Raw genomic sequence first — 70,765 nt, 5'->3', positions numbered from 1 at the left:
TTTGCTAGGGCAGCCATAAATTTTCGGCGGTGACGTTGCTATAGCGATGGTGTCCGATCTCTCTCTGTTAATATTGCCCTTTTGGAAGGGCCCTGAATAGGCACTGAGGTAGGTAAATGTATGCGGTGACACCGAGCGGGTGATTCTATTCTGACAAATCCCTGCACCGTTTGTTTCCAGGCTTGTCTGAGGGCCGGGACGCGGTGTTGGGCTTTTTGTCCCACGTGCTGCCCTCGCAGGGACGGAGTTAATGGAAGCCTTGTTCGGAGCCGCTGGGGCAGAAATTTTTTTGCTGAAGGAGACAAAAGCGGGACAGGCCACCTCAGAGGTTGCTTTGGGAAGGCCGTCTCTTGTGGACTCTCAAAGGAAATGAGAGATAACACTCAGCCCAGGAGGCTCATCCCATGTTTTCAGGCTCCCTCCTCCCCGCCCCACCACCTTGTTCTTGCACATCTGCCTCCTACGGCATCACGTCGCATGGAGGCAAGATCCCCACTGAGCTTCTAACCAGGCCCACCTGAAATGTCGAGGCCCTTTGCTGTAACGTTTTACCGGGCCCTGCTTCGTGTAGCCATTGGAGCTAGGAACACGGTAACAGCCGAGTGTGTTAGGGCAGCTGAATAACCCCATGCAGACAGACACAGGTTGTTCTCCTGTGGAAGGCCTCTGAGACAGAGATTTAAACCTGAAGTTATGCCGGTAGTGCTCAGCGTCTGCTCTCTGGGGACAGCAACATTTCATCCAAAGGGAAATGCAGTCAGCATAAATTTATCAGAGTGTAGGCTCTTTAGAAGTGCTTTATCACAATAAAGTATGGCCTTTCGATTCTACCAATTTCTAAAACAGGAAATAATTTCTAATGAATAAATTATTGGATTTAGTCTGTTTCTGCTCTGGCAGTGTTCTGGTTTTTCAGGGGTACTATGTAATTTTGGGGGTTATTTGCTAGAGTGCTTAGAAGGGAGAGTGTTTTGTGGTGAGTGGAATGTGAAATAACTTTTATCTAGGTTTTCCTAATTAGTAATACAGTCAGTCTTATCACTGTGCTTCTGTCTAGGACTGCATGTGTCCAGTAGTACAAATAACTGGATCCATCCAGTTGGATGGTGGCATTTTTGGCATGTCAGTTGTAAGTATTGATGCAGAGATTATTAATCAAAATCCATCCGTAGTCTCTGATCAATAAAAGACCACAGGCCACTGGGTTTTCTCTTTTTTCTTCTTTTTCAGGAGCTTCTTTTTTTTATTATTTTTTTTAATTTCGTCCTTAAGCTTTCCTCTCATGCAAATCTTTTTCAGTGCTGCTTTTTTTTTTTTTTTTTTTTTTTTTTTCAGAGAGAGGAACCATTTCTTCAGAGATAGCAGCACATAACTCATTATATTCACCTAGGAAATGAGGGTTACCTCAGTTGGATAGGCAGGGTGCTTGAATGGCGGCTGTGCTTTATGAAATGCTCTGAGCTGTGTCAGGGAGAACCATGTTGTAGAGGTGTAGAACATGGCTCTGGCTAGGATGTTATCTGGGGAAAGCAAGACCCCTCGTGTTGTTGATATAAACCTATTAGGAGCGAACTGGAAAATAGAAAAGAGGAATGTATCTGCTTATGTATTTGAAGTGGCTGCTGATACAGAGTGGGGAACAAAGCCATCTTGAGTGTCAGCTAATCTCCACTGCACTGCGCTTTGTCAGCTGGATGCTGGTTTGGCAAGCACTTGGGTCTGCGACATGGTGTGTATTCACGTGAGTTGTGCATTGAACGCGGCGGCACTTCTCACGTGCAGATGCTTTAGCAGATGGAGACCCTAATCCAAGGGATTTTGTCAGGGTTACTAAGGACTTTCCCTGAGCCCAGCCTTACATGCCTACCTTAGGTGGGCAAGGGAGTTCCTCTTATTGCTAGCCCTCGCTGATCTGAGAGGACTGTTGGTTTACTTGCTCCTGTTGTTTTTGTGAAAGGGTTCTTTCTCTCTACAGACGCATTCATAACTTCCCGTTGCTGTCCTGGAACTGATAGCCCACAGAGGGCTGCAGGGCCTTGTTTCTGCTGCAAAATGAAAGATTCTTTTGTCATGCAGAATTGGAGTTAAAACTCCAAACACAGGTCATTTACAACCATATAGCTAAGAAAGAAGCCGCTCTCAATAGCACACAGCAACACTGTCAGCCCCTGTAAATAATCCCCTAAACCATACAGCACTCTTACCAAATAAGTCTGCCTGAATGCATCGGGGATACTGTGCTTTATGGATGCCACTGACCATTCTGCAGCCTGGACGTTTTTTAAAAACAAATGAAAACAAAAAACCCAGAAACCTTCTGATGTAATACTGCCATTTAAGAGAAATCAGAACTGAAAAGCAGCTGTCAAACTTTAATTTCCTGGCTAACGAATAGCCACGATTCCATTCTTTAATGATTCTTGACCCTAGAAACAAAATGTATTAGCACTCTCGGATTTTGCACAGTAGTGCTAAATGGGGCATGTAATGTACTAATTTAGTGCCTCTTTAGCATAATCGCAACCTACGTGCACAGCTACATTTCCTTGGCAGGCAGCTTTCCTCAGACCTGCAAAGAACTTACGTAGGACATTTCACCCTATTATTCATTTCGCTGATGCTTGGGAATCAATATATGTGATTTTTTTCCCTGTCTTGTCCTTCTCCACAAAAAAGCATGAAATCATCCATTGATCTTCCCAGGGTGATTAAAATGCCAAGAATTCTGTGCTTTTCTCTACCTGCAGTGGGGAGCTGTGTTTTTGCTCTGTGCCCAACCTTTGAGTCTAAAAGCCCACAAAAAGGTTGAGCTGGTGTATAAATAGTACTTCGCAGAAGAAATACAGGGTCTGTGGGAGCCAAAGGCTGTATTTAGCTGAGTGCTTGGAACAAGTCACACATGATCAATGTTCCTGGTAAGCACCTGCGACCCTGTGGCATGCCTCATTCAACAGCTGCTTCCAATTGTTTGTGATATTTTTATTTTCTATTATTTTGAATTGTCATCTTTACCCACAGAGCGCAGGATGGCTGAGGTCAGGGGCGTTTCTGCAGGTTTTCTGTTCCAGCTCTCTGCTCAAAGCTGTGTCAGGCAGGGCAGGTTGCCCAGTACTGTGAGCTTTGAGTATCTCTAAAATAGAGACTCTGGGCATGCTCACAGTTAATTAATTAATTAATGAAAGCAAAACCACCACATTTTCTTACGTTTAAGCGCAACCTGTGTTTCAGTTTGTGCAACTGCCTCTTGTACTTTCGCTGGGCGTCACTGAGAAGAGTCTGTCTCTGTTTTCTTTACAGCCTCCCCTCAGATATTTATACACATCAAGCCTTCTCTTTTCCAGGCTGATCAGTCTCTGCTCTCTCAGCCTCTGAAAGCCCCTGGAAGCTCAAACAAACCAGAGAGCAGCCTTGACCATGAAATAGCAACTTTGAGTCTTTCTTTGCACTGTTCTAGCCAGGGTTTTGCTCTGCCCTGTCATCTTCCCTCTATAAATTACTGCAGCAGAGGGGTTGTTTCCAGTGTGCTTTTGGAAGACTGTGATCCAGATGGAGATATAAAAAGAGAAATCCTGAAAATGTTACTGCAGTGCCACCCCAGGATCCTTGTGGCAGTTTGCCTGTTCCTGCCTGGTTTACACAGATGCAGGGGGGATGTCTGCCATGATTCTGTTGTTATGGCAGGCTCTCCATTTCTGCAGTGCAATTCAGCTACTTTTTATTTATTGCATTAGCATTTACTGGGTCTAAATGGTACTGCAGCCTCTGCAAGGAGTACTGCTTATCTTTGTGGTCTACAGTGAGCAGAGAGCCGTGTGTGCCATGCTCCTGCATGGGGTCTGACATGGAATCGATCCTTCCCAGACTTAGTTATCCCTTTGTGTGTGTGCAGCTCAGAACTGCCCACAGCACTGCAGGGGATCAACACAAACTGCTGGGGACAGGGCATCACACCAGCCAGACCTGCCTTGCGCTGGAAACAAGCTGTCTTTGTGGTTACAGGAGAAGGTGTGAAGCTCCGCACCTCCGTCTGCTCTTTGAGCGTCTCAGCGCTGCTGGAGGTGCTCAGCCAATTAGTGCGCCCGTCCCTTTCTACATGTTTTTATTTCCATGCGTAGGCTGCACTGTGGAGAGAAAAAGCTGGAGACATGCCAGTCTCCTTCCAGAAATTCAGGAAAGGGAAATGGGATTGTTAAATAAAATGGACTGTGCCGATGCCGGAGTTCCTTAGGCAGGCGGTGCGGGCTCGCAGCAGTGCCGCCCCAGCAGAGCAGGTCTGCTGCAGCTCCTGCAGGACTGGGGGTCTACCACAACAGCTGGCATTGTAAATGTGGGACACAGGGCTGCTTGGTTATCCAGGTGAGAACCTGGGGAACAGGCCAGATTGCTGTTACCTTGCATTTGTGTACGGGACTGGGTCCTCCTGCAACAATGCAGTTTAAGCAAACCAGCATCATCCGGGCTCAAGGCTCAGCGCTGTGGAGCATCTGACTGATGTAGCAATTTTTCTTTCATCTCCAGTAATAATTAATGTTAATACGTAATTACACCAACATTTTAGACCGTAAGGATGTTCTGCGTGATAGGGGCTGAATAAATTACTATTAAAATAATAATTAACTTGAAAAAAGAGTGGTCGTTTTCCGTAGTGTTGCTGTGTGATGCGCACACAACTTGCTGCTGCCCCTTACTGTGGAGACAGAAACCAGCCACTTCCTACTGATTTGTGTTCTGCTCTGAATAGAGTCAAATCTGTCTGCTTGGTTCAGAACCTGTATTCATGTATTACTTTTTAAGATGATTATCTTAAAATGCTGTATTATCGTATCTGCAGGCCTTAAAATGCAGCTGAGCCTGAGAACTCTTCAAGACAGCAGGTGTCTGTTCAGCAGGGTTGGGTTGCTGTTAGTAGGTGAGTAGAGAGTGCAAGTTCTCAGCAAACCTGGGAATGGGGTGGGAGGCACAAAGCCTTGTGTGTGAGTGATGCCTGAGGCCCTGCTGTTGTTTGGAGGCTGGTGTGAGGCGTGCTGCCCCTTGAAAAGATGGGGAAGAGGCGGTGCTGGAAGGTAGACTGTCAGATTGGTCTTTTGGGGGTCACAGGTTGCAGAGTCCAAAACGACGGGTCACAGGACCGTAAGAAAGTCACAAATTATGCATTTAAGGACAGGTTTTCTAGGTACATTCTTCCCCTTACAGTTCTCTGTGTTGGATATTTCAGTACCTTTGACAAAAAGAAGTTCTGCACTTGAAGTAGCTGGACTTAAACTTGGCCCCACCACCGTAACTCAAACTTTGTTTGCCTGCCAGTATTCTCCTTACAGCAGCTAACCCAGCAGACGGTGAATCCAACTCTTGCCAGAGGTGAAAAAGTGCACTGAGGTGTGGAAGACCAGGCAGGCATGCCAAAATCTCAGCCATTAGCGCAGCAAAGCGCTGCCCGTGCCAGTGGCTGCAAGGTGAAGGTGGGAGCGGAGACAGAGCAGTGCCAGGGCTGTGGGTGAGGTTTCCTGCTGGGAGCATTTACAGCAGTTACTCTGTGTGATCCTGGGCACAATCCAGGGCAGTGCTCAGAGCAGCCAGGCACTGCTGCTGGAACATGTGAGTGTTCTGCTCCACGAAGAACGATGCGTGAATGGCAGCTGATCTGGGCAGCAGTGGCTGAACCTTTTTCTCAGCAGAGATCACTCAGTGGCACCGCATGTGTTGAGGCATCAGAGCTCACCCATGGCAATGCTTCTCCTTTTTCAAAGAAAACGTGTGTTCTTCTGCACACATTGTATGTATGTAGTTAGGAAGCCTGGTTGTGGTTTGCAGGGGCTGTTTCAGCTGCCCAACACCTGCAAGCTGCAGAGGAGCTCTGCACCCCACTCTGGGTGGCATGTCCCACTCGTGCTCTCAGCAGCTCCGTTATTTTTTTGCGACAACAGAGGGCACCAGCGGCCCTTGCTTAGTGCAGGGCTCTGCCCTCCCAGGCTCCCCGGGACACGCAGGGCTGCTCCTGCGCCTTCGGACCCGTGGGAGAAAGCAGCCCTAACACCATGCACTTCCTGCTCCTCAGGTCTGGGAAGATGCGTGCAGTGGAGCTGGTGGTTTGCTCCCACTGGACCTGCGTGGGTGTTTGTGAAAATGTGCAAGTCTGGAAAGAGCAATGGTTTGGAGACAGCTGGCAAAGGTGCAACAGAGCACTGCACGTGGCTGGGAGCAGAGAGGGCTTGCACACGGGAGAGCACCGTTGAGCCTTTTTGATTCTTCCAGTGGTCTTTCTGCATCTCCAGCTCAGTGGCACTCAATCCTGCCATCTGCACCCAAGCAGAAGCTGCTAAAATGTCAGAAAAACGTTAGTCTGCAATGAAACAGTTTGGATCAGAGGCTAGCCCTGAATCTGCCCTGCATTACCTCCGTCTGGCCTCACTGACAGCTGTATAGCACACGAGAGTTGCCTGCAGGGATGACCCTGAGCTAGCTCCAAGCTATTCCCTGCCAGCTTTCCCACCAGAGTAGGAAGGAGCACAGTGCAGGATGGCTGTTTGAGCCTGAGATCCTCAGCAAATCTGGCAGCCCTCGGAGCTGATAGCCAGTCCATCTAGAGGTAACCCCTGCAAAGTGCCCCAGGCTGCCTCAAGGGTAATCCAGGCACGTTCATACCCCGTGCAGAAGGAACGGCGCTGCTTCCAGTCTGCTCTGCCATTGATGAGCAAATCCTCTCCCCTCACTTACCCCTTACGTTTATCACCTCTGCGGGTGCGTTCTGGTGTAGGCTGCCTGTGGAGGGATGCAGAGAAGTTCAAGCTGCATTTGTTATTCTTCTGAAGTACAGTGAGGCAGGTAAGCAGCAGGCACTGTTACTGATAACCCACCACTTTGAATCGCTGTGTGCCAGGGTAAGATGATCAGGGAGCAGAGCAACCAGATACAGGCAAACATATTTCTGATGAACAGCCCCTTTAGCAGAACATCCTGGTTTGCTGCTGTTGTGAAAGAGGAAATGGGAAGTGATTTTGTTCCTGTTTTCTTCCATGGGGTACTGGGAAGGAGTTAATCTCTGCTCTGGTTTGGGGGATGCTTTTTCTTTGTTTTATCTTAATTCATGTGGGGAAAATGAATGGAGAGAAACAGTGACGGAGGGGAAAGGGCTTTGATCAAAGAAACATAGTGTCACACAGTACTAAAAATGTCACTCAACCCAGTGACATTAACAGGGCTACTTGGAAGAGTAAGAGCTCCTCACTCAGTCTAATCTCTTGAGTAAGGGCTGAGTGTGAGTGGACAGATCCTGACAACGTCAGGTCACAGAGCTGTGCATGTGAACCATAACCTATAGTCCATACTGGGGCCCCATCCTGTTCAGTCCTGCAAATTTGATATATCTTACTTATTGTGGCAGGACCATTTGCATACCAGAAGGTTTACTCACATGAGCATGGGATGTTGGATGGTCTTTTTATCCACAGCCTAGGAACACGAAGGTCTCAAGCTTCTTCCACTGCCAGGGGACATGTGAAAGCTTTGAGCACATGCTACAGAGATAAGTAGAGACATATGCTTTATGCCAGGCCAAGATGTTTTTATAAAGAGCTTCTGGCCACGTCTGGTAAAACGTTTAATAACTTTTCTGCCAGCAGCCAAAAGGCAGTCATATATTTAAAAGCAGCAATAAAAGTTCCTATGTGAGTCAGAGTCCTACAGAAATCCTGCTAGTGAATTTCCCCATGGTAGCCTGCAGGACTAGCTGGAAAAAAATACCACAGAATTCTACTGGTATTAAGTATTTTTTAACAAGTCCTTGGAAGTGGCATGGAATGTCTCTGCAAAGCCCCTGAAACCAGATTCCAGGCTATATGCAGCCGAAACAGAAATTCTGGTATTTTTTACTATAGCCACAAATCCTATTTCACTCCTAAGGGATCACAGAGAGGCTAGTTTCAGTGTGACCTTTAAGTGGCATCTCACTGGCTTATAGAAGACTGTGCACTAGTGCATATTCCTTTAACCTGCAATCCAGCGTGCTCAAATGTCCCTACCGCAGATGGAACAAAGTGCTACCCTGACATGTGCGTGGCCTGGACTCAACTCTCCCTTCTCCTTTCCTGCTGAGCTCTGCTCTTGTAGTGCTAATGAAGTACATCTTCTTTTCCTTTCAAAGTCCTCAGGTGATCCCTTTCTGCAATGAGACCCTGGGCTTTTTTGGAAATGAATCTCATTAAGATCCAAGGCCATGAAAGCTTCTCTGCTAATTCTTCCTGCTGCTAAAGCCTCCTCAATAGCCAGTATGCCCTGGTTTGGCTCTGCTGCAGGCAGCAGTGCTGGGGTCCCAGGGCTGGCAGGCATTGGTATCTCAAAGCAGCTCCCTGTGACCCCCGGCACATGTGGTCAGGGATGCAGGCATTTGCCCTACTGCTGCTCTCCTGCTTGTGCAGGAGATGGTGCTAACAGAGGGGGAGGAGGGGTGATGCACGGCAGGTTGTGTGCTTTGGTACTCCTCCATCACTGTGCTGAAGCAGTGCAAGTTGCTCTCTGATTGTATTTTGCAAGTTGCTTCCACACGGCAGTGGAGGTCTGGTTTGGATGCTGATCTTTGCAGCACCTGGAGCTGATCTGGGAGCCCTGCTTGGCCAGAATTCCCTCTGCACCGCCCCAGGACCCCGGCCTCCCCTTCCTGTGGCCTCATCCCAGGCAGAGACCCTGCGTGGTGCTCCTGCAATGTGCCTGCCTGGTGAGCAGCCATCCTCTGAAGGTGCCTGACCTCTGTGCAGCTGTGCCCTTGGCTGCCTGCTCTGAGCACAGAGGAAAGAGACAGCGACACGCTGTCTGGTTACCACTCTCAGCCACTGCCTTTCTTCCTCCAGGGCACGGGGTCTCCCCTCCTGGGTGTCAGGAGAGACTCATCCAGGAGAGCGTTTGACAGGACACAGTTATTACTAGCCTGTTATGACTTGTTGCAGATTTGGGTAACACGTGGAGCAAAAGCTGTCTACAACGGCGTGCTTCTCCCCTTGGAAGCCCTGGAGATCATTTCTGGTCTCAGCCTGCTGTCCCAATTTGTCATCCCCAGAGGCTGGGGGAGGAACTGGGTGTGAGCAGCAGAGCCCGTGGCAGCACACTGTGCTTGCGTGCAGCCTGCCTCGGGGTCGCTCTGAGGATAGCAGTGGTGCCCTGTGCGGCTGCAACCAGTTCATGTCAGCAGGGATTTACTGGTTGGGAGTGCGATATCCAGCAGGACAGCAAACAAAAGCAAGATCCCTCTAGCTTTGGATCGTCATAGGGTCTGTTGAGCAATTCAGTGTGTTTATCTCGCAGTGATAGTGCAGCCCTGAGGCTTGTCTCTGTTAAGGCCTCACCAGCACGGTGCCTGGCTGTTACATCAGAACTGATGTTTGGACTGGTGGGGTCATGCTCCCAGGAGGAGGGAAGGTGATGGTGCAGGTTGCCCTTTGCGTTTGCATTTTTGACCAGAGGAGTACCAGAGCCCTGGGGTACACAGAGGGATTCAGACTAAACAGAGCCCCCAGACCAACTCTGTGCTTATCTTCTGTTAAAATCCTACAAATCTGGGATGGCACTGGTGACACCTGGACGTGCCTCCGTATGCACATGTGTTGCACCCTGTGAAGCAATAAGCAATTTCCAGCATGGGTAGCATGGAGCAAAACATAATTATATCTTTTCTCTTGCTAAGAATAGGCAAGGAAAATCACTCCATTTGCCCGTCGGATGCTGAAGTGCCCCTGCTCAGGCTTAAGCAGTGGATCTGCTCGCAGCACTGAGAAGACAGCATCCATCCCCTGTGCAAGTTCTCACCCTCACCTCAGTGTCCAGCCTGGGAGCACCGGCAGGAGGGGGTGGTGTCCTGGGTGGCTGCACAGCCGCACCGGTCACCTCTTGCTGATGGGATGTACAGATGCCGGCGTTACCTGTGTAGTGGGGAATTCACGTTGTGCAGCAGTCCATGCAGTTGTGGTGATTCCTGGGGAGCAGGAAGACCTAAGTCTTATCTTCAGGGAGAAAACTGCCGAGCTTCGGGTTTCAAAGCCCTTGCTTCAGTGGAATTACAGGTTCAAGTCCTGAGAGGGTCAAACAAGGTCTGTCTTCCTCTGAGACAGATGGAGTGTCACACAGTAAATTGCCTATGATTCTCTTTGTTAGATGCTGTGTTACTTTGAAAACGGCATCATGACAAATCTTGGCCTTCTGCAAAATAAATAACTGTGTCATTTATCAAAAAGGTTTGCTTTCAGAAATGTCGCCACTCTTTTAAGGCATTAGAGACTCCTGGGAATGAGAGAGACCAGAAGAGCACAAGATGCCACTTTTCTTTTCTTACTCCATTGTATTTGACATTTCACTTTTTTCTGCTTATTTGAAAAAGCCCCGGTGAGGAGTGATCCCTGGCTGTGGCATGTTCCAGCAGACATGGTGGAATGTGACAGCGAGGAACACATGCTGCCTGAGCCTCCCTGGGGAGGTGGGAGCAGTAGCCATGCTCGCTTGGTGTCCTCTCTGCCTTCAGTCACCCTGCACAGGAGGAGCCCGGAGGTCGCTCTCGTCCCAACAGCAGCAGACATCAACCATCGAGGCTGCCCCCAGGTCTCTGGTAATGGAAGGTACTGCTCCCTGGGACTGGCAGAGTCACGGCATTGGGACTGGTAAGCGGGGAATAACCGGCATGTTTCTGCCCCCTTAGCTGAGAGGACACATCCAAAGCACTGCTGCCAGCTTTGAGGTCCCATGCTCATTTCGTACAGGCCATCACACAGAGCAGCATGCTTGGCTTTGCAGTAGGTGGTGTTGCACACAACACAGGTATGCTGCTCCAACAAGGAGGCTGTCAAATGTGAAAACTATCACGGCCAAATTCCTTCTTGAGACTTCCTCAGGAATAGTTGTGTGCAAAAAGTCTGGCAAGGCAGGGGAACAGCTTTGAAACTTGGTATTTTTCTTCTTCTAAAGATACCTCTGATGTTCAGTTATTGCCTCACACTTATTCTTTGTCTAGGATAGAATATAATGTACCAATGAAATGTTAAAAAAAGAAATAAATAAAAAGCAGCGTGTTCAGCAAAATCAGCTGCAGTTTATTTTATAGGATGTGCAACAGTATCTTATTTTATGCTTGACACTGCAAAGGCTCATAGTGTCCAGCACCTTAGAAACATTTTTAAAGAGATGAGGCAGGAAGCATTTCAAGCTGCTGCTCTGTCTTCTGCTGGATGCCCTCAGTGCTTTGCAAACAGGCAGGAATCGGCATCCCCCTGTTTACACATGGGAAAACAGAAATAAAAGAGTTTATGGCTCCTATTTCCAAAAGCAGTCACTAGCTTTGTGTCTCTGTCTTTTTGGTGCCAAACTGTGAGAGTTTTTAAAGTTCTGGCATGTGTGCAGAACAAAGACCAACTGTTCGCTGGTTTAACTGGTTTGACTTGTACACTGCTCTGTTGAAAAGGTGCCTTAGTGTGAAGTCTGCGTAGCACAGTGGAGAAGCAGATGTTCCCTTCATCCCTGTTGCCCATCAGGGCTGGATTTTAGAAGTGCCCCAGTCGAAGCCAACAGTGTTTGCACTGTCCAGCACCGCTGAGAGCTGGGCCAGGTGTTAGATCAAATGTCTGGAGCTGGGAGTGTAACATTTTTTCAGATGTGCTTCTCAGTGATTTTTTTCCAGACAGATGCGGGAAGTCTGTGGTAGAGCTGGGAACAGAGCCTGTTCCTGTGCTGCAGGAGGCTGTGTGTCTGACAAGACACAGGCACTGCCCTGCAAACTAAATGTTGTGATTTCATGGTGGGAGCTGAACGGCACCCGGCAGTTGCAGCAGGGGATTTTTCCAAGTTCCCAGGTTCACAGGAGTTTGCACCATGGCTAAAATCTCAAAACCTCAGAAACTGAGCAAGGAGAAGGCTGGTGCTTCGTTTTGGGCCAGTTGTGCCAGTGCATCTTCCAAGAGAGTACTCGTGTTAGTGTGCAGCTCAGCTGGAGGATGGCCTTGATGGAGGTCAACCTGGCAGTGAGATGCAGCACAGCAGAATGCTGATCTTAATACCAGCTTTCACAGAAGAGTATCTTACACCAGGACCAGTCTGTTGACTTCTAAACAACTCTCTGAACGCAGCACTGAGGCTGCCAGTGTCCTGCTGGTCCTTCCACACCTGGACAACGAGTAGGGTTGCGATGGCCACATTGTGTGTTGTGGGCAGGGTGGGCAGCTCCCTGCAGCTCTGTCTTTTCCTTGCTTGGATGTGTGCACCTCCACAGCACAGATTTTTCTGTCCTGCAGCTTGCGTGAGTTCACGTTCAAAGATTACTTTCTCAAGACATTCTATTTGTTAAAATGTGTTGCTTCCATAGGTTGTGCCTGTTCTCAAGGATACCACCCAAGGGCAAACACTTAGAGGGTGCAAAGCCAACAACACAAGTGCAGTTTCCATGGGAAATGCAGGCAGGTATAGGTCTACCTGCAGTAAAATGCCAGGCTCAGAGTATCTGCTCCATTCCCCTCTTCTGGGGTGTGCTGAGGAACACCCATTTCCTACAGAGCAGTGAGGCTGCAGCTGAGCTCCCTACAAAGAGGAGTTAAAACCACATCCCAAAGACGCCTCTGCCAGAACAGGTCAGTAATTGCAGGTTTTCTTGAGTAACGATTCAGTCAGGCTTAATTTTCTTTTCATATCTGTTCTAAAAAATGCTTGATATTGTGCTGCCCTTAGGTAAAGAGAAGAATTTTAGTCTTAAAAGGGGGACTTAAACTCCAGGTCTTCCACTAAATAAAAAGTGTATTTGGTGAAACTACTTCCATGGAAAGAGTTCACCGAAGAACAGAACGTTGAAAGTATTTCAGCCATCTGCCATAGGAAGGATGTGAAAAGCTGTCAGACCTTTCCTGCTGTGAATATGCAGGATTTTCCCTAGCAGAAGGCTGAATCTTCCACCTGAGAATGAAGTCTCCATTTTGTGATCGATATTGCTGTCACTGAAACATGTAACTGCAAAGGAGTTTGGGTGAAACTCTAGCCGATCTGCGGCAGGGAGCAATCGTGGGCTGGCAACAGGATGGAATCAGTGACCTAATCAACCATTTCCCCCTCTAATTGCTGTGATTCTATGGTTTAAAGAATTACACAATGTGTATTTTAGTTGGAACAAGACACTATTATTGAGTAAAGTGCATAATAATTGTGTTTCAGGAGGTGAAATAAATGTCGATCACCAGGCACTTTAATCCATCATTGTACTTTGCTAAATTACTTAAATTGCACTACATTCAATACTAAAATTACTTGTAATATAGTGATTGCCGAACTGACACTCACAAAAAGATGTCTAGCACCTACATTTGTTTTCCTAATTGACAATTTTAGGCTTCAGTCTAGGGAGGGAGGAGTGCCCGCAGCCTTCACTTCAGTTGATAGGAATGGAGGGCACGTAGACCCACCTGTGCAGAAGCAGTCTCTTAGCAGCAAAGAATCCTGCCTGCACAAAGTACTTCCAACTTCCGTTAGCTTTAGAGCCCTTGCTTATGTCACTAGGAAGGTCCATGTTGCCTACATTTACAGAAACGTTAGATTTTGACACAAGGCTTTTGTGTAATCATACTCCACTTGCGTATATTGCTCTGCAGCTTCTTCCCTAGCCATTCACTAATTAATATCCATTTTGCAGACTTTGAGGTAAGTGGTTTGGTTGAGGATCTACAGCATGATCCTCAACCAAATGGTCCCAACTTGCTCCTGAGTGGGGAGCAAGACAAATTCCTCGTGCTCAGTCTCCAGTGGCACTTTGGAGTTGACCCATGACTTTTGTTGATTCTTCTTCCTGGCGTCCTTCTGCTCTGCAGGATTTTAGTTGATAAAAAGCAAACGTAAAGGGAACTCTTGGTTTCAGTTCCTGAATATGACATTTAGATTCAGCCTACCTAGAAGAACATTTTTTTTCTTCATATAGTACTCCGGAGGTGTTAACAAACTGTATAATTAACTGGTTCTGAGCTAAACTAGGTTTTTGTTTTTTTTTAAAACTTTAGCTAATGTGTGTGGTTACGTGCCTGGGAGAGAACACAGATGGTTTTTTCCCACAGGATAAGCTATACCCTTTTGCAAAGGTATGTAACTCCTTTCTCATGAGATTGAATGCAAAGCTGAGGAAATACCTGTTTTATACAGGGAAAAACACTTTGTGGTAACATGGAAATGAAAATTCAATTATAGTTCACAATAATTTTATTACTGACCCTTGTCTTTGGAAAACTACCTTGCTTTCTGAAGACCAAAGCCTTTTTTCTTTCTCAGGTCTTTTCTCAGCCTTGATTAGAACAGATCTTTAAGAAATTTAATGAAACATGTTAGAACTTCTCTTTGGAAGAAAAACATGCACTGCATCTAAAGACACTGGATTTCAGCCCTCTCTGGATGTTTCCATGGCCTCAGTTAGTGATATAAAGTCTTTCTTCATGGCAGGTGATTTAATCTGTAGGGTTACTGATTGTCTTAACAAAGCATCAAACACTCATCCAGATTTTTTTTCTGCCTTTCCTTTACATGAAAGGAGATGTGAATGTTTCCTTCATCAGCAGTCACTATATAACGTTCACATACTGTGCAGTCTATTAAAAAGTTTCAATAAGTTAAGCAAATATGAGGAATTCTGATGGGAAGGAATTAAAACTGTCCAATTTTTTTCTTCCAAAATAAATATGCAAGTTAATCTGAAAAAGTGAAGAGTGCCAAATATTCATCCTATGTGCTAAAGTGACTCATGGTGAAGGCAGACAGTTTTATAGTGCAATTTCTTGTGGTGGAAATGGATAGCTTCCAAGTGATACTTACGAAACAATTAGCTGTTCATGGATAATCAGATTTGTATGGAAATGTAAAGATAAGTGATTTAGCTATGATCTCAGCTGCAGAGTGTCTGAGGGTGGTGGGCCATACTCCACGGCAAGAATCCTTTTTATCAAATGGCGCTTTTGCTGAAACCTGCTGGATTCAAGCACCTAACAGCTCCCTTGACTTTCTTTTCTAGAATGACACACAACAGATTTGCATCATTAAAGATCTTTGCTGGTGGCTGAACTGCTTTGCATATAAATGAGACCTTACTTGAACAGTTCAGCTTGTGAATGTGAGTGCTGGATCAGGTCTCCGCTCACCACCAGCCTCAGAGGGAACTCTGCTCTGGGCTGCTAGAACACAGGTAACTTGTTGTACCTATTCATTTGATGCCTGGGGAGGGGGCAGAGGCTGCGGGACCAAATGGCCAAAAAATGTCTTGAAGTATTCTTATATTTTAAAGCTAAAGTACTTTTCAGTCTCACCTTTTTCCTTGAAGTTATCAGATCAGAGATGTGATGCTGTTTCTAAGAGACAATCTGCAGAGCTAAGGACCCAGCCAGCCTGCCTCCATCGTGCCCAGGACAGCCAAGTTTTGACTGCTAGGTGTAGTGTTCCATGGCCCTATGGATTTGCCAGCTCATACACAGCTCTGAAAATATGTGCACATCTCCTATGCACCATGGAGCATCAGACTGATTGCATGGAGTTGGATAGCACTGGCAGTGCAGAAGAGGTCTGTACTGAATTTTAAGACACAGCCTGTGATATCTCTGCAGAGCTCTTCTCCCACCTCCATGACCTGTTTGTCTCCAAATTGCTAAGGGTCAGAGAAAGGCAGCAGGAAGCCAGATGAGCCTGGGTGGTCTCTGTCACTCCAGTGCCTGTCGATATCGGTCCATGGATCATCTTCCATGGAGATATTTGTCCTTGGATTCCTTTTCATTGGGCCTCTCTCTCTGGTTGACCCCATGTTTCTTCTTGAAGTGGGTTTTTTCTGCCTCGTCTTCACCAGTGCACTTTGTTGAGTAAGCACAAGAAATTGTGATGAGGGCTTGCTGACCCCAGCTTCACTCGAGCTGTATGGGAAGGCCCCTTAGGAAAAGTTTTTTTGTGATATTTTCAGCTTAAGTTTCCAAATCCACAAAGACCTGGAAGAGACTGGTTGGCAGCCAAGCCTTAATCTGCCAGAACCCTCCCTGTAGGTTTGCCAGTCCATGGAACAAAGCACAAGGGCACTGTTAATGATGTTGCAGAGATAAGAGAAGTTCTCAACCCGAAGGAGATCCCGAGAGCCTTAAAACAGTTTGGATCCTTATCTAAAGCATGACGAAAGCCCATTACTCTAGAGCAGAGGTGGCTGTGTCCTGAAATCCAAGACTAGAAAAATACCTTCATTCTATTTAATCTCTAAGGTATCACAGATTCAGAAAACTACTTAGAGGACTTCCAAGAAAGCGTTTGTAGATTTGGGTGTGTAAGCCTGTAAAAGTGTTTAGTTGTCCAGCAGTGGTAGCATATGAAGGTAAAGCATCTTTATCTTGAAGGACTGCCTTAACAGTTCATATTCCTCTACTGAAGCTGGAAGAAAAGAGAATGAGTACTGTGATCAGCTGTGTGATAAGTACCTGATGACACAAAGGCCCTGGGGTGACATCCGGCACCTGGCAACTCTGCAGCAGGTGTTAAGTGCAGAGCTGCTGATAGTAAAATGTTTCTGATGCTGCTTATTGTGGAGGCAGAACCCAACCCAACACATCCTCCTTTCTTAAGTGGGGTTTGTTTTAGCTCTTGGTGATTTCTTAGATAGCTTGTTAATTTTTGGAGTTCTGCAAGTCATTTTGGGGTAGGTCTCTTGACACTGGGATCCAAACAGCCTTCTGCCATACTCGCAGCACCTGGCCAAACAGCTCTTATGGGATATGCAATTAAGTGTTGACAAAAAGGGAAAAGTAATTCAGTAATAAAACACCTGACGTTCCCTAATTTCCTACAGTCTCTGCAACTTCTGCAAGGAGAACACTGCTAATGGGACACGTTTCAATGTGGATAAGTTATGATAATAATTACTTATATATGCACACACACACACACACACACAAAACAAGTAATACAGAAGCAATTGCTCACCATCCTCTGCCCAGTGCCCAGCTAGTCCCCAAGCAGCAGCTGACTCCTTGACTAACTCCCCACCATTTTCTCAATGTGATGTCATATGCTATGGAACATCCCTTTTCCCAGTTTAGGCCTGTCTCCTCCCAGTATTTTGTGCCCCATCCGCCCCCCTCACTGGCAGGGCAGTACGAGAAGCTGAGTAACTGAAATGTCCTTGGCTCTGTACAGCACTGCTCAGCAGCAACTAGAAACATAGGTGTGTTATCTATATTGTTTTTCTTCAAAAGCTTGAAGATAGCATCATACCAGACACTAGGAATGAAAAATTGGCTCTATCCCCCCCAAAAAACAGGGCACCTTGGAACATGTGTTTTGGAAGATGCTCTCTAAGGCATCACCTTTGCTACCCTTCCTGCTTCCCTGGGGCCCCCCTCTCCCTTGCCACTTTCTTGTCAGTAGGACTGACCATCTTTCGGAGATAAGCTTCCACTTTGGAGCCTGCTGCATCCTCAATCAGGCTGAGGTGGTCCAGGACCCTCAGCCCTTTCAGCTTGCACAAAGCGTTCATCAGAGTCTTCAGGGCCCACACTGGGAGTTCATTTGCGTACTGATTTAGTTTCTCCTTTGGGATAGACTTCAGGACTGGGTAGACATCCAGCAGGATTTTGTCCAGGTTAATGGTGCTCCTGGTGTCTGGGAGAAGACATGTTGTCCTCCAGAGGCATTTGGCAAACTGGTCAGAAAGCTTACCTGGGCTGCTACTAACAGTCAGGCTGCCTTGGAGCAGCTTGAGCAAGGCACAGAAGAAGCTTGTTTTGTCACATTTTATCAGGACCCTTCTCACAAGGGTGTTGATGGACTGTGTGAGTTTCTGATCTTTCTCTTGGTCCTGCTCCAGGCAGTCCTCCTTACCTTCTGCCTGAAGGTAAGGAGGCTGTGCATGACGTCCTTCAGCATATCCATCAAGGCCTCCTGAACCAGTTTCTTCTCGAAGAGAAGCATCAAAGCCTGGAAGACCCAGCTGCCTCGCAGGATGATTTCATCCTCCCCCCTTTTCTCATCTCTTTGCTTTTGATGTTGGATAAGCTTGAGAGGCTGAAAGCTGGGTACGAGGAACTCATTTATGTGCCCAGACATGGCTTCTGCCCTGTGCTTCTGACTCAGCATCTTCTCTCTATCTTTCACTGCCTGAATGCTGGTGTCAGGATCACTACTGCTAATGCAACGAGTGAGGGCATTAATCGTGGATTTGATGCCTCCATCTTTCACGGTTGACTTCATCTGTGTTTTTGGCTTGGTGTCACCCTTGTCTTTCACCCCTTGTTTTCCTGAGGGACTCCATGGAACCCTGCTTCTCTTGTCTGCTGGTTTTGGGTGCTGGCTCTTTAGCCAACACTTACGAAGACATGCTTGTTGTTGCAGGTGCTGTGGTTGCAGTGGGAAAATGTCTGTGCTGTTGACTGCAGTGTGTCTAGAATGTGGGTCAGCAGAGGCAGCAGATGGGTCTGACAGACTGGCATTGGCCTTCTTCAGTGTCACAAGTTCATGGCCCTTTGCAGCAGCCTTCAGCTCACTGGTGGCTTCAGCCGTATTCTCAAAGCCAAGGAGCTTAGGAAGGAGGGCAGGGCTGCCTGTGAGGCTGTTCACATGGTCTCATTGCTATCTGTCATGGTTTTATGATTTTCGGTTATTGGTACTCCACATCATAACATCATGAAGTGAATGTACCTGTTCCTCAGAAGAGAAGGACTACTACAGTCCCCACGGTACTTTGCTCCTCTGTTACCATTTCCAGCCGGAGGGAAAAGATAAAAGCTCGCAGTATAAAAACTTGCAGATCACGAGACCTCGTCCTTTTTTTCCGCCGTCTCTCGTCTTGGCAGCACCTCGCTCTCCAGCCGTCTTATCGTCGGTAGTAGAGTAAGGCCTACCTTGATTTTGGGACATTCTCTCTCTCTGTATTGGATTTATCAGCTTAAATTGTAATTATATTGTATTATAGTGTGTTGTTTTGCATTCCGATATCTTATTTAGTAAATTAGTTTGTTTCTCCTCAGATTGTTGCCGCTGTTCTTTGCTCTCAGGGCCATCTCCCTACCCTTTTCCCCTTTCCCCTTTTCCCGGGGCGTGGGCCCTTGGGTCCCCCGTCCCCTTTGTCACAGAATTGGGCCTAACGCCCGTAAACCGTTGACACTATCTTGCAGGCAGGAGCAGAGGTGAGGCACACATGGAAGCAGGTCTGAGAGAGCTGAGTGGAAGTTTATTGCTTATGTACTCCTGGGACCCCTTGGGTCCAACTGGGTCCTGTCACTCAGGCTTGGCTTGGGGCTGGCATGGCTGGGAATTGCTGGGATCTGCCTGTGCACCTCCTCTAGCTCAGCCTCTATCAGGGGACCAAGGGGCAGCTTTTCATTCTCCATCAGTGCTCTGAGTGAGTCTCCCACGTACAGCTAAATAACCCTCAGCAAAGTGATGGCCAGAAGCCATCTTCAGGGTATTTACCAGTGGCTCGGTGTCCATTTCAGCAAAGCTGAACTCCACTGGCCTTTGACAGGCAGTCCAAGATCTTGCTCTGTGCCCTGGAGTTCTTCTGGGAGAAGGCCAGTAACATGGCTGTCTTTGCAGTCCATGGCAATGAACACACCTCTGCTATAGCAGTAAGGGCTTCCTGAGCACTCTTGCTGCACAACACATCTCCCACCATTTCCACAGCATCGCTGATGACAATTTGTGCAGTTCTCTGGGAGAAGTCCCCTTTCTGGACTAAGAGGGTGATGGTGTCAAGCTTCATCTTCACCACCTGGGCCTTGGTCTCCCTGCATCCCTGTGCCAGCAGTCTCACCAGGGCTTGGGAGGGGATCTCGCTTTTCTTCATCAACCCAACTACCTTAGAATCAAAGAATCATAACGTTTATAAAAGACCACAAAGGTCTTCTAGTCCCAGCATGTCCAGCCCACAGCTCGGCCCAGCCTGTCCTGCAGCCACCGCTGCCATCATGGTGGCAGCTCTGCCCTCCCAAGCAGCATGGCCCAGGCCCGGTCGTGCACTCATCGCTCACAACAACCACACATCGATGTGCAGCGGGCACTATCTGGGTTGAAACTAGGGCACGGAGAGGGCACAGTGCAGTGCCAGCTCAAGTGATGGCAAATAATTGTATGCATTTGGATAGGCTGGCAAAACACAGTCCCAGGAACAGCAAAAAATATGCACCTTGCTTTCCATTTTGATAGGGGAATTTGAGAATGCGGTTCAAGATTGCCAAAAAGATCATCATTTTTTTTGTATATTTTCTACTCCATTTTCAGTCGACATAAATACCTGCAAATTTTCAAATTGAATGTGTAGAATTGCAGTCAGCTATTCAACTCAGAAATGTGACTGTATCTCTTTACCAGACTTTCATATCACCTCTCTCACCAGAGAATGATATCCCTTGCTTCATGGTCACGCCTTGTATCTGTTGTAGTTTCCATGGAAATAAGTAGGAGGCATTGCTTTTGGAGTAACCTACATATTTGCAGTCCAAGACAATTCCTCTTTGCTCTACGTGGCCCAGGTAAGCCACGAGGTTGGACACCCATGTGCTTGTGGATACCCGTGTCTCTGTTTGTGATGAATTTGATTCCAGCAACTGGTGGGATTAAACTCTGTTCAAAAGCACTGCCCGAGCACAGTGACCAAGAGGAAAAACCTTGTGCAAGAAGGAATCTATTTATATCCCATTAAAGGTGGACTCGGTGCGTTAGAACATTCAAGCCCTGGTCCTTCCATCCCCTTCCTATTCCTGCAGCTGCTCTCCCAAGGCCATCTCAGCACTGAAGAGCTGGCTGCTTTTTGAAGGCTATGTGGATCGTCAGTCAGGACAGCAGCTCATGGCCAGGGATGGGGAGATCTCTGCTTTGCTGAGGTCCCAGAAACCTGCTTCCTTTGGGATACACAGCAGGCAGCAAAGGAATGAGATAGGACCTGGGTCTGGTGCTCACCCCTCAGCCTGCCTCCATGCTTTCCAAAGGTGCTCTCTTCACAGTGTGCCTGCTTTTAGGGCTGGGAACCGGTCCACATCACCTGGGCTTCCCACACCTCTTCCCAGAGCCCGCCCCACGGCTGCCACCATTTGTCCCCTCCCAGAGACATGCTCGTGCTGCGCCCTGCCCAGCTGCACTCCTTGAGGTCGCAGATGGAAGAGGAAGCTGTTTGGCTCTCAGAGCTTTGTTTACTTATAGGAGGCCTAACAAACATGGATGTTAAGGCCCCCTAGGGGGTCTTTCTTAGGATGCTGGGGCCTATTGGATTAGGCAAATGAGAGCCAGAGATTTGCCTAATAGCTTGACAGGCCATGAGGGATTAGACTTGTGGGCTGGTGTAAACCTGTAGTGCAGAGGTGCTGTGGTGTGGATCTCTTCTTAGCCATGGCTAAATGCCTTGTCAATGTGGGTTAATCTTGTTTGCCTTGTCTTCTGTAATGCCGCATTACAGGACACAGCCTCCACGGATTTAATCACTGTGGAATGGAACGGTAGCCTTTTGTTTTGTGCGTGCACCTCCTGCATTACACAGCACTTTCAGCATTACAGGCATCTGTAATTAACAGCAATTTTTAACTGGCCTTGGTTCAAGCTCCCAAACTGGTTGCTCCTTTGGGACCAAAGGTTCCATTCCTCTGGCTGAAGGCGGCTCCCTCTGTGGAGGTCCCAGCACTATCCCTGCACAACAGATCTGCTGCTCCACGCTCCTTTATCAGACATTTATTTCTATTAACAGTGTCTGCTTCCCCAGGTAACCCAGCAACCCCTTCCCCTGAGCAGGGATCCCGCTGTGTCGTGTTGCTGTGCTCAGGAGCAGCATTCTGTGATGCCTGAGGGTCGCACCCGGAGCACCCGCTCCTCCCTGGAGCAAAAGTTGAAACTGGGAGTTGATGGTGCCTATCCTCAAAAGCAGTGGGCAGTTAGCTGCTGAACTGAAATGCCAGGGCTGTTACAGGATTGTAAGGTAGTGCACGTGGGACTCCTCTGCTCCTTGGTCCCGTTTGGTCCCCGGTTCCCTTTGGGAACCCGTTGGTCTGATGGGGTACAGTGCTGCCAGTGCTCAGGGTTCACAGAGCATTAAGGCTTTTGCAGGACCTCCCATGGATGGAAGACTTCTGCTCATGGCCAACTCAGAGTAGAGCAGGCACCTCTGCTGTGCTAGGTTTGCCCCTCTCTGCACCCAGGGCACAAGCCATGATTGTCTCGTTAAGATGCAGGGTCCATCCCGACTAGCCCTAGATTTTTAGGTGTTTTCACATTCCCACGCTCCACATCTTCCCCCTGACCTCCTTACACCTACAACAAAATCCTGGCAGAACTGGGTGCAGCACAAGAGCTCGGCTCCAAATGGTCACAGCCACTGGGACACACTGCCACAAGTCTTTCTTGCCAGATGCTTTTTGGAGCTGTGGGAGCCAGGGAGGTTCACTGCAGGTGTTCCCCAGTGCAGAGGCAGCCTCCACCGAGGTGATTAGCATCTGCAAGGCCCTGGCAGGGACAGTGCAGGTGGGAGGAAAAGCTCATGCCAGACCCATTTGCCCCACAGCTGGCAGCCTCTTCCTCTGTTGTGCAAATTGCCCTTGCGCTCTGGGGCTGTAAGCTCAAACTGCTCCCCAGAAAGCCCAGCAACTACTGATGCTGCTCAGCCCTGCACTGGGAGGATGGCAGAGCCACAAGGAGCGGGCAGAGGGATCATACCTGTCAGCAGTGCCAGGTGGCAGCTTCCCATCGGCTGCCTGTGCTCACGAGCTAGTGGCACGCATCTAGGCTCAAGACCAGCAGAGACAGTAGGGGTGAAAAAAGGCCCTGGGTTTGGCCTTGGTGCCTTCAGTCAGCCTGTAGAGGAAAGCTGCAGGTGAGATAGCATCCAGCCTTCCTGCGTGAACAAAAAGGGCTGCAGAGCAGTGGGGGTAACACTGAGCCTCGCCAGCTGCATGCAAGTGTGGTTTTCTGTGCCACTCATGGGGAGCTGGGCCAGGGAAGGCCCTGGGGCTTTCTTGGCTGTCCCTCCATGTGAAGTACCATCTGTCTCCCACCTTATTATCTATGCCTTCCTTTCCTTACAGGTAGCAGGAAGTTTTAAACCATCATGTGAGCACAAAGGAGAGAAGCTGTTAGGAGAGTGTGTGTGGTGGGGGATTTTCCCTCTGCACTGCCTCCCTGGCTCTGCTGTTCCCACACCACAACACCCAGCTCTGAGCAGGATGATGCTGGAAACAGAGAGCTGGTTAGCAGAGCCCAGAACACACCAGGACATCCATGACATGGTCTCAGAAGACCCTGTGCCAGCTTCTAAATTGTGGAGCGGGACTTGGCAGAGTGAAGCACAGCAGAGGTTTTGGACTGGAGCACTGAGAGGTAAGGTTCATCCTGCACAGGTATTACTGCCTGCACTCCTTTGTGCTATGGTTGGTGATGCTGACACAGGCGAGCTCCTCAGCAGGTGGCAAATTCTTGTACGGTGTGTACTGCTGAAGTGAGCTAGCTGAGCTGGGGTCCTTCCTCTCCCAAGATCTCACTGCTGACTCCTGCACAGTGAGGAAGTGTTGTTTGTCACCAGGGCAGGTGCTAGCTTGCATTTTGGCCTGGAGCTCTGGTAGCAGCCCCTGCTTTGCAAGGAAGGCCCAGGAGATTTTGGGGCTAGGGTGTGGGTGTCCAGCCTTGTGGCTTGCCTGGGCAATTGGCACTGATGAATGTCAACGGGTGCCATTTTTTTTATGGGATTGAACACTGTGGAGAAGACTGCTCTGTGACTTCAGCATATCCTACCTCAGGAGTTTACCAATTACACCATCTGGAGTAGCCTTACTGTCCAGCAGAGAGCTACTGGGGTAAAACCCCAAGTTCCCAATACGCTGGGAAGAGAATCTGTCACTTGTCTTTCATGGAATTCCACGGGCTCTTACCTCTTGCTGTGTCTAGAGACACCCATTTGTTCTCTGATTCTCTTTCTTTATGGCTCAGTCCAAACTTGTTGAGTCCTTGTACTTAGGCAACATGCAAGTTTTGCATCATAAAGAGGCTTCCTAATAGCCAGTAGTGCATCCTGCTGCTCTGTGTCTCTCCTTGCTGAAAACTAAATAGCTGTAAAATTAGGAGCTGAATGTCTCTGCATCTGGGGGTCCTTGTGCATGGCTGGAGATGAGTTTCTGCCTTCTGAAATGGTGATTTAAGGGTTTGAGGAAAAGACAATCCCTAACCAATCTTTCTCCGATCTATTTTGCTTTAAATACTTAAAGTCACAGTGGATGTGTACATTTTTGCTCCTAGCTTTCCTTGCTTCTCTTGCCTGCACACTTTGGTGGCATCTCGGATCCATCACTGAGAAAGGTTTTTGGGCGCTCCGTCCTCACCTGTACTTTTGGACCCTGAAAGGAGGGGACAAGAAAACAGAAGGGAAGGTTTGCTGCAAACAGAAGTTAGCCATTTTCCTTTGCCGTGGGAGATTTGAAGCAATTCTGCATCTGCAGGTCCTAGTGCTGCATTGCCTCGAGTAATTGGTGTAAATAGGATCTCCAGGCAAAACCCAGTCCTGGTCCAAAGGAGTGCACACCAGTTTTTTCTTGGCATCCTCCAGTCCATCTCTTCACAACAAGCTTCCCATTGCTAGGCTTCATCTTAGGGTGGTAATCACAGCAACGGGCTGTAGAAAGGGAATTTCATTTCTCCCCTGGTCTGGCAGCAAACCCTGCTGGGTGAATGGTCAGAGCTCGCACTGAAAAGCTCCCTGCAGAAGGTAGCATCCATGGCCAGCTGTGCTCATGGCGTATCCTGTAAATCTGCACTTCCTGGCTGCACATGAGCATGCCGGGTGTTGGGAAACCTTGAGAACTGTAAGCAGAGAAGGAGCCCCATTAATTCCTGTCTAGACTGGCTTCTGAGCCCAGGTTCCAGAGATGAAAGGGCACTTTATTAAGACAGGGCATAAATCCACCCTGCCAACGAGTCCACGCTCCTCTGGATTATTTACACCTCTCTCCCTCCCTCTGGTCATTGCCTGTCCCTATATAATCTCCATTAAAGTTCTGACAGGATTAAGCCAATATATCTTAACCTTAACCTATCAGGCTCTGCGTGCTTTCGTTCCTACCATGTCACAAGAGAGACTTCATGTTTTTAGAGAGAGACTGAAAAAAAAGTAGGTGTCTAAGGAAAAGGAGCTCATTGCCCGGGGTGGGGTGCGGAGGGCATGAATGTTTCAGGATGGAGCCTCTGAGGAAGGCAGGCATTTTTAATTCAGAGATCTGAGCATTTTTAATTGCTGTTGCAGTTTTGCTCCTTTCTTTCCTGTAATTGGAAAGTTTCTATTGATGGTCTGTGGTTTGTGTCGTGCTTATGGCAAGAGCCGCAGCCCTGTAGGAGCTGGGCAGATCCTGTCATCTCATGTTTGCATGAGCTTCCCCTCCTTCCCTTACAGCAGTGCAGTGAGGAGCAAACAGTTCTTGTGGGCACTAACCTCAAAGGGACTTTGGTACAAATAGTACTGTTAGGTTGTGTAAGTGAAATACACTCACTGTATGAATGTGTGTGCAGTGCCTGGCTCCTGGTTCATCTCAGGTGTGCCACCCCTTCCCGCGGCAGGGCCGGTTCGTTGTCACCGCTGCTTGACACATGCAGCATGATAACAGCACGTGATGACAGAGCTGCACGGCGCTCAGAGCTGCGTGACCTGAAGGGCTCCTGCAGCTTTCAGCGCGCTGTTGCGGTGACGGGCCGAGGGAATGACGAGGCCTGTTGAAAGGACGCACTTGAATTTTTGTGCACCCAGACAGAGACCTCAAGAAGGCGTAAGCATCGAAGTCTGCTCCGGTCGGCATTTCAGCTGACTGCAGTACTTGCAATCCTTTGCATTCGCTTTTCTGTTGCAGTTTTTAGCAAATGAGCTTATTGGCGCGGTCAGTTCTGAAGTCGTTAGCAAATATTTGCCTGAAGTGAGTTTGAAACCTATAAAAAGGAGCATTTGAAGTGTTTCCAAGGTTCGCATTCATTTGGCCAAAGAAATCATGATCCATGGCTTGTGTGTCCAATCCAAAATAACCAGGCTGCTCCAATTCTGAAAATTGGGCGCTCATGTTAACTTCTTATTTTACCAGCGCTTCATACAGAGAGACTTCCAGCAAAAGGGAGACATGTTACGTGTATAAGGACCAAGTCATTATTTACCTGCATCACTTTCACCTGATGAGCGGTGACATGAAACCCTTATGCTCTGTGTTGTAGGCAGCGCTGTGATGGCAGGGGGTGTGTGTGTGTTCACTGGGCAGTGAATTCAACAAGAAATAGACACAAATGTAATCCTTTCCCATCAAATAAATGCTGCTTTCTAATCAATCATCCTTCATCAGATAGTCCGACTGAAGGAAGGGCTGTGCCAGCTGGCACCCGTCCCACCTCTCATTTCCACCAGGAAGTGGTGTGAGGAGGAAGTGGCTGGGATCCTGCATGAGCTGCCAGCATGGGAAACCCCAGCACCTTTGTGCTGGAGCGATGCTGCCAGCAGCTCTACTAAAACAATGCTAAATGAGAGGTGGGGAAAATTATCCGAAAGGAAGAGAACCCTTGTAAACCTTTGCTGTCTAGCAATGTAGAGAGACATTTTTCTCTTCTGTTTAACTTACCTGTTGTTTCCTCCTTCTGGCATTTATTAATCTGAGTGGTTAAGCATTGAGTCCAGCCCGCAAACAGATCTCATCGCAAATCCTGTTCTCCACGGTGTACTCGGAAAAGGCTCTGCCTGAACAAACTCGCTTCTCATGTCTTCATTCTGAGGGCAGAACTAAAGGATGGAGGTAGATGTTTACCATGAAATTCGCACTGCAGGTTCCCCCTTTGGAACAGCTGATAGTGCTAACAACACCAGCATTTCCATTTGTAGACAAGCTGCATTTGGACAGAGCCCTTTGCAATTCATCCACACTTTGGGTGTATTCATTGTACCCATCCCAGTCCTGATAAGCCAAATCAGGAGCCCTAATCACAAGGGTAGTATGTTCAATAACCATTGCTCTTTAATTGCTCCCGATCTTTATCTCCATCTCTCTCTCCCCCGGGGATGCTTTTTCCCTGTGGGAGGATCAGTGCTTCTCTTTGAACTGACTTTTCCTTTCAGCATTTATCGTTCAGGGCTGCACTCTTTGTAGCAGCTGCTTTTTTGGTGGTTTGCAATTTGCACTCAGTTTATCCTTGATGTTGGTAGCTGACGGAATTGCTTGTGTCTGAGGAGCCAAGAAAGCCCGTGCTGCTGTCCCTGTCCCCGTCCCGCACACTCTGTGGCTCCCATTGTTTAATCCCCATCCATCCCCTCCTGAACGGTTCCAGAGGGGAACCCTGCACACCTGGGAGTCCTGGCAAAACAGGATGCACCAAGACAGCTCAGTCAATATTGACTTTACTGCAGGCTTTGGTGCGCAGTGATGGTTATCTTTCTCCCTAGGTAGGATTTAGCCCGTTAGCACTAGTGTCTTTGAAGCCATTAAATACACAAAATGGATGGACTTGAAAAGGGGGGTCCTTTCAAATGGAGGTATCTTATCGTCCTGTGCAGGTCATACAGACGAAGGCTGGCCCTTTGGACTGCACACTGGGTGAAACCCGTATCTGGGACTCTAACAGAGTGATCTCTGTCCACCACATTTGTTTGCTTGTCATATAACTGTTTCCTCCTCTCCCTTACACCGTGGGCACAGCGCTTTGCAGGGATTTCTTTCCTGGTGCAGCTGTGCAGCCCTGCTTTCCCACTCTGGCATTTGGATGAAAACTTTCCACCCCTACGTGTTTGCTTTACGGGAAGGAGCTTTTTGCACAGCATGAAACTTTCCACTGTGTTCGTGATTGGTTTGGGGCAAACTCATTCAAGATTTAAAAAAAAAAAAAAAATCCTGTCTGTGAGAGCTGAGCCTGCAGGCACTGCAGGGCACAGACCGCCCTGCTCTCTGCTCAGAGGCAAGAGTGCTGCCAGCACGGGTGGCACAGCCTGGCCTTGCCAGCCTGCCTGCAGGGACACGCTGCTCTGAGGAGCAGAATTGTGTTGGCTCAGGTCATGCCAGCTGGAAATTCGGGTGGGAGCCCAGTGCTGCGCTGGCCTGCTGCGTGCAAAGCTGGCTACTTTCCTCAGCTGTGAGCGGAAGACTGCAGGTAGCGGGATTCCTTCCCCATGTGCACAAGTGTTTGGCAGCCCCTGAGCTGCCGGAGGGCTGGGTGCTCATTTCCCAAGTGACTCCTGATTCCTTGGAGATCCCTTTGTTCCTCTGGTGCTCCTTAAACTTTCCACTGGATCCACAGTACACACAAGGTTGCTTGCTAGAAGGGGTGTGTATTCACTGTACTCACTCTGAAATGAAGGTGGGGGCTGATCCACAGGCATCTCTGGAGATGCAGAGCCTCACCGTCCTCTCTCATACTGCAGGTAGTCCTGCCCCCCTAGATAGAAGGCGTAGGGAGTGGGATGTGCTTGGGTGTAAACAAAAGCAGAAAACACTCATCTTCTCTGAGCTGAACTGCATTCTGGTGGGCACACTCAGTTCTGAGCTACTCTGTAAGGTGGTGGCATGGCAAATACTACAGTCTTCATGCTACTCAGCTGAAAGTCATAGAATCGTTTGAGTTGGAAGGGACCCTTAAGGGCCATCTGGTCCAATGCCCTGCAGTGAACAGGGAAACCTGCAGCTCCACCAGGTGCTCAGAGCCTCATCCAGCCTGACCTTGGGTGTCTGAAGGGACCCCACCACCTCTCTGGGCAACCTGTGCCGGTGCCTCACCAATCCTATTGTAAAAAACTTCTCCCTTATATCCAGTCTAAATGTTCCCTCTTTCAGTTTGAAACCATTTCCCCTTGTCCTATCAACACAGACCCTGCTAAAGCATCTGTTCCCTTCTTTCTTACAGCCTCTTTAGATACTGAAGGCCACTCTCAGGTCTCCCTGGAGCCTTCTCTTCTCCAGGCTGCACAGCCCCAGTTCTCTCAGCCTGTCCTCACAGGGAGGTGTTCCATCCCTTGGATCATTTTTGTGGCCTTTCTCTGGACACGCTCCAGCAGGTCTATGTCTCTCCTGTACCGAGGATTCCACATCTGGAAATGAATTCTGATGGCTTTATATTGCTTCCCTATGTTATAAAGCAACCTTAAATTCATGTTAATAGCTTGATATGAGACTTAAATGCTCTAAATCAGAATAAGACACCGGTGCCTCTGTTATTAGGAGGCCTTTAGCAACCAGGGCAGGTTTAATCTGAGTGGATAAATCTGCAGTTGGATTAAAGCCTAATTACCCTGCGATGAATCACTCTGTAATATTTCATATAAAGCACTTGGTTTACAACCAAGTCTAAGTGGGGAAGTCTGCAGTGTCTATTGTTGCACTCGGGACACTGATGCAAATTCCTGTTTTAATGCTATTCTAGTGCTTTAAAGGAAAGTAGGGAAAAGAAATAACTTATCAGTTCTGTCAAAGCAGCACGAAGGTATTTCACTCTAGTTTTTTTCCAAGTAGAAACTAAGCCCCTGTGTTTTACCCTCTCAGGGCCAGAGGCCGTTTCAGGACTGCTTTTACACTGCTTTCTGAAAGCTTGGCTGCAAGTCTGCTTGGCAAAGGCTGGAGCAGCACGAGGCAAGCCAGCTTATGTGGTGACCTTAGCACTGTGGCTGCCCTTGCCAGAGGTGGTTAATTTCCCCAAATGCCATTGCTCAAGGTATTTCTGAGGGGGGTGTTGCTAACGACCTGCTGGCTGTGAAGCCCTGCCTCTAGCCACAGGATGAGAGGTTTCTCGGCGATGTCCAAGGGTAATGCTTTGAGGGCTACGTCCTTGTTCAAGCTTTGAGAAGGAAACGTGGCCCTGGACTTGTCCTGTTTGCTAGGAGAGGCAGATTGTTTTGCTGGATTTTCCCATTTACTCCCTATCTCCTAATAAAATACTGCAAGGGGAAAAAAAAATCATTGTTCCTGCCAATTTTAACAGGAAATTGAGAACAAATATTTTACTTAAGCCAACTTGCCTTTTAGCAGGCCAAGCTTTTCCTGGGGGCAGGCAGGCGCCTGCTCCGTCTGTCCTTGAAGCCAGCAGAGCAAGTCACTGCGGGATTGGGTCCTGCTGCAGACTGCGCTGGAATCATAGAATCGTTTCATAGACTCATAGAATGCCCGAGGTTGGAGACCTTAGAGGCCACCCAGCCCCCACCCCTGCCTTGGGCTGGCTGCTCCCCACTAGCTCAGGCTGCCCAGGGCTCATCCAGGCTGGCCTGGAGCACCTCCAGGGATGGGGCACCCCCAGCTGTCTGGGCTGCCTGTGCAGAGGCTTAAATAGGACAAGGGGGTGAATACGAGTTTTGCCTCCAAATGTGCTATCAGCTTTATGTAATATCAGTTTGGGGCAAAAAGGGAAGGATTTTAGACCTAGTTGTATCAGTGCTGTAGGAAGGGGGCTGGGCAACAAGAGGGGAGCGAAGGAGCTGAAACAGCAGCAGTCCCTGTGTGGGCACAGCCCTGAGAGCAGGATCTCCACTGGGCTGTGGAACTGCTCAGAATACAGCAGTGTTCCTCATCCGGTGTGTTGCACAGAGAAAAAGAACAGCCATTAGAATGGATAAACAGTCCTAACGGCAAATAGAAAGCCCAGATAATAGGGATGGAACAAAATGCAGTTTTTCTGCATCTATCAGGGAAAAAAAACAACAACAACAACAACAAAAACAACTTTGTAATCCAGAGGGAGAAAAATTACTAATGCAGCCCAAAAGCAAGGGAAAAGGCAAATGGTGCATAATGAAGTAAATAAGCTATTCTGTAAGAGCCTCATTAAAGCAGCAAAAGATGTACTTTCTGTGTGGGTTTGCTCTGCGCAGGTGGCAGGGTGGCTGTTCTGGTGGGGCAATTAGTGCCTGGGAGAGCAGGGAGAGGGGCTGCTCTGCTCCCCATCCAGCCCAGCTGCCTCTACTGGTGGAACAAAAGCTACCCCTCCCTCCTCCTGGGAAATAGGAAATGAGGTCCCCAGGCCTTCATGGGCTCATCCAGCTGCTTCTGCGAGGGGTACAGAGGCTGTGGAGACAGCCAGGGTATGGGACAGGGCACAGAAGCTGTTTGCACACAGGGTGAGTGGGCTGGAGGACGGGTGCTGATCCCTGGCAGCAGCTGTATGTTCCGGTGATCAGGGCTGCGTTTGAGCTGTAGGAGGTCGTGTTTTTTTCCAGCTGAAGGGAAACTTCGGTCATGCGTTCACCTGCATCAACGTGCCTGCCAGCTCTTATGCTAGATAGCCCACACACAGGATTTGCAGCACCCGAGCAAAAGTCTTCACAGCAGTGTTTCAAGTCTCTCTGAGAAAGCTTCATTCTGGAGGAAAAACTCTGCAGTTTGCCTCATTGTTTTTGTTTCCTTGCCTGGTGGGAGCAGACCCGTGTCTTCCAAAAGGCGCTGTTGGGTTCCGGGCTGAAGTTTGAGGAGTCATCTCAGTTCTGCAGGTCTTCTGCAGGGCAGTGTTTCGTTTGCAGCCCCAGCCCAGGGCTCTCTGAGCCCCAGGGACAAACCCCAGGAGTGGAGCCCCCTCCTTGAGCCGTGCTGCTGCCACCCAGCCCAGGCTCCAGATGAATTCTGCCTAAACTTCTGGAAATGACTTCGGGCAATCTGTGAGTGCAAGAAATCTGTGAAACCTGAGTTTCTGCAGGTTGAAGTACATTCAGAGTAAGGCTTTGGGGATTTTGACGTGAAGCTCATCTAGTCCGGGTGCCCTTCCAGCTGGTTCTGCACTCCCTTGAGGCTCTGCTGAGCATTGAACATTTAATGAAACCTCATACTGGACAAGCTGTCCTCAGTCAGTACCACATTTGCCTTTTGCTCAGTTGTTAAGAAAAGTGTTTGCAATGGGAGTGCTTTCAGCTCCAGTGAAAATCGAGCAGACTTTCCATAGGATTTTTAGAACAACCTATTAATTCATCCACGGAGATGAAGCTCCCTATTAAAGCCGTAGCTTCTTTCTAAAACCTGGCGGAAAAGGCTTTATTTTCTTTTCAGTTCTTTAGGCAGCTAAAATTATTCCTGCATGACCTGCAGGTTTTGTCCTGCTGTGTTCTAGGGGGACTTTTCCCAGACCACAGGTTAGGGTAGATAAACAGTTTCATATGGACACAAGAGAGGCAATTATAGCTATAAATGAAACGGTATTTCTCTTGTGTTCAACAGCAGTAAAATGCAAAAGAATGGTTGAAAACCAAAGGGGAAGAATATCAGAAAGGATGAAAAGTGAGGGATTTAAACTAATGTACCCTCCTCTGAGGGATCTGGAAATGCAACCAAGTTTCATCAGAGAGAATACAGGAAAGAAACACTGCAACCTATAAAGACCTGGATTTTTAATTCTTAGCCCCACATCAAGGATGATTCAGGCACCCTCCCAGAATGACCCAGTGGTGAATGTTGGTGAAATCCCAGATTTATGGCACACAGCTCTGTAAATCTCCTTTTTCTGGCCAAGTCATCCTTTGGCTTGGCTGTATGGAGAACATTGGGAATGGTGGGGAAAGCTGTTTGTAGAGCTTTTCATGTGGTTTCCATGGCTGGAAAAGTGTGGCTGGGTTCCTTGCTTCCTTGTAAGTGGTCAAAAGAGCTCTTTGAACTAAAGTCAGGTTTGAAGTCTCAGGTATGTTTCAGGAAACCAGCATGGTAGGGAGGGAGACCAGACCACGTGCAGCATGCAGCTCTGGAAGCTTGCTTGTTTTGTTTGAGGGTCTTTGCTGGCAGCCCTTTACTCACTACAAGTCCCAAGATGCAAGTTAGAGGCTGTATGGGTGCCTTGGTGATGCGCACACCTGCTGAGCTGCTTTTGTCTGCTCTGGTTTGGTTCTGCTGCCAAATGCAACAGGCGCTGATTCGCTTCCAGCGGGCAGAGTTCATTCCTCTGGTTCCTTATTAAGGCACTTCAATGCAAGCCCCCACCAAGATACCTGGAGAGCTGATTAGTGTTTTCTTGTCCTTAGTGAGCAGTGCCCTCCATTTCTGGGCAATAAATGGAATCTATGAGCTGAAACAGCGTGCACTGCTAGATGTGTGGGGAGAGGGAAGTCCAAAAGCACTTTGAGTCAGGAAACACGAGCAGCTCTGCAGAAACAAAAGTGGCATCCTCCAGAGTGTGCAGGCAGTATCCCTGCCCCTGGCAGCTACAAGCAGCCAAGGGATTTGTGCTCATCCCCTTCTGCTTGCACCCTGCTCACCTCACTCTGTCCACACTCCCACGTACCCCACGCTGGACACATCCAAGTGCCAACACCAGTGATAGCTCCTGCAGCCCTGTGCTGTCCCCGCTCTACCAATAGGTAGAGCTATTCCAGTTCATTTGCCGCTCTCAGTGGTTTTGGATTTTTTTCTTCTGATCGCTTCCGTTCCCCATGCCCATGGCTGGCTCCTCTGGTGAGCGGGTCAATCCCAGCAGTTTCTCTGCTGACCTCAGGCTGGAGTTGCTCTTAGCCATGCTCCTCTAGCTTTGCTTTCCTTCCTGCTCCTTCTGGCCATGCACTCAGTCTGATTTGTTCCAAGTGCCTTCCATGAAGAAGCAGGAAGGGAAAGGAGGCAGGGAGATGTGTTTTATCCATCTCTCAGACACAAAGTCAGCAGGTTACTTGGCCGCCCAAGTCACGCTTTCTTGAACTCTCTGGCAGCACAGGACAGACTGGACATGCCATTTCTTAAGCAGAGCACAATGCCTTTTTGTGCAGTGTTCCTGGGCTGGCCAGGTTAGGTTTTGTTTCACAAAGCCTCTTTAAATTCAATTTTTCTACCGTGGAATTATGAAGAAAAGGATTTCTTTCTTCCTTCATCAAACCTTAGCCCAGGTTTGTTCATAACAGGTCTGTGATCCTAGAGCTAGGTTTCAGCTTTGCAAATAAACCTGTAACCCCGGCATCCCAGGCATTTTGTAATCAAATTTGTGCATAACAAAGACGCTATAATTTCAGGCCTAGAGAGAAAAGATGGGGCTGGGAGGTGAGGGGATTACCTTTTATTCCAGCATCGTCTGCAAGCTGTGTGTTGAAAACTACATCATTGCTCTGTTTGCAGCTTCCTCATTTGTCAAGCAGCACCAAGCAGTTGAGAGATGTCTTAGGAATGGTGTAAACCTCTCCCCACATTTCCAGAGTGCCTGAGGTCCTTTCATGAAGAGGATGAGAGAAGTGAGTGGGATGGAGGGAGTTTCCTCTGGAAAGGGGAATCCAGAATGAGAAACACATTCAGCCACTGCAAACAGCAAAAACACATACGCTTTGACTGCAGGAGCCAGACCATGCGTGCCTCACATGTGCAGCTGCCCAGATTTACGGCCTGTTATCCTTCTGGCAATTACTGGATTGTACCGTGGGGATCTGCATGGGCGATGCGCAGGTTGCCCACACAGCCTGGCCTTCTGAGAAATGACACGGCGCGCGCCATGTGCTGCGGCCAGCAGCAGCTGTGCTGGAAAACCACCACGGAGGAAATCACAAGTTAGTGAGTCACCGAGACCGCTGCCAGCCTGTCAGGAGACTCTCCATAACTCAGCTTTCATGTGCTTGTGCTTCTGCTGTAAAGCAGGCTCAGATGCCACCTTGAACAGCAGAGCAGCCGCTAGCAGGTGGGAAGAAAGTCCTGGTTTACGTTCTCCCATCCCAAATTTAGGTGAGTGCTGTGAAGCGAGCAGGCTCCCAGGCGGACTGCAGCATAGCCAGCACACCCCTGAAAGTCAACAGAGATGCCGCACGTGCCCCTAGCCCTGCCTGGTGCTGCCTGGGACGTGGCTGGGAGCACGCCGCTGCCACGGCACTTCTGGCCCGGCATCAATACTGAGGTCCTCCCAGAGCTGTTTATAGCTCCAGTCCAGCTGTGAGATCCAAGTGATTCAGGCTTTATCTTTGTGCGGGGAGATCACTTGCAGCTGCTCTGGCCCGAGAGCACACTCCTATGCTTAGGATTTGCTTGCGTTTACACCATTTACATCTATGAGAAGGGGGAGAAAAGCTGTTGATACAGGTTTGTTAAGCAGGCAGCAGCTCTGTGGCATAAAATTCAGGCTCTTTTACGTCCAACCCACTGTCAGAATACAGACCCCTGGGGAAAGGGCAGTGTTGTGCCCTGGGACACAGAGCTGGCAAGGCAGTGCTGCTGTCCCCCCACAAAACTGATGCTTCTGGGCCTCCTGGGCCTCCCCAAGGCCACCCCTGCCTGCCCCCAACCCACGGCTTTAAATGCTTCTCTTCCTTAATCCCAAACAAGTGGGAGCAGGATGCAGAGCAAACCAGTTCCAAACGCATGTGCTGGGGGCTCTTGGCTGGGTCTTGTTCTCCTTAAAGCCAGAGGCAAAATCCACAGGAGACGGAGGTGCTAAGATACTCTCTGGCTGAGTATCAGATGCTATTTTCCTTGGAAATGCGAGGGGGTCCGTGAGGTGCAATTTTGTCAGTGAGTGAGACCAGGTATTTTCAACTTCAAAACAGACAAGAAAGTAGAAGCGTTTTCCATGGAAACATAGCTGGGTAAAGACTACATTTGGGATTTGTGCATATAAATGCTTTTACTGCTTTCTTTAACAAAAACGGAGCAATAACTCTTGCTTCGGGACTAGAAGATTTTCAAGCAATGAAAATACTCCCTTAAAATCTCCGTTTTAAAAGCAGCCTCTTCTGCGCTGAGTTTCTGGGTGACTTCTCGCCACATTTTTTCGGCGGGGCCTGCACAGCACATGTTCCCTCGCAGCAGCAGCAGGCGGAGTGCAGGCACTCGGGGCTGCCTGCTCTGCCCAGCGCTGCCGTCTCCATCTTCAGACGTGCTCCCACCCGGAGCAGCGCTGCACGCTGCCTTCAGCAGGAGATCCCCTGCGCTCTGCCTCTCGGCTGCTGACAAGCTCCGGCAGATCACAGTGCCGGGAGAGGTGCTTGGGAGGCAGCTTGACAGCAGGGCAAATCCTTAGCTAGCAATAATGCATTCTTGCGTTTTTGTTCTTTGATCAACCGTGCTTTGCATTGACACTTGGACTTAACTCGCTTTAACTTCCACGTGCAAACTAGCTCGGAGCAGACAGGTCTCTCGGACTGTTTAAGGATGCTTCCAGATGAGTGTTGGTGTGTTGTGATGAGGCAAATCCCCCATTTTCTAGCACCAGGGCAGCACTGCGCTTGCCTCAGCTCCTCAGCACCCTGTCTGCCAGATAGCCCAAAGCTGCCCAAAACTCTGCGCAGAATCCCAGCTTGAGCCCTCAAGTGTGAAATGTTTGCTCTCTTCTCGGGCACAGCAATGGGCAAACTTCCCTAGCAGTGTCCAAAATGCTCATGAAGTATAAGGTGATATCTTCTCTCGGCAGCAGGAGCAGTGCTGGGTGGCACTGAGGTCGTAGTTTGTTCGGTGAAGGAGCAGCATGGCCAATGCTCACGGCGGCTGAAACTCTTCATGAACTGGGATTGCATTCCGGGGGTAATCTGGGAGGAAAAGAGACAGAGAATGAATGCGAAAAAGCCAGAGTCTAGCAGATGGATTTTGAATTGAAAAAGTTCCCTGCATTGTTTGGAGCTAGTGTTCCAACATGGAATTTGCTATTTCTGAAGGAATGAATGAGTTTACTATTTTTAAAAAATATGTAAGTGAAACACATGAAAAGAAAACAAGCTCTTTTCTCTTGGATTACAGCAAATGTTCTGTTTGACCAGGTGTGGCTGAGGTTTTCTTACTTTAGTTTGTTCTGTTTGATGCCTTGTTTTGGAAAGGAGAGAGGAAGAGGGAACGTTAAAAACGTTTATGCTCAATCCACCAAAAAGGAATGTTTTCCAAGCTAAAAAATGACCATTTTCCGTCAGTCCCGGCTCTGACCTCTGATCAGACACAGGGATGTAGGACTCCTGTACACACAGTCGGTGGAAAGGGAGCTGGCTGCCACATGTGATCTCTGTGGCAGTCTCACCACAGCCTTGAAACATCTCCCAGCTCTGTGTAGCCATCATTACTGCGCGCACTGCTCTGCCTGCCTGGGAGTTGTGCTGTTCCTGCAAATTAGGGATCCCTCTCTGCTCTGCTTGTGCTGCTCAGCAAGAGCCACCGACTGCTCGGGGGTGACCGCCTGTCAGCAGAGGTGGCATCTGGAAACACACACAGGGAACAAGCTGTTCTCTGCAGGGCTTGGGTGGAAGCTGGGTGCCCTGGCACTCCGAGTCCTCCTCCTGCTTGGCTGCAGCCAGCAGCACAGGTGATGCTGGTTAAGCACATGACTTCTTGGTGTGAGTTAGGCTTGATCTTCTTACTGAATGCTTACACAGATGTCCTCTGGGTCTCATGAACACATGTCTTCAATTAATTTTCACCAGCAGAGCTGAAGTTAAACACTCTTCCAGTTGGAAAATGAGACGTCTGATATACTCCAAAGTGGCAGATTTTCAGCCCTGCGCCCATTCAGACTCCTAAGGGCAACTTTTCCAGTGTGCTGAGAGGCGGTTGCTGGGACAGCCAGCATGGAGCTGTTTGCTTTTAGCACCCAGGGAGCAGAACAGGATGGAAAACGTGCATCCTGCTGGAGGATTGCTCTCCTGGAGCATCTTTGCCTGGAAACTGGCTTGACACAAATATCTGAAAAGAAGAATTTCTCTCTAAAAGATGCTTTGAAAATATATGGAGCTATGTGCCTCACACATTGAGCCAGTCACTGTCATTAATTCGCGTGGGGTCTGTGGTGGTAGGTTACTTCACTTCCTCATTTTCTGAGGCTTCTCTCCCCTTCTGAAAAGGCTGAGCTGCACTCTCAGAGGCACGATGCTGGCTAGGAGGGCTGGGGGTCTGACCCACCTGGGAGATGTTTGCAGGAGGCAGTAAAATCCAGGAAGGAGAGGGTGTGGAAGTAAGATTAGGACAAGTTTGCCTAAGACATAACAAAACAACAAACCACCAGCAGATTCAATGCACCATGTTTTTATCAGCAGCGCCAGATTCTGGAAGGATTTAAATAATACATCCTGCTCCTAGACCATCTCTAGGATTTTATCTTTCTCTTTCAAGCTAGAAATCAATGCAAAGTTTGGGGACTGTGGTTTAAATGACAGCAAAGGCAAAAGAGCAGTGGAGATCTGGTGAAAATATAAACAACCTGAATCTCTCTGCAATGTACACAGAGGCAGTATTAGCAAAGAATACATAGGAAATGAGCCCTCATCACTCCCACTGTAATTTTTACTGTTGGAAATCATTGAGATCCAGGTGTGCAGGTTGGATTTGCATGGCTGCTACTGCTCATTCCTGTCATTGCTCTAATTTCTAATGGCCATTCCTGAAGGACTGGATTCCCTTCAGCGGGGCAGACAGGAGGGTTTACAAATTAGGAATTAACAATAACAAGCCTTGGCAGCCTGTTTATCAGCCTCTTTAAGCTGAAATAGGCAAGTTGCATAGAAGTCAAAACAGCCTTGGTGATTTGAGGTCTGTGCTCATTCCAAACACATTGAATCTGTATTTTATTTTCTTCCTTTTACCCAAAGAATAGAAATCTTGCTCTGAGTACCTTGTTTCCTCCAAGCAGGTCATGTAAGATGCAGTCCCTGGGCTCCCCTGCGTGATGACCTGGCTTCACCCTCCAGGGCTGCCTGGCAAAGATGGAGCTGGTGGGGATCAAAGCCCAAGTTTCTCCTTCACAACTTTCTTACAAATTTTTTCTCTCTTCTTTTTTTCCATAATCAGAGACTTGACTCCCTTTTTGGTCCTATGCAGGCTTGGGATCAAACAGGCCAGATATCTGCTGTGGTATTTTTTTAATCATTTCAATAATTTAATAATTCTGTAGTGGGGGGAAGGAGAAGATGGAAATGAAAAATAATGACAATGCCAAAGAATGACAGCATTTCTTTAATTCAAGCATAGCTGGGACTGCCTGTTCTTCCCTCTTCTATCCTTTTTTGTTTTTAATCTTGAGAAAATAGTCATGCCGATTGTAGCCAATGTATGTTGGCAAAACATTTAAGTGCCTGTAAACATGAATCACATATCTTTTCCTTTTATTTTAGGAAATACACTGATTAATGCTTTTTCATCAGAAAATACAAAAAAAAAAAAAAAAACCTGTTGCAAAACTCTTATCCCTGTAAAGCAGGTAGAGCTTGTATGCTGGATGGGTAAGCAGAGGTGGGGAGTTCGGGCAGCTCTTCCAGTGGGATGTAGGGACTGACAAACCTGGATCATATTTTCCACTAAAATTCCATTCATTTCTTCCAAAGACATCTTATCTAGGGGTGAAATACTGCCGGAGCCTCAGGCACTCTATGAGAGGTATGGTCTCATAGCAGACTCGCCCTCTCTGGGCTGCACTCTGCCAGGAAATGCCCACATGGGGCCTTTTCCCCTTAAATATATCTACAAATTCAGTTGTGTTGTGAAGTAAGGAGATGGGATGTGAAAGCTTTGTGAGCTGAGGTTTATCTCAAGACACGTGCAGCACCCAGAGCAGAGCCAAAAGTAAGGTCCCCACTCATCCTGTCCAGGTAACCAAACCAGATAGTTGAAGCCCTCCCAGTCTTTGTGAATCAGTAGGGCTGGGCATGGGAGGCTGGCATGGGACGAAGAGCACATGGGTGGCATTCAGGTTGCAGTCCCAAAGCAGTGCTGCTGGCTTCTATTGCAAATTTGTGCTTCCGTGCCATGGGGAGCCTCGGCTCACCGTGAAGTCACATTTTTCTGTCAACATGAAAGTTACAAGTGTCTCTGGGTTACATACCAGCACCAGGCCAGAAGAGTGTGTGCAAGCTCACCCACGGTGCTTGTTTTCAGAGAGCAGGGGCTCAGCATGCCAGCCATCTCTGGGAAGAGCTCCTTCTGCAAAGAGTGATGGATGGCGGGAATTTAGGCTGTCATTGTGTTTCCCTTATTTAAATTTAAATGCACACTAAATGTTTTCCCATTATGGAGAGGTCACTTTAATGTACATAACATATGCTGTCACCTTGCTTTTCATTTTCTTGTGTAAAAGTTGAAAACTTCAGGTAGAAAAGTTGAGGGAAACCAAGCGTCCAAATGTGGCATATAATTCCCCTTATCTGCATGCCATTGCTCAAAACAAATGCACTAATGTATTCTATGTTTCATGGTTCTGAGCTGCCCTGGGGATAATCAAATGCACCTGCATGAGATAAGGCTGCTGGCACTCTGTTCCCACCCTTCTCCACTCTAGCTACAAGTTTCGCTGCACCCACATTGACCAGTTTATTACTCTCTCTTAGTTTCATCGCTGTTTCCTTAAAGATTGCTTTTCCATATGGATAGATTAAGTATAGGGTGGAGAAATAGGACTCACTGGAAAACCTGGCAGAGGTAGATGCAATGCTATTGCTGTGAGTGAGAAGCAGCACGGGGAGGTGTGCTGAAGTGCCCACTGCTCCCCATGCTGCCTTCCCCGGCCCTAATCAAGTTCTCATATCAGCCTGTATCCCATGGCCCCCCGGCTGCTTTCAATGAGGGAAATTTGCAGACAAATTCCTGCCAGCAGGACACTGCACGGCAGGATAAAGATCCCTGCAGCCCCATGCGGGCCTGGGGCTGACATCTCAGCATCCCCGTCAGAACATGAAATAGGGCTGAGCTCCCAGCAGCTCTGCAGGCCGAGTGACCAAGGCAAACAAGTGTGTAAGTGGTCCCATATGCTGGAGGTGCCTCGGGAGGACATAAATTGTACTTTGTGCTCCCAGTCGTGGCACTTTGCCCTGCTCCGGAATTGCTCTCTTCTCGTGTTTATTTAGAGGGGAGCTGCTTCCCAGAAGCCGTGCAGCTCCGAGCTCGAGGCCATCCCCAGCTGTTCACCTGGAGGAGTATGTGAGCTGCCCTGCTGCGGGGGGAGATGGGCGAGGTTTGGGGCATCGCTGGGCACCCGCATGTTGCAGCCCAGTCCTTGCAGCCGTCGTCCCTTTAGTTGCTCCCCATCTCCAAATGAAGACTGTAAGTGCAGGATAAACAAAGGATCTGTTCATACAAGGCAAGTTTTGGAGGCAGAAAGGACTGAAAGGCTCAAGATACGGCAAGGCTTAATGCCGTAAATCTGATTAATTTACCTTGTGACAATCGTAACAAAACAGTGAGGCCCGGAGCCCGGCTGCGGCCTGACCTTTAGCTCGTGCTGAAAGGCGGCACAACAGGGCCCGGGGCTGCTCAGGGGAATGGCCCGGCCTTTCACTGCTACCTGCTGCTTCCAACAATGCCGCTGAACACAGCTCTCGGGGCGATGAAAAACGCCTTCCTAACGAAGGCCCCTTTTTCTCCTGGCACTGGATGGGGCCAGCCCCAGGGCGTTGGGCTGGGGCAGAGCCAGCAGTGCTCTTGGTCTCTGAACGGGCCCGGGGCACCCGGCCCCTCTGTCACCACTGTCAGCTTGCAGGGACCCTTGTTTGAGCTGCCCAGCATGGCACAGAGCTGGAACATCCCCTGTGCATCCCCTGAGAAGCAGCTTCCTTGGTTATCCAAGGAGCACAGGAGCCGGCTGGTACCCCGGGCTGTGCTGTAGTTTGTTGTGCTTCTCCAGTATTATGGTGAATCACTGAATGCCTCATGTCCTCATCCTAGAAACTGCTTGTGCTTGCGAGAAATGCCGTGAGGAAAGGTTCCCCTGTGTTCTGTGCTCACTGGAGGGAGATCACTGGGATCTGATGGATAGTGAGTTCACTTCTTGACTTCTGCATGCGGATCCAAACCCTGCCCTTTGGCCATGCTGGAGGCAAACACTCATGTCAGGAGGTGCTGCCTGCATTCACCTGCAGTCTGCCCACCCTACTGGGCAGGACTAACCACGTGGAAGAGTCCTTTAAAGTCTGCCTCTATCTTACATTAGCTGATCTCCCGATATGCATCAAAAATAGTTAATGAAGGTATTTTGACTGGGACATCAGCTGCAATTCTTGGTTGGTGAGACCTAATTGCTGACTAGAGCCTCAAACTTTGAGTCAGTTTGGGGACAGAGATTGATTGGGGTCACCAGGTTATTCAGAATAAAATCCCAGCCCTTATCTCTGAAATGCAGTGTCCAATTGATTTTCTCTGGACCATTACACAGCACACAGTGCTGAGGAGCCCAGGCAGGGAGTGGCCAAGCATCCTGCTTCTCAAAATCCTCTCGTAGCGAATCCTGTGTCCCTTTGAGGGCTCTTTGAAAGGACACCTCATCCCAGTAAGGACAGAGGGACTGACGATGAAACCAGTGGGGCAGAGTCTCAGCCGTATTCCAAACTTGAGCTGTATCCAGAGGTGTTGCTACCTGCAGGACTGCATTTGCAAGGCACCCAGCCACATGGGGCTGTGATTAAAAATGCCAACTGTTGCTCAGACATATCAAGCATTTCCATGTAAATTACTGAATTCCATTAATTCCAGCATCCCAGTCTGCAAAACTGGGAAAAGTTTCAGTCTGTGAGCAGAGATGGGATGAGTGTGGTGGAATGCACTTAACAGGAAAATAAAGTTGAAGAGAGCTCTTTGCACCAAAGCTGTGGCTCATGCTGATTACTCACCAACTCCCAGACAGCTAGGATTTGCCAATCAAATCATTTTTAACCAAATGTGCCAACACCAGCCCTGGCTGCCCTCTCCCTCCCACACCACCCAGGGCTTTGTCATCTATGCAGAAAGCTGCCTTTGGTGTCTCAGCTGGCTCCCACCTCTCACTCAGCGCTGCTGAAGCTTGGGGCATCCTGGCATCCTGTTGTGATGGACAAGTTGTCCCCCTCTCCCCTACCTCCCATTGGGGCAGCCTCCATGGGGACAGGTTGATGCAGATTGGGGCTGGGAAAGGCTGGAACTCTCCCAGCACGTTTTGTTCTCCAGCCCCTAATCCGTCCTTGTGTGCTCCTTGCTTTTATGGTCTTCCACGCACTTCAGTTTTGGGGAAAGCAGCTTTCTCTTGTGCCTCCATTGATTTACCAGCTCTGGGGTCTGGCTGTTGCCCTGGGTAATTGGCAGCAGTGACATATTTGGGCTGAACTTAATTGTATGCATTAGGAAAAGTCAGCAAACAGAGTTGAGTGCGCTGTCAAGTATTGCCTTTGACTTTCTATTGCAGCCGTTTGGGGTCTGTTTTGTCCTTGGACTGAGAAGGCTTCTATTCTGGTGGGGCTTTGTCTGATATACTGGAGGTTAGTCTGAGAAGGGATGTCTGAGAGACCCTGCTAATCCCTTTTTACTTTTTGAACAAGAAAGTTGAGTGTTTTTTATAATAATAATAATTTGAGCTAATAAGTAACATGCTGGCTGGAGCTGCAGCTGCCTGGGATGGAGCAGATTTGTTTTCTCCATCTAATTAGGAAGCCTCAGCTAACGTCACATGCGTCTCCATTTGCAGCCTTTCTGGAGAGGTTTGGTGTCCCGCAGCTCAATCTAGGCTCTCGGTGCAGGCACCAGTGCTGCCTTGCACCAGCCCAGAGCTTCACCTACTCTCTGTTCAGGTCCTGCCCTTACTGGGCACGATGAGGAGGATGGGGCTCTGGTGTGGCCCTGAGGCAGAACCCCCACCCAGGAACCAGCCCAGGGGCAGCTGGTGAGGACACGCTCCTCCTTCTGTGGGTAGAAATGATTGTTTCATTATTCCTTTAATTCCTCCTCGCTGTGTTTCTGCTTCATCAAAATGCATTAGCAAGCTAAATCTCCGTCAGGTGGGTACGTTGCACTTCCTCTCTGGGGTAACCACTCTTTGAGTCTGTGGGAACATTCAAAGCGTGGTACTAAGTGAAAAATCATACAGCCAGGGAAGGCAAATTTCCCTAGCTGCGGCCATTAACAATATTGTGCATCATCTAAATGAAAGAAAAGTTTATAGGCGTAATGGTTTCCTCCTCTGTGATGGGCGCTGCTCAGTGCCAGCTCAGACAATGAAGCCTAACCTGTTCTGCTCCTGCTCTGCTTTGAGGGTTGTTTTGCAAACACTTTAGGAAAGTGTTCAAATTCCCATAAAATTGATTTTCAGTGGAAGTTGAAAGAAAAAGTTATTTTCTAGTGAGTGATTTTTTCAATAAGATTAACTTCACGAGACCTCAACTTTGGCCCTAACTGGCCTTGACAATGCCTCCCTTTTATGAAGGTGATGCAGCTATCTATAATTAGCCACGGCTAGTTAATAACTCATCTGTTAATGTCCAAGCCCACAAATGGAAGGTTTCAGTGTACAAGGAACCAAGGTTAGGCCAACGAGGATAAAATCATGTCTATTTAAGTTTAATGAATTCCATTTCCATTGTTGGTGTATTTTATTTGGACAGTCAGATGGATAGCTCAGTGCTGGGACTGCTTTCCAAAGGGCTTTGGTTGCCTGCAGCTCAGGAGTTCCTTCTCCCTCCACTAGCCTCTCTGGCAAGAACATAATAGCGGAAAATGGTGAGAACAAAATTCTGCACTCAAGCTTGACCACCAAATTGTTTGCCAGCCTATTGGTTATAGCTTGTTTAAACTTCATCGTACTGCTTTTTGTAACATGGGAAACACCTGAACAACAACAAAACCCTATAGAACACGGTCCTAACACTCTTGTTAAGAGACGCAGTGCCCTGCATATTACTGCCTTTCAAACATAAGAGCAAGGTCCTAGAACTGGTGCATCTTGGCGCTTGGTTGATTGATGACATTCATTCTTTTTTAAATACTCCCAGACCTCTGAGGTCTTTGGTACAGGATGGGTGAATGTTGACTGGCTTTGAATAATTATTGCTCTTTTGTGTATATAACCCATAGCAAGCACCTGGCTTTATTCCTTGTGAAAACCAGCGTGTGAGCCAGGTGATGGCATCACGAACAATCCAGCTAGTGCTAGCTCTGGTTCTAGACAGCAAAGGGAAGGTCAAGGATCTTTCTCCTGGTAAAGCTTTCATGGCCAGACCCATTTCTGATCATCAGTTTCTCAAACTATCTCAAACTATTGCACTCAAAATGAACGTTTAGCTTAGATAGCATTTTAAATATTTGTATTTTTGACCATGGTATTTTTAAACTATGTTCTTATCTGTGTTACAATCATTTGATGCCAGAAGTGTGCCTTTTCCCATTTTAAAAACCGAAAGAAAAATTACATTTCAAATTGTACCCAAACTGACCCTTCCCCCAAAACTTTCTGCTTTGACGTTTTGTTGAAAAATTCCCACTCGGCTTTAGTCATGGGAAAGAATTTTCTCCTTAATGTTGTTTTGGTAAGAAAAAAATAAATCTTTGTTTGCATGACTAGGTCTCAGTCATGAAAAACTGACCCCAAGAAATGCTGCTAAGAGTTTGCTCTGACTGTAGAGAACCATGGTGATGAGATGAGTTATTTGAGAAGATACATGCTTGAGCTGAGTGGGACACAGGGGGACTGGGGAGAGAAGAAACCCATTGGAAGGACCTTGCGTCTTGTTCGTGTGTTGTTTAATGCTGAGCACTTGAACCCTGTGAGACCCCAAGGGCCAGCGCTGTTTGCATGCTGCCCACATGCACACCTGCCCTGTGACACTGCTGAGCAGGAGCTTTCCAAAACAAAACCTCTCCCAGCAGGAGCCAAGACTGCCTCTGTACAGGCAGTTTGGGGTTCCCTGCAAAGAGCGTGCCACGTTTGTCCCATGTCCCCGATGTCCAGCCCATCCCCAAGCCAGGAAGGCACTTATCAACCGTTTGGATGATTCCTTGGTATTACTCCAGTGCTTTTTGGGCTTGTAAAGCCAGACAGGAAATCTTGTAGAAATGGTTTTTCCTGTTTGAATTGCAGCCAGGTCCTTTCTGAGGGCTACCTGGAAATAGCTGGAAGACCATCTTGGCAGGAAGATTCCCACAGCTTGAGCCCTGGCTAGGAACTGGAAGTTGGGCAAAGATCAAACCTGGCTTTCTCAAATCTTAGGAAGTTCTGGGATATGCAGCAGAGCATAGAAGCACAAGTACTGCCCCGCTGCTTTAAGCTGGCTTTTCCAGGGAACATGAGCGACAGAAGAACCCAGCTCCCCTTACATATCCTCCCTAGGACATGAGCCTGAGCCCCACTCTCCTCCTCTGGAACCCCCCCATGACCCTGGGCTTGGCCACTCCTGCCTTTCCCACTCCTGCGGGAAACCAGCTTAATTTCCTCATGTAATTGTGCTTCCTCCATCCTGAACTCAGGCTTTTCAGATGTTTGTAGTTCAGCTTCCCTTTCAGCTCCTCTGTCTGGATGTGAAGGTTTGTCTTTTTGCCCAATAAAACCAAAGCAGCCTTCAAATTGCTCCCCAAACTCCTGCCTATGGTCTGACAGCAAGAGGTAAATCTTGTTCCAATCACAGTCAGCCCTATGGAGGCTGCTGGTTGTTGCTGGCTTTCCCGCTGGAAAATGTTGCATGACTGATGAACAAAAGTCTTGGAGGTTTCAGCCGTTTGGCTCCGGTACCATACCAAGCACGCAAAATCATCCGTCGCATTAAGTCCAACCTAAGCAAACCAAACTGCAGCCTCCGTGATTAATATTTGAAGCCACGGAGAGGGAGGAAAAAACAAGAGTTCTGACCTAAATGGTATCTGAACTTGAAAAACGCCCAGCGTTCAGCCTTCAAGAGCACTTTTGAAGCCGCCTGTAGAGAAAATAATTAAAGAGATGAAAGATACAGTGACTGATAGTAATAAATCACATGCGGCTGTCTTTGCCCTCTCAGCAAACGTAAATCACTTTTGCCTTTAAAATATGGCAGCAAGCATTCTTCCCAGATTGCTTTGAATTTATTAGACAAGGTCATTAGAAATGTATTAGGGCAAAATCTGAATTTATTAACTGAGTTACTTAATAGCTTAATTGCTCAGCGAGTGCCAGCTCTGCGCTGCCTGGTTGGGAGCAGGAGGGAAGTGGGAAGGTATGTCACCCATCACCGCACCCCACTGCCTGGCCCCGCAGAGACCCCGTGTGCTCCACAGGGTCTGGTTTGACAGTTCCTAATTAGCAGCAGGCAGGTGTGTTTGTCTCCACAGTAATTGGCTTAACGTCGGCCATGGTGTCTTTTGAGCAGGAAAAATGTTACAGGGGCTGCAGCTGGACCATACCGGAGCTTGACATGGGCTTTTGTGTGCATGAATCTGCAGAGGTGGTCATGAAGAATCATAGAGTCATAGAACCATTTGAGTTGGAAGGGACACTTAAAGGCCATCTGGTCCAACTCCCTGCAATGAACAGGGACACCTACAGCTCCATCAGGTGCTCAGAGCCCCGTCCAGCCTGACCTTGGGTGTCTTCAGGGACGGAGCATCCACCACCTCTATGGGTAGCCTGTGCCAGTGCCTCCCCACTCCTATTGTAAACAGCTTCTTCCTTACATCTAGGCCAAATCTCTCTCTTTTAGTTTGAAACTATTTCCTCTTGTCCTGTCACAACAGACCCTGCTGAAGAGTCTGTTCCCTTCTTTCTTATAGTCTCCCATTAGGTACTGGAGGACCAGGCACGTTCAGCTCTGCTCTGATCCCTGACAGCAGCATGCATGTCCCTGCACTATAGAGTTGTCCTCTAAGGACTGAAATGTTTGAATTCATCTGAATTAATGTGTGTGCACGTAGGAGGCCATGTTAGACTTCTATGAAACTGGGGCTGAAACTGCTCTACAAGGAGCTCTCATTGTATTGTTGGGCTCCTGTCCTCCCTTGCAGGAGACAGGAGCCGCTGGTGGGACCGTCCACCAGGAGAGACATTTCTGGAGGTGGCCAAACCCAGCATGATCATTGCACCTCCAGGTAGGAACAGGAAGCAAACACGGCAGGACTGAGTCCCAGGGCTCTGGCAGTGATGGCACCGCTGAGGTTTCAGGTTCACAGACCATTGAAGGGTGAGGACAGGGCATGCAGCACCCATCCGTGAGTGCCCAGGACTGGTACCCCAGGTGTTAACACAAGAAAAAGTGGAGATGACTCCTGCTGAAATTACTGGGTATCTTGCCTTGTAGCAGACTCCATTAGCCCCCGAAGATGTTTCACCAAGGCATGCTTTCTCTTTCTCCCTGATAATAGGTAGCTCCAGAGTAAGGAAGAAAGTAAGAGGAGAAAACATGAAGTTAATGACTGCAGTGACAAACTTTATTGCAGCAACTTTACGGGGGGAAAAATGTCTCACAATCTTTGCTGCACAACAATGTCCCGACAGACATGATGTCATTGCGTCTTAAAAGGTGTTTGAGTTGGAAAATCTTTTCTGCGGCGTTTTAAGGAGCTGTTTAAATGATGAATAAGGTTTACGTGTGTGATTTATTACCTCAAAATAAAAATGTACAGTAGGTATAAAATGTATTTGAAAGGGATGACTGTGTTTATTAATGGTACAGGTGTTATATTCCCAGACATGTATCAAAATAAACATGCCTAGCTGGGAGAGAAGCATGAGGCATCTGGCTGCACATCTGCCTGCACGTGCCTTGACAGTTCGTGGCAGGAGGAAGAAGTGGGTGGGCAGAACGGAGCTTTGGACCTTGTGCCATGAACTCACACAAACACAAGATTTCACCTGTGCTCCCCGCTCACTAGAGTATCACCCGGAGTGTATTCAACATGTCGTGTGATTAAGCACACGAATTAAACCTCTGGAAGTGGTGTTTATTATTGCACATCTGAGAACAGTTATCTGATGGACAGTACCTAAATTTCCTCCAAACGTGGCTTGTTAAAGTTAAATTCTTCTCCCCAGCAGCTGCTGGGGGTGAGGCAGCCCTTGGCCGGTACCGTTGGCCCCGGTCGGCTGCGTGCAGCCCTTCCGTTGTTTCTCTTTCACATTCCTCTTTCCCACATGCAGAGTCTTCCTAGAGGCCGATTTATACTTTCAGCAAAATCTTTCTGAGCCAGAGCCCTATGCGTGTTTTGTTTGAAATATTCAAAGAAAAAGCACGGCTTCCTCGATTTCCAGAGGAAGTTTTGCTTATGTGGAAGTTTTCAATGGCAAAATGGACCTGCTCAAACACGGCTTATTTTGTACATCTCTGAATGGCAGGAAATTAGCGGAGATGATTAGCGGTGAGATCAGGACCTCACACACCGGCTGCGAGATGACTCCTTTGGCTCTTCCCTCAGTGACACTGCAGTCCCTGCAGCTAAATGGATGCTGTGCTCAGACACTGGCTGGATCCTGCTGCTGCCTCCGGCTCTCGGGGCTCCGCTTGTCCCTTCTCTTCCCCATGACATGCGCATGACCCTAATGCTCTCTGAGGACAGTGGCGTGCCTCCTGCCCTCCTCTCCTCTCCATCCCTCATGCCCCAGCCCTGCTCACCACACAGCCCCATGCTGTGAGTCCTGCACATAACAGCTGCCAGAGGCTCTAACACAGGTTGAATTTCTTTATTTGAAAGCATTCCCCTCTGACATTTTCCATCCCATCCCTTGGGCAGGCATGTTGAGCAGCAAGGGTGGGTGTCCCAGGGCCACGGTGCCTCCCTGTGCTCCTGCACTGCTCTGCCCTGGCACTGCTGTTTGAGCATCCCCTGGCATTTCCAACTTTTATTAAAATAAGCCCAAATGGAAATTGCGTTCTGCTTCCTCTGGGGTTTCCATGGTGCAGATCTAATTATCTTTCTTTAATAGCGCTAATTGGTGGGCTTAGAGCTGGCCGCTCACCCGCTCCTCTGTTCCCTTTATCCCTCGCTCTGCCACGGCCCCTCACGCCGCCTGGGATTTACGCATGGTCTGATGGTTTGAGAAACCACTTTGACTTCTTGCCCTCAATTCGCTCGTGCTACCTGAGCTCCCCAACCTGTTGACAGAGGAGCTTTCCTTTGTCTTTGCAAATTGACACAGCTGCACACTGGGCAAATAGATTCAGACGCTGAGCTTTGGGCTGAATGGATCCTCCAGATTAGCGCAGGGCAGAATCAGCTTTAGAAGGGCTAAGCTGGAGCCAGCGGCAGGAGAATGGAGTGAAGCTCTTTATCAGGATTCACTGCCATAGAAAGGGGCTCCTCGCTCTCCCGGAGATATTTACTTCCCTTCGGGGACAGCATTCCTGGAGCCGATAGCTCATCGTGACCCTGTCCTGGAGTTAATTAGCCTACTGTATAATGGGGAGATTCGCCCGGAGATTACACGCGGTGATCTCTCACCACACACGCTGTTTGCTGAGCGCTTTGGGGCTCTTGGCAAGCACAAAAGCACAAATGCAAGCAGCGGCGAATTGGGCAGGGGGTGGGGGCTGAGTCCTCCTGCATCCCAGCCGTGCACGCACCAGAGCACGCAAATTTGGCCACGGAGGTGAAATTAGTGAAACTGGAGCAATGTGGCAGGACAGGTGATGGTCAGTGGTGTTAGCTGCAAACTGGGGGCTCAGCCCAACGCATGGCACAAAGATCAGGTACCCAGCCGTCACCCGGTGTCCTTTAGGGCTGGTGTACCCCAGAGCAGATCCTAGGCCTTTTCCCAGTACCAGAGATCCAAGCCCTGCCTTGAATTAAAGCCAGACTGTGCGTGTGAGTGGGAAGGCACCCCTGCCAGGCTGGGGGACCATCTGCCTGCCCCGCACACTGGGATGGGATCGCCTGGGAGGCAATTAGTGCTGAACAACTTGTTAATGATTTTATAGCAGGTTAAAGAAAATGCCCCGAATAAAACTACAGGAGACCCTCAATAACTCTACACGGCTGTAAATATGTATTAACTTAATTACTATCAGCAATTACAACTCAGTTTGGGAACATTTAAAGTAGGTGCACACAAAAAGGGATTATTATCCTTAGAAAATGAGTGTGGAGATGAAAGGGATTTATTTCTCAGTAGCTAATGAGGAGAGGCAGAGGCGCAGGGCAGCATCTCACTCTGCTTGCCAGGGCTCATGGCGGGGGGCTCACAAAGCAGATGGAGGTGAGAGAAGTGCGGGGGGCTGGGGTGAGATGCAGGTGTGCTCAGGTCCCCCCTGCTACACTCCCTCTGCCATCAGGGCAGCCATCCCAGGGTGCTCAGCCACAGCATCACTGCTGGAGCCAAGGCCTTTCAAGCTGTTGCTTTTACACCAAGTACTTTGGTTGCACTCTTTCTTCCTGGACACGTAACACGTACGAGGAGGTTCCCAAGTTCACCCCCGCTGTCTGCCCAGCTCTGTGCCACGCGTGGCTCCCGCTCCAAGCCCAGAGCTGCCTTCTAGGGTGGCATCAGGGGTCTCCGTGGTGCCCTGGGCTGAGCCTGAAGCTGCTCCTGCTCTTTGGAGATGCAAAGTTCCAGCAGCCCCCAGCCTTTGAGACCGGGGAACATAGCGGGAGACCTGGTGAGATAAGGCTCTTTGTGGTTTCCAGCGCTTTTGTCATGCAGCGAGGCCGCCAATACAATTGCAATATCGTTTATCAAGCGCCCCGGCCAGCCTGGAGCTGGGGGGCAGGAGGCAGATCAGGAGAGCACAGGGAGGTGGGACACAGCCAGCAGCAGCCCCATAATGGAAAAGTACAAGCAGGGATACCTTCTTATTGCTTTGCAAAACGCGTTTATCTCCAGAGAATATGACTTTTTCACATATGCTCTGCTTTCATTTTCCAGTCTACTCACGAGTGCTGAGCTCACACACGTGCAGCCCAGCTTTGCTCTTCATTATTCCTGCAAACCACAACCTCTCCTAAGGCTCCTGCACCACCTCCAGTAAGAAACCCATGCAAGGAGGAGCCTGGGCTCTGAAATGGGCTTCGGAGCAGTAGAAACGTTTGAATGTGATGGCATTTCCTTCTGAGCCAAGAAAAAGAACCCTTTGCGTTGTTTTCTCTCTTCCAGGCACCCCCCTCCGAGGAGATATGGGCCAAGACACACAGATGGGATCGTTTACGGTTTATTTTGGAGCTGCCTTGTCCCTTTCAGGTTTTGTTTATGCAAGTTGGGCTGTCAGACAGGCCGGGAGGGGACAGAGGGGACATCTCCTCACCATCCCATTCCATCCCCACCAGGACCAGGCTGCTCGAGCTCCCATCTGCAGAGCTGATGGATGGAATGGGACCGGCAGCCTTATGGCTCCACTGGCAGACCAATGGGGCACAGCACCCTGAGCACAAAGTGGCAGTGGGAAAATTCCCTCAGAAGGGTGGGACACCTGGAGGGACACTTGGATTGTTGTGCTTTGCTTCTCTAAACTTATGCACATAGGCATGAGCTGAGTCAAATTGTACTTAAAAAAGAAAGTTTGGAGAGGATAGAGAGACCTGCAGCAGGAAACTGCCTGGGAAAGTGCTGAAAGAGCTGGAGACACAACCCAGGAGGATGCCATTTCTATCTGCAGGGTTTTGTTAGCTCTCCCGGCATTAAGCACTAGTGGGGAGTCTGAAATCAGCTGGCAACCATGCAGATCCCTGCTGCTATCTGGAGCCTCTTTATTCTGCAGGGCTGCGCCAGGCAGGGATGCCCATATCTACACTAGTAGCTATGGGGTCACCAGCTTCTCCTTGTAGAACAGAGCACCAGCTGGCACTGCTTGTCGTTGCTGCCACTGAGCAGAGCCATCCTGGCATCATCCCTGCTGAGCTGTCAAGTGTGCAGCCTGGGCTGGACCCCTAAAGCCTCCAAACGGGGGATCTAACCAAACTGAGAGATTGAGTTAGGAGAAAGCAGCCAGGGGTGAGGCAGGGTGGTGAGCAGGGTGCACAGGAGGAGATGCTCTGTTGGACCGGCTGGCTGCGGGGCTGCGATGAGGAGGGGATTTCCCCTCCCTCCGCCTGCTCTGCTGGTCTCCATCCAAGCACAACAGAGCAGCAGATACACATTCCCACCCAGCTGCCGGCTGACCTGTGCGCAAAGTCGGGGAGCCCTGGCCGCACTGCCCGCACGCAGGGCAGCGCGGGGGCCTGGGCTGAGTTCTGCTCTGGGGACGCACTGGGATGTGGGTGAGCTCTGTGCAGCGCTCCCTGCACAGCCGGGGTTGCAGCGCTGGCAGCCAGCTCTCCAGCTCCAAGGAGCGCCTAAACAAAGAGAAACCCTCACTGGAGGAGCAGCAGCCCCGCAGCCCTCCATCTGGTAACAGAAGTGCAGACAGGGCTATGTTCCCTCTGCATCGGCTGCACAGCGAGAGCAGCTTAGATGAACTCTCCTGGCTGGTAATAAAATGATTTTACATATGTAGGAAGCAGGATGTGCAAAGCCCAGGAGTCTGATCTTGTTTCTGAGATCAAACAGAGTCTTATTGTACAGGGGTGTGGAGCTGATGTAACTGTCTGCTGTGCCGGACACAATCGCCGTGGTTACGCAGCTGGACCGGAATAAAGCAAGTCTGTATCTGAACTCATTAATTTTTACAACCAACTGAACGGCTCTGCCTTTCTCTTTGGGCTTTTCGGTGGCTGCGGGCAGAGGGGTGCCCCCGCCACGCGGTGCAGCAGGATAGGGCCGGGCCCCGCAGCCGGGGATGCTCCGCAGCCACGCGCCCATCTGCGGCCGGCAGGGAGCTGGGAGTGACAATGTTGGTGTAAGCGTGTGGAGCTGCGGCTCTGCCAGCCAAGGGTTATAGCAATGTTTCCACTGGAAACCCCCGGTTTTCAGGTTTATAGCTTGGCTGTGAAATTGCCCTCCAGGCTGGGCTCTAGCAAGCAGGGAAAACCCGTGGTTTCCTGGTGCAGTATTCCATCTGGCTGGCTGCACTCTGCTTCCCAGCCTGGTTTGCGCAGTGCCCTTCACCCACAGGCACACCAGGGTGCTTACTGGGCACACCACGCGGGTGGCAGTGCTCGGTGGCAGACCTGGCAGCACACAGCACCGGGAATTAAGCAGGTGGGTAAATTCTTGCCCTAAGAGCTGCCTCTGCCTCCTAACGCTGTAATTGGTGCCATCATCCCGTTAAGAAGGCACCCCCTGAAAAGATCTCAATTAAGCAAGCTACATAAAATGATTTACATTCCCCCCCTTGGCCGGGGCCCTGACCCCAGTGTGGCATTGCCTTACCAAGCATCTCTGCAGCCCCTGCAGCCCTGTCTGAGGGCCCCAGGCCCCCACCCTCCTGCAGGACAGGTGCCTGAAGACGTGGGGACTCAGGCCAGCCCGGCTCAATGGGGCTCTGCTGCTGCCCCATCCTGCTCCCCAGCAACCCACAGGGATTGAAGGAGAAGCAGCCCAGCTCCTCGCTGCCGTTCCGCTGCCTTCCTGGTGTGCTGGAGTTACCATGGTTAGTTTTCCACTGTTCCCCTTGACCCCTGCAGATTTCCCTTATGAGTTAGTGTCCTGGAATGCCTCTTTATTAGGTGTCTCGAGAAGGAAAGCTGACCTGATGCCAGTGCCCCCACACTGAGGACTTTATTAGTTTTTTAATTTTCTGTCTGGGTGCTCTTGTTGCCTCAAACTTTCCACAGCTGTGAGGATTTATTAATAAAGGAGGCTCGTTTGTGTCCTGCCTCCCCTTCCCCTGCTACTTCACAAACCCACAAATCTGAGGCTCAGAGGAGACTTTGTCCTGCAGGGCATGGTGCTGCCCACAGAAAGGGACCTTTGTGCAGCTCCAGGCGGAGCAGAGCCCTGTTCATCCCCATTGCCACTCTGCAGAAGGTGCTGCAGGACCCGTGTGGCACATGGATCCCTGCCATTGCATGGGGACAAGGGCAGGTACACTGGGAAAAGCAGAGTGGGACAAACATTTGTCCATTAATTCAGGGGGTAAGGACAATTTAGACCCAGTTGCACTCCCACTGGAAGCAGTGGAGGAGGATGCAGCAGGCAGGATGCCTTTAACCCTCCCTGCCTGACACATGTGGGAAGGGGAAAGGAAGGGAGGAGAAGAGCTGAAACGTGGTGACCCTCCACCAAAACAATGGGAACAGCCACACAGAAGCTGGAATTGGTGCTTTCACCTTGCCGGCAGCTGTCTTCTTATGACTGACAGCAACCTCTCGAAGCAGACCTGGGTTTCCTAAAATGCACCAACACGGGAACATGACAGCAGGCTGGTGGGGAGGGTGAGGAAGGGGGAGCTCAGAAGAAAGATGTGGGGAGAGCAGTCACGCTGCATGGGTGGGATGAGTGAGGCTGAAGGAGCAGAGACCCTGCAATATAAACACGCCACAAGGATGTAGGAGGAGAGGGGACGGACTTTTATGGCAGGGGAAAAAAAGCACCAAATATTTGTTTGTCTGTAGAACAAGTTTCCATGGCAATGACGTGCCTCCCAGCAGCTCCCCAAACACGTGCAGCCACTCAGCTCGGGCTGTGCTGGGGGCAGCGCTTCCCCCCATGATGGCACATCTCAGGGTGCACAGGGCAGGGGTGAGCCCTGGCACACAGAGGGTCCGACCCGACTCCTCTAAGGGAAAGCCACCAACGTCAGGTGCCTCAGACAAATGTCACCTCAGCTAATCTGGCTCTGAACCTGCGGGGCCATAAATCCCATTCTTTCGCTGCCAGATGAAGGATTTGTTCCTGTAACAAGGTGCTTTAACCTCGCTGCACGCTCATTGTTCTGCCCTCTTTGATTTTACTGTAAATGACCAAATTCGCTTTTGATGCGCTGCCAGTGCTCATCGATCGTGGCACCGCGTGGGCTGTGCCGTGCGTGCCCTGCTGGGGAGGGCTGAAACCCCACAACTCCTGAGCCCAGCAGCACTGGGGGGCTGACCATTCCCATTAACCCCACCAGCAGCCGGACCCCACTCCTGTTTTCCAGCCCGTATCGCCACCCACTTTTTATTCCCCATCGCTGGAGCACTTCCCGGTGCCCAGCAGGGGTTGTGCTCGCACCCCGCCGGGCGGCTTTGTTCCTGCAGCCACCTGGCCTGGAAGCACAGGGGACACTTGGGCTCGTGACTGGGAGGAAACTGCAGCCCCACGGCCAGCAAACAATGGGCGGAAACGCGCCCAGCGTCCCGGGCTGGGAGGGCAGCGTGGGGCAGGGATGGACCTCTGCAGGAACAGAGCAGCCCTGCCCCGGCATGTCCTGCTCCTCCACTGGGAAGAGCTGTGGCTGCTGGCCTGGGAGAGGGGGAACCTGGAGAACTGTGCATGATGCACATCGCGTGCCCAGCGTGGTGTGCAGTGCCTCGTGTGCACAGCATGGTGCACGGCGTGGTGCGTGGCACGCAGTACCTGGTGCACACAGCGTGCTGCGTGGTGCTGTGCGAGCGTTATGCCGTGTGCTTGGCGTGGTGCGCGGCGTGCAGCGTGCTCTGCAGAGCGCGCTCTGCGTGTGTGCAGCGCGGTGACCTCTTACTGCCTCTGGCCCCGAGCGGGGGCCGGGAAGGGAAGCGCTGCCGGTCGCGCTGCTTTCATCAGAGATCTGGAGCGCAGGAGCCTGCCCAGATCCTAATCAGTGTGGGAAAGAAGCGGCCGGGCCCGCTCTGGCTGCAGCTTGCTGGAGACGCCTTTTATTTCCATAAACTTTATCTCGGCCCGCAGCCCCTGATACACCGCCCTCCATACGCGGAGGGCAGCGTGGCGGGCGGCCAGCAGCCGCTCACAGCCGCACGCGCTGCCGGTGCTCCCGGGGGATGCGCAGCCGCACGCCAGCAGCCCCATCCCCGTGGGAAGGGCCGTGTCAGGCTCCGTGCCTCCCCCAGGGCCGCGCTGCTGCTGGGTTTGAGGCTTGCTGGGCTTTGCCACAAATGAGCGGTTTGGGCTGCTTTCAGTTTTCTTGTTTCATTTTTTTCACTTCGCTAAAAAAGTTTGGGTTTTGTTTCAGAAGGTTTACATTCTTCTTGGAGCATGGAAAAACCAGGATCTGGGGGTTGTTTGCACGCTCGTTCTGCAGACTGGGAAAGACAATTTTCCACTTCTGCTTTGCGGCGTCTGAGAGTGAGATCTGTCCCTGTGCCGCATCCCCTCAGCATCCTTCTGCTGCGGGCACATTGCCTTTGTGCCATCTTGCAGTGATTTATGGCAGCTGTAATAGCGGTGGCCACCCATCACCTGGGCTTGGCCAGGCTTGGGGACGTCTCCCCCTCCGTGTCCATCTCTGCTGAGGATACCCAGCCACACACTGTCCCCGCTCCCCTCCAGCCTGTCCCCAGCCCCTCCTGACGGCTTTTCACCCCATCCCTCCTGCTGCCACAATCCCTGCTCTGTCTGCGGCCTCGTGGCATGCCAACATGATAAATGAGCTCTCTGTTCCCCAGCACTGGCTGCTCGTCGGAATGCTGGGGAGCAGCCCACAGAGAGCCATTGAGTGCTGTCACCCGCAGTGCTGTCACCCATCTCACAGCACCACTGCTGCCGGGCACGGGCAGAGCCCCAAGGCCACCCAGCACTGCTGTGTGCCGCTGCTGGAGGGGACAAGGTTGGCCTGGCGTGTTCCTTCTTGACAAAAACATGCCAGATTGACTCATCTCTGCTTGCTCCCAGCCCCAAACTCCACCTGGGCACAGCTCCTGCTGCAGCAAAGCCCAGCCCCGGTTGCTGCTAAGCGCTGGTGAAAGCTGCTCACCTGTTGGCGATGCGTAGCCGTATTATAAGGATTGCCTTTTTTTAATAACATTTTATAGCAAGAAATGTTAGAATCATAGAATTGTTTGATTGGAAGGGATCCTCACGGGCCATCTGGTCCAACTCCCTGCAGTGAACAGGGACACCTACAGCTCCATCAGGTGCTCAGAGCCCCGTCCAGCCTGACCTTGGGTGTTGACAGCTGTTTCTCCTAATCCCACACTACTTTTGCCTCTCATAGATCTGTGTTGGGGTAGGGAGTGAACCCCTCAGCTATTACAACCACTCTCTCTTCCAGGCTTAGCAGAAGAGAAGCTTGCAAAGACAAGCAATGACTTCCTGCCTCAGCTCTTGGAAGAACTTCCACTTCTTTCAGCAGGAATGCTTTGCTGTTGGATGTGCCAGTAGCGTTCCATATCACCTTTCACACGCAGATCTCTGGGTGCTCTGCTCCTTGTGTAAGACCTTGGCTCTGGGCCCTGGCTGTGTTGAAACTGAAGGAGTTGAAGGACCCTTTGGGCTGGGAGGATCAGGCCCATGGGAGAGCAAAGGAGTTGGGACTGTGGTTGTGCAAGTCTTTGGAGGGATGCCTGATGGCTGCCTTACTCACCTTGGGTTGCAGGGACACCAGCAGGAGGGACTGATGTCGCAAAGCAGAGCTGAGGGCTCACCCAGAGACCTTCTGGGGTGGTGGGCACCCTACTGCAGTGATAGTGCTTGCCAAGGTCATGTGGACCTGCACCCTGCGGGACATTTCTGGTGTCCCACCAGCCCCAGGGACGCTCCATGGTTTATGGCTGCGTGACCAAGGAGCGTCCTTGAGCCTTCCTCCTGAGGGTTGTATTCTTTAAGGTGCTGGCAATGAAAAAAAGCTCTCTGTGCCCTTCCCCCAGCTCAAAGCATCCTGTACAAAAATAAAGTGCCCAAAATAGCCCTAGACACTGCTTGACATTTGCCAGACAGCTGCTTGCGGGAGTGCTGCAAAGATTATGTATTGCTGTGAGCTTCCCTCCTGCCGCCTGTATGTGCCTTGCAACAGGGCCTGCTTCCACCAGGCTCACGTGGCCTGAAAAAGGCAGCACAGGGACAGGGGGTGCAGGGACAGGCACCCACCAGGTATGGGCTCGCTCCTCCGAGGGCTGGAGCACAGCAGCTCCAGTGCAGCTAGGACGTGTCACCCGACCATGGGACACCAAAAAGACATCAAGTCAACCCAGGAGCCCTGCAGGGAAGCTGTGGCTCAGAGGGGACCTGGGAGGTGCCTTGGGTCAGAGCCTTGGCTCAAGCCCACAGGACCATGGCAGGGAGTGAGGTGAGGGGAAAGCAGCTAGGACACCTAGAGCACCTAGAGAAGGATATGGCACAGTGAAGTGAGGCCATGGGGAGGGCATGGCATGGCATGGCAAGGGTGGGAGAAAGGCACACAGCATGGCAGGACGAGGCCTGGAGGCAATTCCAACAGCTGCAATTCAGGAGGACCGTCCTTCAGCAGAGTCTGATCCTGGAAAGTGAGAGCACAAGGCTTGAGATGAGATGAAATACGTAGGGGCAGCAAGGCATGACCCAGTGGTTTTATCGGTAACCTCGTAAGTGTGCACATGTACTTACGTGCAATGAGTCAGTGGCCTTTAAATAGGAAAAAAAAGCATACATGCAAGAAGGAAATGTATTGTTTAGGACAGAACAGGGTCCTTGAAATACTAAATGCAGTAAAATCTGCAAGTGAGAGATGGAGGTAGCCCAGGAGCCATGTGAGCCCCAGCAGCACCACGGTAGGACAGGTGTGGAGGTGCTGCCGGCTGCCAGAAGCATGCCAGGAGCACGCTGCAGATTTTCCAGGGGATTTTATGACCAAAACTAAGGATCGGCTCAGCCCAGCTCAGCCGTGGGGCACACAGGGCATTCGCCAGAAGTGTTTTGAGCCCAATGACATTTCCGACTTGAGGACTGGATCTCCACTCCTAGCCTTGAGCCTCACACACAACCTCGCTTTTTTTTTTTTCCATTTTCATGTTTACCAAATCAAGGTTTCCATGGAAGTGCTGGGAGTTCTCTGCAGGATCTGTCTCGTTCCCTGGGCCATGAGACTAAAGGCTCTTCAGATCTCCAAGAACAGGCACTTTCAAGCTGTTTCCCTGTGCCTGCTGATCCAGTCTGCGCACGGACCCGTCCCTGCTGCTCCACCACCCCACAGCTTTGATGTCGGCAGCCTGGCGTGCTCACCTCCAAAGCATTTCCCAGCACACGTCTGGCTGTTTATACCTTTGAGGCATGCAGCCACTCTCTTCTGTTTAAGGACCGTCTTGACCACATCAGTAGAGTAAGAATCGCTAAAAATAGACGGGCTGGCAAACTTCACGGCATGGAAAACGACATGCTTTTGAAATCTCTGGAAAAGAGTGGATTCCTTAAAGGATAGTTTACAAATACTGATTTCATTATTTATGGGGGCTGTAAAACACAGTGCATGAGGAAAGCATCGTCCCATTGAAGCCGTGTGTTACTCATTACAGCGGTGTTCGCGTTCCAGTGGGTTCCTCGGCTTTCTCCCCTTGCCCTGCCAACGCGTTGTCCCTCACCCTCTCCAATTTTTTCATTCCTGAAGCCTCCGGTAGCCAAGGGAACGTGCTCCTTTCTGTGCCAGCTGTCCTGGTCTTATTGTTTCTTTTAAAAGATTTATTGCATCATTGCTCCCTGCTCCTCTCACTATTTCCACCGGGGTATTTGTGGACACGGGTCCTGCACCTGTTCCCCAGCCCTCTCCTCCTCCAGGTCCTGCCCTTCCGTGGGGCTCTCCTGCGGGAACGCCGCGGGTTTGTGTTTCACCCCCAGGCCATACCCTGGGTGCACCAAAGCCGTGCCCTGCAGTCTTGGCACCGCAAAAGCAAGAGGTTTCTCGGGAATGTTCTCTACGGCTCTGGGATCTGCTTCAACTGTTACAGACATGTATAGATGTAGGGCTGTATGTATCCAGACAGAATGTCTGACACCCCACGATGGCAAGCAAGCCCTGCTCCATTCGACGTGGACCTCTCTGCAGACAGGGCTGCAGCCTGTGTCTCCCGTGACATTTGCTCCGTTCCAGCTGCCCTGGGGTCGGCCCGCTGGGGTTAAGCAGCGCTCCTGGTGCAGGGTTAATGCTGTGCTCATGTGCTCCCTGATGTATTTATAACTTTTACGTCCCTCTGACATTTTATGTCCAGACAGCATTACAAGGGATGAGTGCTTTCCATTACGCACTGGGACGAGCTCCTGCTCGCGCCTCGCAGCTCCTATGACATAATGCACAGCCCAGTGGGGCACAGCCTGGGATGCCCCAGCATAAGCATGGTGCGCAGCCGGCCAGCCCCACTGCTTGTCCTTGGCCCCGTGGTGAGAATTGCCACCTGGATTAAAATGTCCATGGAGGGGAAGGAGCACGCGGCCCTGCGGCTGCCCTGGCTTCAGTTTCAGCCCCAGGCTGCCCCCGGCTCAGCTGACACAGAGACAGCAAAGACTTTGCTCCATCTGGGTACGGGGAAAGTGTGACCGAAGGACAAATGCCACCTGCGTGCACGCAGACAGCCCGACTGCTGCCCTTGCATGGCTGAAAGAGGTAAAAGGAAGTAAAAGGACGGCGCTGGCAGCTCCGTACAGGTCGCTGCCTTGGCACATGCCCCTTGGGAAAAATTTTATTCCCATCTTGTTCCTGCTGGGCAGGGAACAGGGGTGGAAGTGGGGCAGGCCCAGTGGCCACCGGGACAGGCAGCCATGGGGACGCACGCTGCTGAGCGCACGCAGCCCCAGACACTGCACCCAGCTCCTCTTTGTAAAGGCTTTTGCAAGCAGTGCCCTGGAGCAGAATGAATTAAAGCCTAATAAAGCAGTGGTAATTTGCAAACTGGAAATGCTCCAGAGTGCCCGGGACTAATCCATTAAAACCTTCCTCCGTCCCTCTCGTCCCCTGGCAGGCTCTGGACGAAGGCTCTGAGCTGTGGCCCCACTGCCCCGCACTTCCCTGAGCTTCAGCCCCATGCTGTGTGTGCTGGTGCAGGGACTGACCCCCCTGCTGGGACCAAACCAGGCACCACTTGGCTGAGCTCCTCTGAAGGCAGCAGGTGCCATGAATTCGAGCCTGGTGTCTGAGGGCTTGGGGCAGCTCTGCCATCCCAGCAATGTGCCCGCTAAGCAGTGATCGGCAGAGAGCAGAAATAATATCCAGAGCCATCCAAGATGGGTGGACAGGAGCTGCCCAAGTCTGGCCCAGCTCTGAGTCCCATCGGCATTTTCTGTGCATTGCCAACCAGGCTGTCTGCCTCCAGTTGGCTTCTGCCACAGCTCGGATTGAGGGAGAGGCTGGGCTTCCATTTCCTCGCCCCTAATTTCCGAGCCTGCAGCTCCTCGCAGGCTTCTCCCTGAAAAACACAAACACTTGTCCCTCACCACCTTTCTCGTGGGACTGCAGAGCTAATTCACCTTCCCCACATTTGCATCCCACAAATGATGCCCAACAGATACACCCAGCACAAAAATACAGTCATTAGCATTCAGGTACATGTACACCTGCACACACACCCATCGAGATGAGGGGTTCTTCCAGTGCAGCCCAACCTCTGCGAAGTGTCTTTAAGGTTGACTCTCATTTGAAACTGAGCCTCAAAACCTTGGACGGATTTGGCTGATCCTCATTGAAAATTTGACTGATGTGTTTGGAAAGTGCAACAAAACCCAAATCAGAGGAGGGCTGCACGAACTGTTTGCTTTTCTTGTTCGTTTCTGGCAAGCAGGAGCTGCTGACCCCGAGCTCCCAAGCTTGGTTCCTCCGCTAAACGAAATCCAGCACGAGCTGCAGGACCGCCTCTCCAGTGCCGACGCAGCAGGCAGCACCTATCGCTGAGCAGTGCCGAGCTGCAGTGGGATGGCCACACACCTCGGGGCTGGGGGGACCTCAGGGCCGTCTGCACCCTTCTCTGCACAGCCGTGCTCATGGAGAGCTGGAAGCACCGCAGCAAAGGGCAGGGAACCTAAGAAGCTTTATTTTAATTGATCTGAGTTCACTGAGCCTGCCAAGTTAATGAGTCCCCAGCAAGCAGCTTTAACGAGAGCCCGTGGCAGGCTTAAAGGAACAAGATGAAAATGAGGGCAGAAATAGATGCTTGTCTGCAGAGCCTGATCCGCTGGGGCCAGCGAGGCGAGGAGGAGCCGGCGAGGGCTGGCGGCAGACGCGGGGGCACAAGGCGAATGTGCTGCTTCAGCGCTTTGCATTTCTGCCCACCCGCCAAGCGCAAACCCTGCTCTGCCGGTCCCCTGCCGGCCATTAATCCTCAGGGCAGAGGGAAGCGTTGCTCCCACCCTCCATACCCTTCGGTCTTGCCCATACGAGAGTTTAGTATTGGGGGCAGTGGAGAATGCCCCCTGCAGCACTGATACCCGTGGGCGGTAAGCAACGGGATGCTGCCGACCCATCAAGATTTCCTGCTCATCCGTCGCCCTTCTCCTGCCCACTCACTGCCCATCCATTGTGCTTTTCCTGCCCACCCATCGCCCTTCTCCTGCCCACGTCGCAGCCCAGCTGAGCACACAGCTCAGCCCAAGCCGGGCTGACCAGGGCCGGCTCCAGGCACTGAAAGGGGCCATTGTCTGCCTGAGGCTTTGAAGATGAAGGCTCTTGTACAAGTGCCAGGTGGCGGTGGGGTGGCCGCGGCCGTGGCTGGGACAGCTCTTGGCTTGTGGGATCCTGCTGTCAGCACCCCACACCCCCCAAAAAAATGTGAACGGGAAAGTGTGTTTTCTCAAACCAAACAGGGCTGCCGCCTCCACCCCTCCCGCAGGGCCGTGGCCCCCGTGAGCCCAGCAGGGCTGCAGGCACCAGGGGCACAGATGTCCCATGCCACCCGCGGGGCCGGGGCTGGCAGCGGGGCTGTGCGGAAGCGCTGGGAGAAAACACATCGGGGAGGGCGGCGAGCCGGGCTGCTGTTCCTCCTGCCGCACGGCCGGGCCGGGGCAGGGCAGCTGCTGTGAGTTCACTGGAGCAGCACTTTCCCACAGTCTGGAGGAGTGACACATGGCTCTCACACATTCCTGTGCCGGCAGGCTCGGCCGCGCTTGGCCAGGAGTCAAGGCAGACGGAGGGCTGCCGCTGGGAGCTGCTGATTAGCAGGTTCCGACTTTGGCACCAGCCCGGCCCTTGGAGCTCCGGGCGACTTCGTGTGAGCGCTTAACCCTTCCAAGGGCCGGGAGCGATGCCTTCCTCCTGATAGCATCTGTTTCCCAACCCTAGGGAGGCTGCTGAGCTCATTCCCAGCGAGCACCCGCAGCCGCAGGTGGGGGCTGTGGGTGCATCACGAGCAATGGTTACGTGTTTCCCATTCGTCCTCTGGATAGAGGTGCTGGTTCCGTGCCTTCCTCGCTGCCTGCTGGCTGTGCCTGCTTCCAGCCCAGCCATGACCTCCTCTAAGGCTGCAAACAGCTTTCTGCCAAACAGCCGGAGGCGAGCCCAGGATGTCTGGGGGAATGCAGACAATGCAAACGCTCTCTTTTATCTCACCTAGGTTTTTTCCGCTCCTTGCAATTAGCAGCCTGCTCTGTCTGCTCCCCATTTCCCTGCGGTTCCTCCCAGCAGCCCTGCCCCTTTAACGTGTGGAGGGAAGGCCGCATCCCTGCGTGCCCTTCAGCTCTTCCAACAGCTCTCCAGTGGCCGTAGGCACTCTGTTGGCTGCTGTGGGCTCGGTGGGGCTCAGCAGCACCAGGACCACCCGCACCCTTCCTCCTGCCCCTGCTGCTGTCCCCAGGTGGGGAAACCACAGTGCATGGGACCACAGTTTCAGTCTTTCTGAAACAGCGCAGGAAGCAGCGCAGCCTAAAACCCTTAAGATATTTGCTTTGACAAGAAACCAGATAGCCGGATCCGTGCGGTGCAAGTGCTGCCTACCCGCCCTCTTCCCGCACTCAGCCAGTACACGGCCATCCCAAATATTATTTTTTGGAAACCACTTCCATAGATCAACAGAGGCGTTGCGGCAGAGCCGTGCAGCCGGGGAACCAGAGTGCTGCCACTCACTGGAGCAGAACAAGCCAGCGAGTCCGCACAGAACAGGATTAATGAAAGCCAGACCACAAAGCCCATAAAAACATATTTCTTGCTTTTATTAGACCAATGCAATTGCATGGAAAGAGCAGACAGCCCTGAGATGCCTGGACCCGGTAGCATGGATGTTGCCACCACCAAAGCAGCAGCGTGTCCCCTGCTGCACACCAGGGCACGGGGACACTGCTACTTATAGGGGTCAGTCCCATTGGTTTGGCCTCACTGGGACAAGCTGAAAATAGAATGTCCCCACGGGGAAGGGAAATGCTTTTCCTGTTCTAGGAGGCATGATCTCCTGAGTGAGTGCTGGCAAAGAAAGGCATCTTGTTTGGGGGGCTCTGCAAGGCAAGATGAAAGGGGAAACCTACATTTTTCAGCTCAGCCTGCTCCTGACATGGGAAAACAGTGCAGACAAGAATAGATAGCTTGTTGGCTCGTTTTTTTTCCTTAACAGATCATCTGTGTGAATGTGCTGTGCTAAGCCGGGAGTGAGGTCGGGATGCCTCCACCCAGCCATGCCCCCGGCCACCACCGGGTACCCTGAGCTCCCTGAGCTGCTGTGCGGGAATTCAGCATGCTGTGACCATGGAGGTGGCTCTGCTGTGTGCACAGCCCCACGCACCAGCACCTGGGCTGTGAAAGTGCCATGCTGAGATTTTCCCCCTGAAGACACGGGACACTGCCTGCTGCGGGTCACTGCGTTGGTGACAGACGCAGTGCCACATGTGGAATGGTGGCAGGGCCATGGCAGCTCCTGCACAGGAGTGGATCCCTGCCAAAGGGCAGAATTTGGTGCTGGATTGCCCAGCCCCAGGCGTGTGCACCAAAAGGAGGCCAGGAGCAGCATGCTGCCTTAAGACAATGCAATTACAGCACAACGTGTTTGGGGTCGCTTTTGTCCCTTTTTGAACCATTTGGGGCATGCTGTCAGGTTGGAGGCCGAAAGACCCAGAAATGTGCTTAAGTGACCACCGCCCATCCCCACAGAGCCTCAGTGGGACCGTGAGCCCCATCACCCACCCCCCACATCCCAACCCCCGCAGCAGGGTCTGCAGGTCAGCCCCATCGCCGCCCGCCCGGAGCCACCAGGTGAGGCGCGGCCGCGCGTGTGCATGCACCGGGAGCTGTTTGCATATGAAAGTGGCCGTGCGCTCGGCGGGGCTGTATCATTTATTGTATGATCTTATCTGGCGCGTGCCTCAGCCGCCCTTTCCCACACTCTGCATGCTCGGCTGCCAAGGCCCCGGGCTTAGCCTGTCAGCATTACCCGGGCTCAGCAGGCAGGCAGTAATTCCCTGAATAAAGAAAACATTTTAAGGTTTGACAAGTCCAGCATTTGCATGTCTGTTTTCAGAGAAATAACCATCTCGGGGGATTAAGCCCTTTTTTTTTTCCCATCCAGCCCAAAGTATGAAAACATTCTTGACATAGTTGCCTGAAAAAAGGATTTCTATAGAGCAAAATACCTTGCGTCCTGTGTGAGCGCAGCGATTTGCTTTGAAAAAAAATAAAAGAAAGGAAGAAAGAAAGAAAAGAGCCGCTGCAGCCCAGAGCCGTGTTGGTTTAGGGCGGGTGAAACAGCACTGGCAATGCACGCACTAGGGAGGGTTTGTGCCCCTAGCCCTGCTCCATTCATGCCCCCACCCCAAAGGGAATCCAGGATTTGGGATTTACTCCAGGATGTGCCCCGTGCTGCGCATTTCCAATGGGATGGGGCTGGAGCCCCAGTGCTGGGCACCCCCAGCAGCGCTGCCCTCGGGTGCCGGCCACGTGCCCGTAGCGCCCAGCTGCCCCCCCCGGATAAATGGGGCTTTATACTGGGGGATAATGCAGCCTGAACGCAGGGAGGCTTAAAAAGCAAAAGTGAATCATTCCTCAGTTCTCCTTCCCGTAATCTCTCCTGGTAACATTAATTATGAGTTTGCACAGCGTGCCCTAAGGCAAGCACCACTTTCCCAGGACAATTAAAGTTACTTAATTATTAAAAACCGTGTGCCATTCCTGCGCTCCCCCAGCCCCGCGAGGCGGGCGGGCCGGCTGGCTCACACGCTTTCTCAGAGCGGCGATTGGAGCATCTGTGGGAAAGTCTGCTCCATTGTAATCCCTCTGGCATAATCCTGCAAATCCCAGCCCGGCCCCGAGGGGTGAGCACAGCCCCCGACCATGGCTCGGACACTCCCCAGGCCTCTCACCCTGTCCCCCGGCACACAACCCGGTGCTATGGCCTTCCCTTCCCAAAGCTGAACCTGAAACCAAGCTCTACCCCAGTGCTGCCAGCAGCCGGTTGGACTCCTTGAAGCGATGGCTGTAACTGACCCTTGCAGGCGCTGAGCACCGAGGGATCGTGGCCATCCATCAGCCTGACGGGGCGTGAAAGCCATAAACTCTTTGGTGGAGCTGCTCCGGTCCCATTAGGCTGTGCCGTGCTCCTGAAATGAGCCCTGATAGCTGGGGGCTGGGGCGGGTGCGTACATGGGCACAGTGGCCCTGGGGTGCTGAGGGTCCCCGTGGTGTGTAGGGTGCTGGGCAGCCAACGTTTCCCCCAAAGTGGCTGTGTGTGTAGGGTCTTGTGGTGTGGCTCCTGCAGCCCCCAGCACACAAGAATGGATTCTAAGCACTGATCCCAGCACCACAGGGTGACATCGTTTCACTTTCTCTTCTGTGCCACCCACACCCATCCTGGGGCAGCCACCCTTCAGCATCCTGGGCACGGAGCACATGGGTGGCGTGTCCTTAGGCGAGGAGCTTCCTCAGGGCATGGGCTGATCTACGAGGTGACAAAGACAACACAAACCACACACAAGTCTGGCTGCCCCTCCCTGCTGTGCCTAGGAGTCATACGCTCACAGCAAGGCGTGAGCTCATGGCACTGAGCGAGCCGTGTTGAAAGGGGCCCAGAGGGACATGGCACAGGCAATGCCCGTCCCTCACCATCCCTCCCCTTGCAGCCTCACAGCCTGTCCCCACCATACGTGGCTCTGGCTGCAGCTGTGCGACCCTCCGCCCGTCCCACACCTCTGTGCCGTGGTTGACACTGAGCACACGAGCACACGCACTGCCTCTGCTGCCCTGTGCCAAAGCTGTGGGCTCGGTGCTCTGTCCCCAAGAGGCCACTGTCCCTGTCCTCCAGAGGCCGTTTGCTTTACGATCTGTGAACATCAGGAAGAAATGAAGCAGCGGTGGAGAATTCCCTTCAGCAAAGCTTTGATGGTGAAAAATGTGCTGCTGGGCTGTCTGTTCCGCAGCAAGGGAAAAAAAAGAGAAGAAAGGAGGGGAAGGAGGAGGAAGGAGGGAGAGAAACCATCTGCTTTTTTAGAAGCTCCTCACCCCGGCTCCAGCCCTGCACTAGGAAAGCTGCTCCTCTGCCCGGCACTCCCGTGCAACTGGATAGTGCCTGCAGCCCCAGGTTAATTGGGACCAGGCACTGCGCTCGTGTCGAACCTTGCCAGCACAGAGGGCTGAAAGAGTTCTGCACAGGGCACTGCACACAAGGCGAGCAACAAACGCACCGCTGACAGCCACAGCAGTGCCCACAGCCCCCGCTCCATGGGGAAAAAGGGGGAATTTTGTCAAGAAGCCATCGGAGCACAACGCGGCTGAGCGTGTCCCCGTGGGAAGCAGCGGGTGATGCCGTGTGCCATGCCTGCCTTGGAAGTGCAGGCCACTCATCTCGCCCCAATGAGCCTGGCGTTGTGCCGTGGCTATCAGCGGCCTCGCACGCTTTCATGTCCCTGGCACAGCCCCAGAGCAGCGCATGGGTTATCCAGGCTGTGGTGCGTTCCCACGGGAATGGCAGCGTGTGCTCCCTGCCCCGGGTGCCTACGGGGCACGTGTCACCATGCCACTACCACTGACGCTGTGCTTCGAATTGCTGGGCTGGCGGGCAGAGCCCACGCCACTGAATGCGCCGTGTGAGCTGCAGTCAGATGCTGCCCCAGCTCCGCTGCAGGGACACCTCTCCCATTGGCGTCAAGGGCAACCCTGGAGGAGCTGCTGTGATTTAAGACGTGAGAAGGTCAAAAGTTTTCTCAAGCGGAGCTGCTATCGTGGAGCTGAACACTTCATCCCCCCTTTTTATCTGCCCCAGTATTTATTGTCCATGAGCAAATACTTGTGTTTTTATAAATTCCTTTGGAGTGAATCACCCTCCTCCTGTTTAAACCAGCAAAGACCACATCAAACACTATCACTCCATCTAGAATTAATCATTAATTTGAAGCATTTGACAACATTTTGCCAGCATGATTTTGCTCTCTCCCCAAATAATAAGGGCCATACCTTGGTCCTAACACCTCTGAGGGAAACCCTGGGCATCACTTCACCTCTCGCCTTGCCCGGAGCTGCCCATGTGCAGGCTCACACCATGTGCCTGTCCACCCTACGGCCAGGCTGGAGCCGGTGGGACATGGCCATGCTTAGAGTCCCCAACCCCCAGCCCAAGGGGTTTCCCTCTGGGGAAGCACGATGCTGCTCAGGGCTCTCCGCTCTCATCACAGCCTCTGCAAACAAAGTTTAAAATCAGGCCAAAATCTGATCCCAGATGCATGTACGTGGCTTCTATTCACTTTAGACTCCATCCAGCCTCTACACGCCACATTCTGTACTTTGGTTTTGTTGTATGCGTGAGGCATGTGTTCTGCTAGGACACTGCATTTCATTTAGAAATCATTTCTGACAGCCCTTCTGTTTCCCAAATTCCTGCACGCCAGGTCCTGCAATGCATCTTCCAGATCTGCAGCCTCTTTGGAGTCAACAAATTGGTGTGGTTTTGCTTTCTGCTCACAAACAAGCCACGAAATGACCTTGATTTTTCCAATGGCTGTGGTTGGGCACTTCCTAGACTCTTTTTCTGCCGCTGCTTTGCACCCAGGGATATTTTGTGATCCCACTCACTATTGCTGCTTTGCGTTTTATTGCAGGGCAATAGCGCGGGGAATGGGACAATCGTGCTCCGTAACCAGGCGCCGGGACACCCACATCCCCGCTGTGAGAATCTGTGCCCACTCTGCTGGCACCTCTCCACCGCCTTTATCACCTTATCAGCCCCTTGAATACACCTTCTTTATGGCGTGTGCCTTTCAGGGGCCCTTCTGCAAGACAATGATGTGCCTTTGATGGTTTGGCCGATCCTGTTTCCTGTATGCTCCGGAGCCTTGTATGCATTTAAATTCGACTTGTTAACTTTATAAGGATACTTCAGGCTCGTATTGTACTGAAATTGGCTGGGATCTCTGCATCTCCCTTATTCCCACGTACCTTTTCTTAGAAACGCTTTGTAGTGGCGTTATTGCTGTTGGGAGGTTTGCCTTTAACAGCCTCCAATAAAGATATGAGGCTGCGTGCGGCAGCAGCTCAGCAGCAGCGCAGGTGCCTGCAGCATACCGTGCTGCGGTGGCAGCGGGTGGCCGGGACGTCCCCCCGGTGCATCCCTACATGCTCTCAGTGCATTTTCTAGCAGAGTGCTGCCCCACAGCTGGGCTCGCCGCTTGGCTCTCACCGCTCCTTGTCGGGGGTTTCTGCCCTCTCCCTGTGTTCCCACACTAGAGCAGCGCAAGAGCGTTCTGAAGGTGACTGATGAGCACAACGCCCTTCGCTGCCCAGCAGGATGGTGCCCTTGGAGGCTGATGTCAGGATGTTTCAGGGTTTGGACTGGATGTCACTCCATACGACGCTCCACATTACTTATCAAAAACTGCCTCTCGCTGCTGGAATTGGCGCAAAGTAAATATTGTACTTGCAAATGTATTTATTCATTATGCTCAGCAATTAACTCTTGATGTAGGTAATTAAGCTGTCAATTATCCCTTGTTTATTAAATAACAACATCCTTCAAGGGATAATATTTCTATTACAGTAATTAGTAACACATCAGTTCTGCACCAGCATGTAAAGGATTCTCACCTTTTTCTCCTGGCATTGGCTGCCTCAGGAAAAGTGGTTCTACAGCATGATGTCACACATTTTGGGATACACACACACATGTAGGGAGATGGGGCCACCAATCTACACACCATGCCGCCATCCTGATGTTGGCGTGGCTGGTTTCAGTCCTGCTGTCACCTTGAATAGTTCATATTGATTTTGGGAGCACGGCACTCCAATTATGCCGACATCCAGGTAGTAGTGAGACAGGCTCTTTCTCTCCATGACAGTGCCAAGCTCAAACAGAACTGCTGCCGAGGCTTTATGCTCATGTGCAGCTCACACACTAACTCACCCCGTGCTGACTCACGGCATCGTAAATAAGAGAGGAGGACCAGCGGGTGGGTGCAGCGGGAGCTGCAGGCGGCGTGAGTTCAGTCTCCTTTCTTGGGCTGATTGATGGCAAGGAGAGGGAAGCGTGCTGGAAAGCAGGATAGATGGCTGCAGAGGAGCACGGAGCTGTGGGCAGGAGGATTTCAGTGCCCAGGGGAAAGCTGTGTCCCACAGGGCAGGCCCAGGGCAGGGGCTGCGTGCCGTACACGAGGTCATGCTGGCATG

The 70,765-nt window shown here is 50.7% G+C and overlaps 2 long non-coding RNA genes across 3 annotated transcripts in view; both read left to right on the top strand.

Moving 5' to 3' along the window:
- Nucleotides 1–843, top strand: part of LOC110398534 — a 5,990-nt gene extending 5,147 nt beyond the window's left edge. The window contains exon 4 of the long non-coding RNA XR_002438453.1: nucleotides 9–843. This is a non-coding gene — a long non-coding RNA (uncharacterized LOC110398534). The remainder of the gene's footprint in view (nucleotides 1–8) is intronic.
- On the top strand, nucleotides 11,271–37,587 carry LOC110398746. 2 transcript variants are annotated; one of them, XR_002438593.1, is made up of 4 exons: nucleotides 11,271–14,084; nucleotides 15,005–15,175; nucleotides 23,022–23,313; nucleotides 33,999–37,587. It is a non-coding gene; the product is annotated as an uncharacterized LOC110398746 (long non-coding RNA). The 2 variants fall into 2 exon arrangements; XR_002438592.1 differs by lacking the exon at nucleotides 11,271–14,084 and having other exon boundaries at nucleotides 14,106–15,175.

This window comes from Numida meleagris, chromosome 4 (genome assembly GCF_002078875.1).
Source record: "Numida meleagris isolate 19003 breed g44 Domestic line chromosome 4, NumMel1.0, whole genome shotgun sequence".
Taxonomy (NCBI): domain Eukaryota; kingdom Metazoa; phylum Chordata; class Aves; order Galliformes; family Numididae; genus Numida; species Numida meleagris.
Note: the sequence above shows the minus strand (reverse complement) of the source record. Positions and strands in the feature narration are given on the sequence as shown.